At 36.2% G+C, this 72,089-nt stretch overlaps 1 long non-coding RNA gene across 1 annotated transcript; it reads left to right on the top strand.

The window, feature by feature from the left end:
* The first annotated feature begins 50,492 nt into the window (after positions 1–50,492).
* Positions 50,493–50,986, top strand: LOC141405932 (uncharacterized). The gene is made up of 3 exons (XR_012413288.1): positions 50,493–50,517; positions 50,570–50,659; positions 50,742–50,986. It is a non-coding gene; the product is annotated as an uncharacterized lncRNA (long non-coding RNA).
* Positions 50,987–72,089: the final 21,103 nt, after the last annotated feature.

The raw sequence follows: 72,089 nt of genomic DNA, 5'->3' as shown, positions 1-72,089 counted from the left end.
AGAAGCGGGATGGAATCGAGATGTACAGGAGACAGAATGAAGTCCGAAAATTCTACCAAAGAGTGAAACATCAAACTGATGGCTTTGGAACTGGCACATCCTCCTGTAGAGACCAGGAAGGTAATCTGGTAACTGATACAGATAGTCTGCTAAGGATATGGAAAGAACATTTTTCTAAACTGTTGGTATCCAAAAGGAGCGAAGTCGACGAAGACACCACAGATCCAATCCCAGAAGATGGAATTGAATGTATACCACCCGGCCAAGATGAGGTAAAGACAGCAATGAACCGGCTGAAGAATAACAAGGCAGCAGGAGCTGATGGTCTACCAGCCGAGCTGTTTAAAACCGGAGGCGACACGCTGATAAGGTGTATGCGTCAGCTAGTTAGCTCCATCTGGCAGGAAGAACGCGTAGCCGACGATTGGAACCTGAGCATCCTGTGTCCCGTCCATAAGAAAGGAGATAAGACTTTATGCTCCAACTATAGGGGCATAAGTCTTCTCCCTATAGCCTACAAGATAGTGTTAGGGATATTGTGCGAACGACTAAAGCCCATGGTCAACGAAATAATTGGACCATACCAATGCGGCTTTAGACCTGGCAAGTCCACCATTGACCAGATATTTACACTGCGGCAAATCCTGGAGAAGACCCAAGAGATGCAGATCGACACCTACCACCTTTTTGTCGATTATAAAGCAGCCTTCAACAGCCCGCTACGTTCAAAGGTATTCCAAGCAATGTCTGAATTTGGTAAAATGACTCAAACTGACACATTTTCAGTTAAAATAGGAAATAACCTCTCCGAAGAGTTTTGTACCAAAAGAGGTTTCAGGCAAGGAGACAGCCTTTCCTGCTAGAAAAGGTTATACGAGAGGCAAACGTCAAAAGAAGTGGCACAATTTACACCAATAGCCACATGTTACTTGCTTATGCTGATGATATAGACATCATGGGACGATCAGTAAAAGAAGTAACCGATACCAATATGAAGGTCAAAGGAGAATCTGCTTAAGTGGGTCTGGCGGTAAACGGCGAGGAGACCAAGTTGATGGTGTCGACGCGCAATGCGTTCATTGCGATCGGACCAACAGTTGAAGTTGTTTCCTATAATTTTGAGGTAGTAAAAGACTTCGTATACCTCGGCACCGCCGCACAGTGGTTCAGAATCGTCAAAATGCTGTATCTTTTGAACGGATAGAGATATTTTCACAATTCTTTTTTTGTTAGACAGATAACACAATCAGCTTTCCGGTGAATTATAAGCGGTCAAATTTGGTGTGGTAGTTGCAGATGAATTCAAAGTCAAATAGAACTTTTGATTTTTTTACTATTTTTCATCAAAATATCAGTGTTTTTTATATCTTCTTATATATTAAAGATGGTCAAACGCCAATAAAAAACTATAAAAAGCCAAAAAAAAAAAAATTTTTCGAAAAAAAAAATTTAATTTTTTTTCAACAATTTTCAAAAAAAAAAATTAAAAAAAAATAATTTTTTTTCAAAAATTAAAAAAAATACTCCTTGGGTTTCCATAAAACTATATAACTCATATAAAAACTCATATCTCAAAAATAAAATTAATTTGTGTAAAAAAGCTGTAATTCATATGGGAAATTGTATGGAAAAACACACATTTTTATTCATGTAATTTCAATAAATTTAAAAAAGTGTTAAACGGACGGAACGGGAACGAAAGTATATATGGGCTGAAAGAGGAAACTCTCGGGCAACTTTCTGTGAAAACTGTATATTGTTCCATGTTGTTCCACAAAAGTTGTAGTCCACTAAATTTGGAATTTCATAAAACTAAGTACCTGAGGAACAATAAAATAGTTATTGTTGTGTAAACGCTACGGTAATTTGTTTAAACTACTTTTAAAGGCCACAATCTTACATACCTAACAAATAAACAATGAGCGCAGTATCTGTTATAGTTTCCGAGAAATAGTCATTTCTTTCTCCAGAAGTTTAAAAATTACGCATTTCTCAAACATAGGGAAAATGTTCGTCTTTAGGGACATCCCACGCCCGCATTTTCCAATATTTTGACCTAATTTTTTTGCTTTCCTTAGTTTCAATATGTTTACTATCGAATCCCATATAGAAATTAAATAACTGTGACAAAACAAAATTTTGATTTTTGGCCAGGAAAATCGTTTCTTGAACCATTGCGCCGTAAACACTACAAACGACATCAGATGCTACTTTGGCTTAAGTAGGCACTTTAAAAACAAAGCCACAATTCGTCAAACAAAAATAACGCTTTACAAAACACTGATACTACCCGTGCGGATGTATGGTTCCGAAGCCTGGGTACTTCCGCAAGCAGATAAGGCAGTGCTTGGCGTGTTTGAGAGAAAAATTCTTCGACAGATCTATGGACCAATCTGCGTTGACGGTGAATATCGACGTCGTATGAACCACGAGCTGTATCTGCTATTCAACGACATCAATATATTTAAACGTATCGAGATGCAGCGATTACGTTGGCTAGGCCATATAATAAGAATGAGCAAGAATGAACCCGCTAAAAAGGCGTATAAATTCGAGCAACATGGCGGTGCACGCAGAATTGGCAGGCCAATTGGAGATCTTTTCTTAGTTCGGTCTATGGATTTGTTCTGTAATGGGCCAGCTAACTAAGTAAGTAAGTATCTAAAATCCGGAGGTGTCGTTATATGAGGGCTATAGAAAAACATGGATCTATGTTGACGATTTTTGGTGGAGAAGTTTTGTGACCACTGGAAACCCCATCGGACCGATATAGACCATATTCGAATTTGACCTGCGTATAGAAAAATTTACTCGGGTGCAAAAATTTAGCGCTCTAGCTCAGGTTTTGCAGACGGTAGAGTGATAACAACTGACGGTAATGTCTAGATCGATTCAGAATTTTATCTTGATCAAGAATATATTCAATTCAATTCAATTTCAGTTTATTGCGTGTAATATACAATATTATTTACATTTAATATTCAGAAAAACAAGAGTTTAGAAATATAAAATTTCTGTTCTACTATATTATTAATTATTTAGATATAATATGTTGAGTAATTTGAAGATACTATTTTGGGAAAATGCAAATAAAAACCCAATGAATTCAAGACTATATATACTTTATATTGATTATTTCAATATACTATGGTGGAGGGTACTGTTTGAGTTAGATAATTTATGTTTTGTTATTTATAAAATAAGCAAGAATAATGCAGTTTTTCGGTGGTTTGAAGGCAGTCAAATACCTCAATAAAATGCCTAATGCCAAATTTTGCACGATGTTGCTAAAATTAATTCGCTTAAAATTATGTTACCAATTATGAATTTTAAACGAATACATTTATTAATGCCAAACTATAAAAATTAAATCATCAATCATTTCATTTAAATTGAATTAAGTCGCCTTAAGAGAAAACTTAATGCGAAAATCAATTTTTGCTAAAACGCCACCGGTTTTTATTTTCTTTTGCTTTCAGTCTTTTCTTGAACGAGCTGGAAATATGAACGTAAAGTTTCTTTTGTTTCACATTTACGTCGTTGTTTTATGTTTTGAAAATGTCTGTGCCAAACCAAATCTGGAATATAATCGCGAATTTCGCAAAAATCGAATATTTCCTAGCGGACTGCCAGTTAGTAACATTTCATTCAACAGTAAAATTTTAAGTGGTGTGGGGTTAAGCAATATTAACCTTAATAATAGAACAAATATTAATTTATTGCAATTGCGCAGAAATGAAACAAATTCAAATCATACAATACAGCAATTGGCTACCATAAATCACACACATAACTTAGATGGCGAACAACATCATGCGGTGACAACGACAACAACTGCACCATCTACAACAACTACCAGCGAATTTATAAGGGCAACAACGCGCCGTTCCAAGATAACAACAACCAAGAAGAAACCACAAACAACGAAGCCGTCTAAACAGAACAAAACGACAGCAAAATCAAAAGTAAAAACAACTACAAAAAGAACAACATTCAAAACGACTACAACAACCGTAGCTCCATTGGTGTCGCATCCAGTAATACCGTATCCATCTTACTATTATCATCGGTGTCCATGCGTTGGAACACCCAGCCCATCAACTACTTCCACTACAACTAAACGGCCTTCAACTACAACAAGCACAACCAGTAAAACGTCAACACCACTATCTGAAGCTATTCCAACTCGAAGTTCTTGGTTGTGGCAATGGGGTAATAATCGGGTAATAACCAATGTAAATCGACACAAAAATGGTACTAGCTGGAACTTAACATACGAATATGCCGATCGGTCATCAATGTCAGTTTAATGTGTTTGTCCATGTATAAATGATTGATTATCTTTTAAACTTTAAATAAAATTAGTAATACAATTTGTTATGGGTTTTAATAACAGGGGATTACGGTTCTAAGATTTTTGCATATTTTTCGCCATTTTCAAGAATTTGTACGAATTTTTTTTCAGGCATACAAATTTGAATTTTTGCTGGTAAAATATATGTACAAAAACTCTCCTCAAAACAAGTGAAAAAGTGTGAGTCGTCTTTGCCCACAGAGATATACCCTCAGCCTATTACGTAATGAGAAGAAACAAGCTCAAGCAAGTAACGTGTACAACGAGAACTCATAGTTTCTTTTGGGGATATACATACATACATATAATCACTTTCTGAGTCGATTTATGCACTTCCGTCCGTCCGTCTGTCCATGTATTTTTGTTCGCAACGTACAGGTTGCATTTATTGCCCAATTCAGCTGAAATTTGGGGAATATAATTTTTTTTAGCCATTACTTCTGGTGAAAACCGGTTCAGATTTGGATATAGCTCCCATATATGTTTTCGACCGATTTCACGTATTTGCTGCACCAAACACGCTATATGCGTCCGATTTCGATAAAATTTGGAAAGTGTGACTGAATTCGGCCTAGAAATAAATGTGCCAAATTACTCGTATATGGAAATAGGTTAAGATTTGGATATAGGCTCCATATATATTTTCGGCCGATTTTACGTATATGCTGCACCAAACACGCTATATATGTCCGATTTCGATGAAATTTGAAATGTGTGACTGAATTTGGTCTAGAAATAAATGTGCCAAATTATATCAAAATCGGTTTAGATTTGGATATAGCTCCCATAAATATTTTTGGCCGATTTCACGTATTTGCTGCAAAAAACATGCTAAATATGTCCAATTTTTATGAGATTTGGAATGTGTGACTGAATTCTGCATAGACATAAATGTGCCAAATTTCATAGAAATCGGTTTAAATTCGGATATTTCTCCTATATATATTTTCGGCTGATTTCACGTATTTGTTGCACCAAACAGCCTATATCACCAATATTTTGGAAAATTTAACATAGCTGAAGCCAAGGTTTACACTTTTAGAACACGCGACTTGTGATTGTATATTGTACAAATTCAATATTTTTGGATAAAATGAAATGTTTTTGGACGTGGCAAAAAAATATTGGTCTTAAATGATACTTGCGTGGTAGCTGTGGCTATATTTATATTAGTTGAAGCCAACTTGTCTTTTTTGTTTTCTCTCGATTTGTGATTAAACCACACTTCCCACGATTTTCCTGTCAAAGTGAAAATAGAAGCCAACTAAATAAGGGTAATCTCACTAATGTATTTCTTTTCAAAATTTGATCTGCTTCTACCATTAATTGATGCTGACATTTTCATGCCAGATTTACAGTGTTTTTTGAAATTTTCTTTTAATTTCAAAAAATCATATGTAGGATTGTAGAACTCGCGTTTCTAAGTTATTTGATATATGTGACGTGAATGTAGTCTACACAGCTTCAGAGAAATCTTCATCCAAATGCCGAAGTTTTGTGCGAACATTTTTCGGGTCTTATATTTGCAATTGTCATTAGAATACCTCGTACGCCATTGCACATTTGGTTTTTTACGCTCCGGATCCAATAAATCATTCCCCGTGAAAATTCATTCACTAAAACGCAAGTTACGATAAATTCCAAAGTAGAAAAATCACCTAAAATTGTTTTTGAAAATATCGCGTATTTTATCGCGTTTTCTGCGAGAATGCAATGAGTAAACTAGTGCAACATCTTCGTTTTAGCGAAAACAGAGATTTGAAAACTTCACTTAAAAGAGAGCTACATTCATTTTATCCCAAAAAATAGTGTGTGATGCTACATCCACGGTTCCTGATTCATCGCCTTGAAATAGATATATGTCGATATAGATGTTCACATTGAAATCGAATGCGGACAAAAATTGTATGCACTTTGGGTTTTTAATGCTAAGATGCATGCTACATCTTAGCCTCCAAATTAAATTTCGAAAAAATATACACAACTTAAAAGATATGGTCTTGTTGTACATGAAAATCAGATGCGGATAAAATGATTTTGATAATTACGCGTTTTACATGTGTTTTAAAATGCATATAAATTAAAATGGATTATCTGACCTCTATTTCCATTTCCGAATCCTTGAGATATATCCTCCGCAAATCAATTATCTTCTTCAATGGGAAAGCTTTAAAATGAATATACATATATAAAGCAAAATCCGTCTATTTAATTGGGAGATTTAAGCAAAATGAAGGAAGTATTCCTACAGATTTTTCCAATATTTTCTACTACATAATGCATGTGAAAAAATATTTTTTCAAACAAAAAATTATTTTTTTGACCAAAATATGTGCTTATTTTGGCTGTAACATAGAAACTATAATACCATCTGTACGATTTTAATCTCATTTGATTAGCCGTGAAGTTTGGATCCACCACAAATTTTTAAGTAGTTTTACGACCGGTAAATGGACCTTAATTTTGAAAAAAAGTTGACTTATATTCAATAATTTATCAATTTTATGTACATTCCGCGAATTCTGTGTAACATTTTACATGTATTATGGAATCTACTCACGGAAGTCACTTCGAGGGAACTTTTTAGTGTCAATTGTGCTCACAAAAATAATTAGCGGGTTTATAATATTTTTTTCTCAAAAGATGAAATAAAACCGCCGTAACTTTTGTCCGCACCCAAAAAATCCAAAATCTAAACCAAAAATCGTTGATGTAGCGTGAAAAAATTTAACCTCTTTTTTTTTGAAATGGAATATGAAATAATTGACAATTTTCGTGATATACATCCAATTTTAATGGAATTTGGAATATTTGACAGAACGAATTTGGTACCATTTAGTACACACAAGTAAGAATTTCCAAAACCATTTCCTTATCCCAATACCGAATTTCAAAATTGTTGATACATATAGTCTTTCAAAAACCTCCATATCAACCTTATACTTCCTCCATATCTAAACTCCACACACCAACAGTGACTCTAATACCAAATTGTAGAATTCCAGCGTTGTACGTACACCAAATACCATATTGAGAAAAATGTAGTATTTTTCGTATATTTATGATACGAATGTACCACCCCCATATACACTCCAGCCCTATCCATACATCCCATAACAAAGCACAAATTTCCGAAATCTCTTTTTTATCCCCATTTGACGTTTTTTCTTCGCACGAGTAAATTTTAGAAGGAACTCTTCCCCCTGAGAAAATCTGTAAGCTTTCAAAATATGTGAAAATGAAGGGGCAATACAAATCATAAAAACTACACACGGTAAAAATTATAAGCAATTCATGAAAAGGTTTTTAAAATGGATGTAAGCCAACATTTTAGAATGCTTCAAGAAAACTACGAAATTTTTTTTAGATTTTCTTCATCTGAAAGAAAATAACAAAATCTGCTTTCTGAGGGCCTCTAAAAACTTTCTGGCCTAATCAGCACGCTGTGTCGCCAAACGCCATTTGACATTTTTTTGGAAAAATTGGCAGTATTTACCCTAAACGCACTCAGGAGAGTTTGACATACTTGTGTTGTTAACAGTGACTTGAAGAAATCACTTTGCAAATCACTTTGAGAAAATGTTCGCATTCCGATCATTTTCCACAAATTTCGACGTGGATATTCACGTCGTTAATAAATGACCATCCTGTAGCACTACGAAAAACTGCCATTCCGTATTCGGGTTTTAGCGATCATACAATTACATAATGATAATTTGGTATATTTAACAAATCAGTTTATTAATTTATATATAGGTTTCTGTTTTTGGCGACATTCAGAAGAGTTCTTTCATTATGGTGTCCAGTACAGTCTTGAATGTTTTTGAGCCATGATGTTTCCCGTCGCCCTCTCGGTCTTCTCCCATCGATTTTTGTTTGGATAATTGTTTGCAGAATCTTATATTTTTCATGCCTCATAATGTGACCAAGATATGCGTTTTTTGTGTTTTTATATTTTTTATTAATTGGCGTTCAACTTGAATGCGATCTAACACTTCGTCGTTTGTAATGCGCTCGGTCCATGGGATCTTTAAAATTCGACGATATATCCATATTTCAAATGAGTTCAGTCTTTATACCCTACACCACTATGTGGGGAGGGTATTATAAGTTGGTTTTGGCCAAAAAGTTTGTAACGCATCGAAATAATGGTCGCAGACCCATACTTATATATACCAAAATGAATGTCTCGACGAGATGAGTCGATCTGGCTATGTGTGTCCGTCCGTCAGTCCGTCCGTCCGTCCGTCTGTCCGTCTGTCCGTCTGTCCATCTAAACCTTGTAATCACGCTACAGGTCGCAATTTTGATCGGATCGTCACGAAATTTTGCATGTTGATAGGGGTCCCGGAGGGGAAGAAGCCTATTGATTTTGGTGATGATCGGATAATATTTAGGGGTCGGTAAGGGCAAAAAACTTAGGTGGATAAAATGACAACGATTTTTTCCAAAGCTAATATCTCAGCTTCTATATGGGGTATACCAAAAGCAAAACCTGACAATGAAAGTAGAAAATATCACCTTTCTAATGATGTAAAGCAGGTGCTCGTAGGTGATCAAACAACGAAGATATCACAATAGAAGCAAATAAAACCCCAATTTTAATTTTTGCAATTTTAATTATATTGACGAATATCACAGCTTTGGTTGAAAACTTTCCAAAAGCAAAGTCTGACTCTGAAAGTAGAAGATCCCCTCTTTAGAATGATGCAAACTAGGTCGGCGTAGGTAACCAAATAACGGAGATATCGCAATAGTCGGTAATACATCCCATTTTTCTATTTTTTGGAAATCACGCTACAGGTCGCAATTTTGATCGGATCGTCACGAAAATTTGAGGGTTAATGGGGGTCTCATAGATGAAGAAGCCTATTGATTTTGGTGATGGTCGGATAATAATTAGGGGTCGGACTGGGCAAACACTTATTTGGATAAAAGTCAACATTTTATTTTAAAGCCAATATCTCTGTTTCTTTAAGAGGTATATCAAAAGCAAAACCTGGCAAGGAAAGTAGAAAATATCACCTTTACAACGATGTAAAGTAGATTATTATCGATATGGCAATAGTCGATAATGCATCCCATTTTCCGATTTTTTTGTAATCACGCTACAGGTCGCAATTTTGATCGGATCGTCACGAAATTTTGGGGGTTAATGGGGGTCCCAAAGAAAAAGAAGCCTATTGATTTTGATGATGGTCGGATAATATTCAGGGGTAGGAATGGGCAAACACTTATTTGGAGAAAGGTCAACGTTTTATTTCAAAGACATTATCTCTGTTTCTTTAAGAGGTATATAAAGCAAAACCTGGCAAGGAAAGTAGAAAATATCACTTTAAAAGGATGTGTCGTAGGTGGTCAAATAGCAGAGATATGGCAATAGTAGATAATGCATCCCATTTTCCGATTTTTTTGTAATCACGCTACAGGTCGCAATTTTGATCGGATCGTCACGAATTTTTTGGGAGTTGATGCGGGAAGAAGAAGAAGAAGCCTATTTAGTTTGGTGATGGTCGGATAATATTCAGGAGTCGGACTAAGCGAAAAACTTATGTGGAGAAAAGTCAACGTTTTTTTTGCGAATATCTCCGCTTCTGGTTGGAGTATTCCAAAAGGACTACCCGTCAATGGAAGAAGAAAAGATGTCGTTTATATTGATGCAAAGTATGTTGGCGTATATTGGAGCAAACCGAGATATTGCAAAATTCAGTAATATACCCAATATTTCCATTTTTTGTAATCACGCTACAAGTTGGAATTTTGATCGGATAGTGACGAAATTTTTAAGGGTAGATGGGGGCCCCACAGGAGAAGAAGCCTATTGATTTTGGTGATAGTCGGATAATATTTAGGGGTCGGAATGGGGAAAACCTCATTTGGAGACAAATTCAAAGTTTTATTCTTTGTGAATATATCGGCTTCTAGTAGGGGTATTCCAACGGCAAAGCCTGTTAATGGAAGAAGAAAATATTACCTTTACATTAGTGTAAACCAGGTTGGTAAAGTGGTCAAACAAGGGAGATACCACAATAGTCGGTAATGCATCCAATTCTTCCATTTTTTGCAATCAAGCTACAGGTCGTAATTTTGATCGGATGGTCACGAAATTTTGGTTGCTTATGGGGGTCCCAGAGAGAAAGAGGCATATTATTTTTGGTGGTAGTCGGATTATATTCCCTAAAAGTAATGTTTACCAGTGAAAAGTTTATGCACAGGGGTAGTGGTGTAGGGTATCACATGGTCGGCCCCGTCCCGACTATAGCCTTTGCTCACTTGTTCAAACATAACAAAGTTTTACTTAGCCACGACATAAGTCTTACTACAAAAATACGATTAGTAAAATGTTACATATGGTCCGTTTTATTGCAAGCCGTAGATGAAAAACAAGTGAGCAAAGGCTATAGTCGGGACGGGGCCGACCATGTGATACCCTACACCACTACCCCTGTGCATAAACTTTTCACTGGTAAACATTACTTTTAGGGAATATAATCCGACTACCACCAAAAATAATATGCCTCTTTCTCTCTGGGACCCCCATAAGCAACCAAAATTTCGTGACCATCCGATCAAAATTACGACCTGTAGCTTGATTGCAAAAAATGGAAGAATTGGATGCATTACCGACTATTGTGGTATCTCCCTTGTTTGACCACCTTCACCAACCTGGTTTACACTAATGTAAAGGTAATATTTTCTTCTTCCATTAACAGGCTTTGCCGTTGGAATACCCCTACTAGAAGCCGATATATTCACAAAGAATAAAACTTTGAATTTGTCTCCAAATGAGGTTTTCCCCATTCCGACCCCTAAATATTATCCGACTATCACCAAAATCAATAGGCTTCTCCTTCTGTGGGGCCCCCATCTACCCTTAAAAATTTCGTCACTATCCGATCAAAATTCCAACTTGTAGCGTGATTACAAAAAATGGAAATATTGGGTATATTACTGAATTTTGCAATATCTCGGTTTGCTCCAATATACGCCAACATACTTTGCATCAATATAAACGAGATCTTTTCTTCTTCCATTGACGGGTAGTCCTTTTGGAATACTCCAACCAGAAGCGGAGATATTCGCAAAAAAAAACGTTGACTTTTCTCCACATAAGTTTTTCGCTTAGTCCGACTCCTGAATATTATCCGACCATCACCAAACTAAATAGGCTTCTTCTTCTTCTTCTTCCCGCTTCAACTCCCAAAAAATTCGTGACGATCCGATCAAAATTGCGACCTGTAGCGTGATTACAAAAAAATCGGAAAATGGGATGCATTATCTACTATTGCCATATCTCTGCTATTTGACCACCTACGACACATCCTTTTAAAGTGATATTTTCTACTTTCCTTGCCAGGTTTTGCTTTATATATCTCTTAAAGAAACAGAGATAATGTCTTTGAAATAAAACGTTGACCTTTCTCCAAATAAGTGTTTGCCCATTCCTACCCCTGAATATTATCCGACCATCATCAAAATCAATAGGCTTCTTTTTCTTTGGGACCCCCATTAACCCCCAAAATTTCGTGACGATCCGATCAAAATTGCGACCTGTAGCGTGATTACAAAAAAATCGGAAAATGGGATGCATTATCGACTATTGCCATATCGATAATAATCTACTTTACATCGTTGTAAAGGTGATATTTTCTACTTTCCTTGCCAGGTTTTGCTTTTGATATACCTCTTAAAGAAACAGAGATATTGGCTTTAAAATAAAATGTTGACTTAATACTTTAATGTTGATAGTTGACCTTTGATCTGGTAATTCATCAATAGTTTGTTTGGCTCGAGGTCAGTAATAAAACAATGATAATTTTGCTTTATTATTTTATTTAACTTCCGATATTTCGATCGTCTTTGACGATCATCATCAGGGAATTCTGATTTTAAATAGAACATAAAAACATAAATTACATCAATGTCAACAAAAATACATTAAATAATAATTACATTTTATAACAACTTCACTTTCTTTCTATTGCACAGGTGATTTGCTACTGAAACTTATGTTCTTACTCTCTTAATTGTTTGGTCTTTTGGACAATGTTCCTATATATTTGTGCACAGTGTTCTGTGTCAGTTTTGTAATTCATGCGACTTTCATTTGGTACGTTAATAATATGAAGCATTTCCAACATATATCTGCGCTTATAATTAGTTTCTTGTGCCATAATTTTTACGTCCTTTAGGTTTGGAGTATGGCCTGTTTGATAGCAGTGCGCAGCAAGAGCTGTCTTTTGTTCCAATGGTTTGTTTTTGAGCTTTAAATCAGACTTATGACCACTAAGTCTGGTTTTGAGTTTCGTCTTTGTAGTGCCAACGTATACCTTCGGGCATACGTTGGACTTGTCACCGTTACATCCTATCTTATAAACTACATTTGATTTGTCTTCCTTTGCGATTTTGGATTTGGTTTTGCCGAAAAAATTGTTATTGGTGTTGTTGCTCCTGAATGCCAGTCGAAATTGGTCCTTATTATATAAACTAGAACTGGAAAATCGCTCCGAGAATCCTGGAATATACGTCGATCTTTTATATATTTTGGCTTCTCTTTCTTTTACTTCAGGTTTTTGTGCTTGAACATATTTTATTAGCTCCGTGATCGTTTTATTAGGAAAATCATTCATCCTCAGTATTTTACGAATTTTCTTCTTATTTTCAGAGTGAAATTTTATATCACTGATATTGAGAACTCTATTTATAAAATTGGTCGCAGTATTTATCTTAATCCTTCTAGGATGTTTAGAGTAAAAATTTATAAGTCTTCCCGATGCAGTGGTTTTTTGATACCAGTCTAAGAGGAGAATATTGCCTTGTCTATGTATTACAGCGTCAAGATATGGTAATTGTCCATTTTTTTCACATTCCATTGTGAATTTTATCTGTTTATTAAATTGGTTCAATATCTCTAATGTGTTATCAACTTCATTTTTCTTTATGACACAAAATATGTCGTCTACATATTTTGTTATAATTCTGGGTTTTACTCTTAATTTTTGCATCGATTCGTCAAGTAATTTTTCCATCACAATATCAGCAATGATAGGTGAAATTGGCGACCCCATTGGCATCCCTTTCAATTGTTCATAAATTTTATCATTATAGACAAAATATCTTGAGTCTTTTATACATATAGTGACGATTTCTATAAATAAATTCATGGGGATGTCCGTATATTCCTTGATGAGAGACCATTTTTCCTTTATAGTGTTGATTGCCAGGTTTACTGGTACACTAGGAAATAGCGATATGACATCGAAAGAAATCAGAAGTTCATCGTCGTCAATATGTTCGTTTTTTAGTCTTGATTTAAATTCAATCGCATCTTTTATATTATATTTTGATTCTTTGGTAAGAGCTTTTAAAATAGATGCCATATGCTTTGACAACTCATATGTTGGCGAATTTGTGCAGGAGCATATTATGGCACAAGAAACTAATTATAAGCGCAGATATATGTTGGAAATGCTTCATATTATTAACGTACCAAATGAAAGTCGCATGAATTACAAAACTGACACAGAACACTGTGCACAAATATATAGGAACATTGTCCAAAAGACCAAACAATTAAGAGAGTAAGAACATAAGTTTCAGTAGCAAATCACCTGTGCAATAGAAAGAAAGTGAAGTTGTTATAAAATGTAATTATTATTTAATGTATTTTTGTTGACATTGATGTAATTTATGTTTTTATGTTCTATTTAAAATCAGAATTCCCTGATGATGATCGTCAAAGACGATCGAAATATCGGAAGTTAAATAAAATAATAAAGCAAAATTATCATTGTTTTATTACTGACCTCGAGCCAAACAAACTATTGATGAATAAAATGTTGACTTTTATCCAAATAAGTGTTTGCCCAGTCCGACCCCTAATTATTATCCGACCATCACCAAAATATAGGCTTCTTCATCTATGAGACCCCCATTAACCCTCAAATTTTCGTGACGATCCGATCAAAATTGCGACCTGTAGCGTGATTTCCAAAAAAATAGAAAAATGGGATGTATTACCGACTATTGCGATATCTCCGTTATTTGGTTACCTACGCCGACCTAGTTTGCATCATTCTAAAGAGGGGATCTTCTACTTTCAGAGTCAGACTTTGCTTTTGGAAAGTTTTCAACCAAAGCTGTGATATTCGTCAATATAATTAAAATTGCAAAAATTAAAATTGGGGTTTTATTTGCTTCTATTGTGATATCTTCGTTGTTTGATCACCTACGAGCACCTGCTTTACATCATTAGAAAGGTGATATTTTCTACTTTCATTGTCAGGTTTTGCTTTTGGTATACCCCATATAGAAGCTGAGATATTAGCTTTGGAAAAAATCGTTGTCATTTTATCCACCTAAGTTTTTTGCCCTTACCGACCCCTAAATATTATCCGATCATCACCAAAATCAATAGGCTTCTTCCCCTCCGGGACCCCTATCAACATGCAAAATTTCGTGACGATCCGATCAAAATTGCGACCTGTAGCGTGATTACAAGGTTTAGATGGACAGACGGACAGACGGACGGACGGACGGACTGACGGACGGACACACATAGCCAGATCGACTCATCTCGTCGAGACATTCATTTTGGTATATATAAGTATGGGTCTGCGACCATTATTTCGATGCGTTACAAACTTTTTGGCCAAAACCAACTTATAATACCCTCCCCACATAGTGGTGTAGGGTATAAAAAATGGTTTCTTGCCATTTCTATTCGGCATTTAATTTCTCTTGATATGTCCCATTTATCGTTGATTTGAATTCCGAGGTATTTGTAGGTTGTCACTCGCTCTATTTCATCGTTATTTATCTTTAGTGGCGTATTATTGTCGGCATGATTCCTGCTTACTACCATATATTTTGTCTTCTTAACATTGATTTTTAATCCGTATATTTCGCTATTTTGTGTTACTGCGTCTATTAATTTTTGTAGTCCAGCTATGTTGTTTGCTACTAATACGGTGTCATCGGCATAGCGTATGTTATTTATTAAGGTGTTGTTTAGTTGGATACCAATATTCTTTCCACGTACAGATTCTTCGAATATTTTCTCGGAATATATGTTAAATAAAAGAGGGGACAATATGCAGCCTTGTCTTACTCCTCTTGAAATTGGAACATCGTCAGTTAATTCTTTATCTACTTGAATGTTTGCTATCTGTTTCCAGTATAGGTTTTTAATGCAGTTTATGTCACTGTCTTCCAATCCGATTGAAAGTAGGATCTCTATCAATTTATCATGATTTACCGTATCGAACGCTTTTTCGTAGTTTACGAAACATAAACATACATCTTTTTCAATCGATACTCGCTAAAAAACGAAACTGGTGAGAGTCTTCCAAAAACGGCCGTTGTGCCAGAAAAAAAAATAAGCCGTGCGTGAACGGATAATGCAAGTTCGCCATGTTATACACCGTGAGATACAAGCATCCTTGGACATTTCTTCCACCAACTAACATTTAATATTGCGTGAAAACCTGCTCACAAGAATGGATTTTTTCTCGTTAGATCCAGCAAAATTGTCCATTTGCTTAAAAAAGACTCTTGTGAATTGGTGCAAAGAAATTGTGAATAAAAACGATCGCGGTGCTTCAAACGATGTTTATAAGATCGTCACAGACGACGTATCTTGGATCTATGCTTAGGGGCTCGAAACAAAATAGAAATCGACCGTTTAGATCTTCGAAAGCGATCCAACGAAAGTTGTTCATGTAAGAAGAACTTTGATCGCCTCTTTCCTCGGCAAAACTGACCGTGTGGCGACTATATGACTTCAGAAATATAGGACAATTAATTTTGACTGGAACACTACATGTTGTTTACCTGAAGTCTCTCTGCATCATTACAATGCGAGCTCTCACACATCGGCTCAAACCGGCGCTTATTTCACCGGAAAAAACGTGGAAGTGATGGGTTATTCGCCGTACAGCCCTGACTGGGGATCCAATGACTTCATTTGATTGCAGCACATCAAGAAAAAAGGAGTGGTCAACGATCGTCTCCAGAAGATGCTGTAAAAGCGTTCAAAAAACCGTGTTTTGGAGTACGCTTATCCTGTCCTGAGTACGCTTATGCTATACATAGAATCACTTTCTGAGTCGGTTTACGCTTGTCCGTTTGTCCATGTTTTTTTTTTTTTTTTTTTTTGGGAAGATCAGTTTGTTTATTACAATCTAATCATAAGACGTAGCAAACAAAGTTCGAACCGACATAACACGGATGTTGGACATTGGTAAGCTGCAATCACAACAGATAGCCAAAGCATATCCCACTCAACTGGTCCAAATTCTTAATCAAAGCACTCCCCGTCCCGATAACATATCAGCACAGTGGCAGAGAATTGTCCACTCAATGCAAGCAGCCGTAAAATCCATACTTGAATACCACCAAGGATCTAATGGTATGACCAGGAATGTCGTGCTGCTACCGAAGAGAAAAATGCGGCACATAGGGCGACTTTACAATCAATAGAAACGTATAGCGCATGAAAGAGGTATCGGGAGAAAAGGAGAGAGGAGAAACGGTTTTTCCTCTGGAAAAATAGAGAAATGGAAAAGCGTGAGTGTGAAAAAATTGAGATGTACAGAAGCCAAAATGAAGTACGAAAATTCTACCGAAGAGTGTAACATCAAAACGATGGCTTTGGTACAGGAAAATCCTCCTGTAGAGACCAGCAAGGTAATTTGGTAACTGATACAGATAGTGTACTCATGATATGGAAAGAACATCTCTCAAAACTGTTGGTATCCGATAGTAGCGAAGACGGCGAAGATACCACAGATCCCATCCCAGATAATAGTATTGAATGTATACCGCCCAGCCAAGATGAGGTAAAGACAGCAATAAATCGGCTGACGAATAAAAAGGCAGCAGAAGCCTATGGCTTACCAGCCGAGTTGTTCAAAACCGGAGGCGACACTCTGATAAGGTGTATTCATAAATTGCTTAGCACCATCTGGCAGAAAGAACGCGTACGCTATTAAAACCTGGGCATCCTGTGTCACCACCACAAGAAAGGATAAAAGACCGTATGCCCTAACTACAGGGGCAAAAGTCAGGGATATTGTGCGAACGACTAAAGCCTATGGGGATCGGAATAATTGATCCATACCAATGCGGCTCTAGACCTGACATACCCAAAAGATAAACCACTATTTTGTCGATTATAAAGCAGCCTTCGACAGTCGCCTACGCTCAAAGGCATTCCAGGCCATGGCGGAATTTGGTATCCCCGCAAAGCTCGTTCAGCTTTGCTAGATGACTTTAGCGCAAGAGAGGTTTCGGACAAGAAGACAGCCTTTCGTGTGACGTATTCAACTTACTGCTGGAAAAGGTAATACGAGATGCAAATGTCAAAAGAAATGACACGATCTACACCAAAAGTCACATGTTACTTGCTTATGCTGATGACATAGACATCATAGGGCGATCAGTAAAGGAAGTAACTGATATATTTAACAAAATTAAAGGAGAATCTGCTAAAATGGGTCTGGTGGTAATTTGCTGGTGTCGACGCGCAACGTGTCCATAGAACTCGGACCAACTGTGAAAGTTGTTTCCTGTAATTTTGAGGTAGTTAAAAACTTCGTCTACCTCAGCACCTACATAAAGACAACAAACAACATCAGTTGTGAAATACGAAGTAGAATTGTAGTAGCCAACAGATGCTACTTTGGCTTAAGTAATCAGTTTAGAATCAAATCACATCTCGTCAAACAAAGATAACGCTTTACAAAACACTGACACTGCCCGTGCTAATGTATGGCTCCGAAGCCTGGGTACTTGCGCAAGCAGATAAGGCAGTGCTTGGTGTGTTTGAGAGAAACATTCTTCGAAAGATCTACGGGACAATATGCGTTGACGGTGAATATCGACTTTGATGAACCAGCTGCATCTGGTATCGAGATGCCACGATTGCGATTGCGTAGGCTATGCCATGCCATAAGAATATGATGAACCCCCTAAAAAAGCCTGTAATACGGGACGCATGGCGGCACATGCGGAACTGGAAGTTCAAAGCATCGATGGAGCGAACTCGGTATCCCAGATTAGTAAAATGAGCAACAAACAGAGAGAAATGGAGATCTTTTCCTAGTTCGGCTTATAAAAGAAATGTTCTGTAGATGACAAGCTAAGTAAGTAATAGTACGGTTACACTAGATTCTTTTGCCGGGTTAACCCACTTTGAGTGGATTTATTTGACGTTTGCGCTGACTGGGATTGACATTTGAAATCCAAACCCACTGGGTTAATCCGGTTAAGTGTAACCGGGACATAAGTTAATTTGCGATGTAATACAGCCTTATTTTTGCTTTGAATTCACACTCTGTGTTTTTAGATTAACACTTTCACATATTTTCTATCTAATCTCAGCGTTGGATGTGTGTAACTTATCTACATACTTGATTTTTTCATTAAAATAATAAATTAAAAAAATCTCTTTTCGAATAGACTTCGACTTGCGACCAAACCGTTTAAAACTTCAAATGTGAAATATGACTTCATTAATGGGAAAGAACAGAAATAAGAGTAAACTAAGAGAAAACAACAAAAACCCACAATAAAATATGACTTTTTACCTGCATTTTTGTTCACATTTTTCAGTGGCGTTTAAAACACCAGTAGCTTTAAGTGGGTTAATAAATATATTATAAATAATATATATAAATGTCGAATAATTATGCAAATGACTTTCATCGTTTAGTTATGCTGCATTAATTGGCGAAAAAGTTCGACTTTTCGTTGCATTATTGATACACAACATTCGTAAAAAGAAAAGTGAATGTAAACTTCTTAACCGAAAACTGTTTAGGGTTTAACATCAGTTAACAACAAGAAGAGCTGCGATCATGATCAGCAGATCGGTTCTAGTGACTTGTGTCATATATCTCTGTGTCGAGAGCACATTGGCGAGGCAAGGATTGCGAAATGAATTTCGAGGCAACATTCACCGGCGAAGATTCTCAGCGGAACCGTTGGAAAGCGTGACGGTATTACAAAGGCGTCTTAATTCTTTGCGAAAACAGGAAATGAAATTATTGGCGGAGTTAAGAGGAGATCACGAGTTCAGAAGAAAACTTCAAGGGTCATCTACACAAAACTTGCAATTTTTGAAAAGAAAATCCATCGCCAAGAAGAAGAAGACAACGGCAAAACCATTTCTAGTAGCTGGAGAACAAAATTTACATTCAAATGGTGGATTTAGTGAACATATTATGGGCTCTCCACAACCAATGTTAGCAACTGTTGTCAATAAAGAAGCATCCGTTGAACCTCAAAGCATAGACGATTATCCCAAAGGTCGCGTATTTTCCATACAATTTGGGCCAAATGCGCCTGCTGCTGGCGGCAGTTCAATATTTGATTTACTAAGGCCCCAGCAATTTGGATTCGAAAATATTGTAGTTCAAAAGATGCCTTTCTCTAAGGTACAACACCAAAAGAAAAGGAGAAGGAGACCAACTAAGAGGCCAAAGCCCCCAATATTCCCCAAACCTCCGAAACCACAGTTTCCTTATATTCCACCTTATGTAATATATGTGCCATATTGTCCTACAGAAAAACCAACAACAACGACAACTACTAAGCCTACAACAACTAAAACCCCTACAACTACGACCACCACTACTACCACAACAACCACCACAACTACTACAACTAAAGCTCCAACAACTACCACTACAACGACAGAAGCGCCAACGGAGCCACCTACTGAACCACCCACTGAACCACCAGAAGAAGAAACTACCACCACTACCACAACAACAACTACCACACGACGCCCGCGTCCTCCATGGTGGCCGCTATGAAGCAGTTAAATATTCACCTCAAATTGAAGCGATAACAGCACTACATGGAACTTATCGTATGACTGACTATTTCTAAATATTTGATTCGAATAAAGAACGTGAATAACAAAATGTGTGCTCAATTGTTGTATGTTGCGCCGTAAACTAAAAAAAATAAGAAACTCAGTCAAGACCAGAATAGAAATAGTAATGCCACTCGGTTGGAAATCCTTTGTTGACAAGGCTTTGAAAGATAATTTGATTTTATTGAATTAATTGAGCTATCATAACCTAAGAAGTTTGTATTGAAAAAGTGATATCTAGCGAAGTCCACACACATCCAACCAATATGCTACGATCGTTTCGCTGGTGGTTTAATTCAGCTCATCAGGCATATAAGATGTGATGCTAGACCAAAGGCTGAGTTTGAAAACTTGTTTATATACTAAACTTGTTGTAAATTTGCCGTTGTGGAGTATATGTATATTTGAAGCCTTTTTACTATCATGTCAACCTTCTGATTCTAGGAAGACCGGAGACACTAGGTTGACTTGATAGTAAAAAGGCTTCAAAAATACTGATATGAATACGATATGCCTAATGAGCTGATTTAAACCACCAGCGAAACGATCGTAGCATATTGGTTGGATGTGTGTGACCTTCGCTAGATATCACTTTTTGAATACAAACTACATAGGTTATGATAGCTCAATTAATTCACAAATAAATGACTTTCGTCCTAATAAGACAACAATAAATAATCATTTTTAGGATTTGTATATTTTGCTCGTAAAAGTTCAAATTTTGTCCATTGGGCCCCGTTGAAATTGTGTCTTCGGACTACGTCCGTCGTTTTTTGATTTCGGATTCAAACAACGGAGATATCGCAATAGTCGCTGATCCATCCCATTGGGCAATTTTAATACCCTCCACCATAAGATGTATCTCTGTATCTGTATCTCTCTCGTGCGCTACGTGTTGCTACGGATTGTAAAGTAGCCTTATATGCCGCATTTTTCTCTTCGGTGGCAGCACGACACTCCTCATCATACCATGGATTCCTTGGTGGAGGTCTCTGGTATCCAAGTGTGGATTTTGCGGCTGTTTGCATGGAGTGGGCAATGCTTTGCCATTGCGCTGATATGTTATCGGGATGAGGAGTGCTTTGATTAAGCAATTGGGCTAGTTGAGTGGAATATGCTGTGGCTATCTGTTGTCATTGCAGCTTACCGATGTCTAACTTTCGTGTTGTGTCTGTTCGTACTTTGTTTGCTACGTTTAAGCGGGTGCGTACCTTTGCTGCAACAAGGTAGTGGTCCGAATCAATGTTTGCGCCTCGGAACGATCGTACATCCAACACGCTCGATGAATGTCTTCCATCTATCACAACATGATCAATTTGGTTTCTTGTTTTCTGATCTGGAGACAGCCAGGTGCCCTTATGAATATCGAGATGATTAAATCTGGTACTGCTAACTACCATGTTTTTTGCAGCTGCAAAGTCTATCAGCCTCATACCATTGTCAGATGTTTCACTGTGGAGACTGAAATTTCCGACTGTTGGGCCAAAGATATTCTCCTTTCCAATTTTGGCATTAAAATCGCCTAGAATAATTTTAATGTCATGGGCAAGGCAACGGTCATATGTTTCTTCTAAGCGCTCGTAAAATATATCTTTGGTCTGTTCGTCCTTTTCTTCAGTAGGAGCATGAGCGTAAATAAAGCTGATGTTGAAGAATTTAGCTTTTATTCGAATTGCAGCAAGTCTTTCATTCACTGGGGTGAAGCTGGATACCAGATGTTTTAGTCTCCGACTAACTACGAATCCGCAACCAAACTCATGCTTTACGTCATGGCAGCTATAATACAGTGCGTCACCTTTAGGTGTTGTTGTGACGCCTTTCCCAATCCATGGTATTTCCTGTATGGCAGTAATATCGGCCTTGTACTTTTCAAGTACGTCGGCCAATGCGAAGACTGCACCTTCTCTATAAAGAGTGCGAACATTCCAGGTGCAGATTCGCAGATCATGGTCCTTAAAACGTTTGCGGGGTTCGTCAACTTTAGAGTGGTTTGTTTTTCTTTTCTTTCGTTTTTTCATAGTAGGATGTTTTTTTCTAGGGGAGGGTTACTAACCCGACGCCCAAACCCAAGTTTTTAACGTTCTTATGGGTGAACGCGCGGCACATGTTAGCTCACTACCTTTAACGGGTGTTAAAGGCAGTTCCCCACCACGGGGAGGTCAGTGTCCACTTGAGATGAAAGAGGGACCAAGATAAATCCTGGGCTTTGCCATGTTAAAACCGGTCAGGACCGTTGCTTGGTATCTTCCATCCCCTACGTCACCCAATTTGGTATAGAAGCTTATATTACTTCTAGAATGTTTGATATTGAAAATTGGTCCAAAGGAAAATTTAGAGTTTTCGGAAAATATAAGTATCCGTATCGTATTATTTATCGACATTTTCCAAAAAAATTTGCACTGTCTCAAAGCCTAAACTGCCTGAAGGAGTGTTCCAATGTTTTTGCAATGTACTACACCGTTTTCAGATGTAATTCGAAACATTTAAGTTGTAATTCGTAACATTTGTAATTCGATTTATTTTACTTGTAAATCGAATTATTCCATTTGTAATTCGAATTATTCCATTTCTAATTCGAATAATTCCATTTCTAATTCGAATTATTCTATTTCTAATTGTCTTTGTTAATAATCTTGGCTACAATTTTCGTCTTTGTGTTGGATCGAAAATCTCAATGTTTTGGCTGTTATATGCCAAAAAACTGGATAAAAAATTCAAGTCAAACCGGGGACTCGATTTTCACCGTAGACATAGGGTCTAGTTGACTTTTTTGCTCAGTTTAATCCCAAGAATCAGAAACTCCAGGAGCCGTTAACAGTTTTTTCCTTCTATACAAATCGCCGCGGCCTAACGGACATGCATAGATCAACTCAGAATTTTACCCTGATCAAGAATATATATACTTTATAGCAGCGTACGTAAAAATACTTTATCAAACATTTCCAATGGTTTCGTTTCGTATTTTCCATAGCAAGAATACAAAACGAAACATAACCTATTTAGTTTTGTTTTGTTTACATTCGTGAGTGCGAACAAAACGAATAGCGAAAAGTTCTCAATTCCATAACAACAGATAGAAACCGAAAATGTTCAAAACACATGAACGATTCAATGAATGATTCGTTTGGTGGTTGAAAACCATACTTTCAACCATGTATGTTCCAAGAATGTTGATGTTAGCTGATAGGGTTGTTAAGCAATTAAATGTGTGTGTGTGTGTGTGTGGATTAGTGTGGCATTGATCATTTCGAACAGCAAATGTTTGCCAAAAATTCTTTCGGACCTAGAGAAAAGAAGCAAACGCAATACTTTTGACGGAAATATAGGTGTTTTTCGAGTTGTTGGACTAATTTCTCAGGCTGTATGGATTTGTCCCCGAAATTTTTTTACTGTCGTAACTAGGACCGCATACACAACATGTTGCCAAAAATTTAAAAACTATCACGGACAAGTTCTTGAACCCCACTCTTTCCAATCTATGTGTGGGAGGTTTCCGAAAATTAATATTCGGTCATAATTCGAGACTGTAAGAAATAATACGATGTACAACGTTTGGAACAAATCCTTTTCTACCGATGTAGTCCATATTCGAAACTGATATGTGCCTGGAAATAATATTACCATATGCAAAGTTATGACCAATTCGGTTACTCCTTTCTTGTGCACCATTTTAGTAAACATTTTTGAACTTTTGTGGGGGAGGTACCCGAAGGAGTGGATCATCTTCGAACGTAAATTAAGCTTGGAGAAAAATATTATGAAAACAAAATTTTGGTCCCGATCGGTTGCTTCGTTCGAAAGTCTGAAACACATAACGTCCAAACATACTTGGGGTCTAACTCATTATTTCGATGAGCCACATTTTTGTTCGTATAAAAGTGTATATACACATATGGCCAAAATAATAAGTACAAACATAAGTATTCATATTTTTCCTTCAATTCTGAAAATGTATTCACTGTAAGACAAAGTTCAGTTTAAATTTAAGTTTTGCAACATAAATGACACTTAAAAAATAATTTTTTCGTAGATCTTCAAGATGAACAAACTTCTAAATGCGATATTAAGAAAAAAGTCATAAAAATTGATGGACAAAATAGTAAGTACATTTTGGAAATCGTTAATTAATATTAGTATATTCAATTGTTTCCGGACAGTTTGTAATGTAGGATGTTTATAATATTAATATTTGTTGCTTCCACCTTTATTTTGACCTGCTTTTTGTATTCTTTTTGGCATATTGCTTAGAAGTTTGCTGTAATTTTCAAAAGTTGTTTAATACAACATTTTTTTAATAAAATTCCAAATTTGATGTTTATTTTGGAACGATTGTGCACCAATGTGTCCGCAAAGGTTTACTATTGCATTCATGTCCGATTACTGCATAGGCGAGTCAAGTAACTTTATTATATTGTCCTGGAACCCATCCTTGACATATGGGGATGCATGTTTTGGACCGTAGTTCTGTTGAAAATTCCATATAAAAAGAAATTTTCTTCTGTTTTTAGCAACAATGTGCTGACCAATAGGTTTTTGTATTGGAAATGGGTCTCAGCATCTGTAATGTGATATATTGGATAAAGACCATACCAGGAAAAATAATCAGCCTCACACCATTAGGTGGCTACCTCCATGTTTAATAGGATTTTTGTAACTTTTGTATGAAATTCCTCTCCCTTGAGATTGAAATTCATCTTGCCGTAATTGTTACCGAATAAATCTATTTTATTCATTTTTATTTCATTGCTCTAGAGGAAATTTCGCCAATTTTGTCCATGTACGTTTTTCCGGACCAAACCATATGATTGTTAGCTAAGGAGGACCTCGTCAACAAAATTTTTTCCCGAAACATTTGAACGCCTTTTGTTAATTATTCGGGTAATTTGGTAGCCCCTAGTATTCTCCGAGCTATTCGGGTGAATATAACATTACCAATGCCAACAGTAATTACCCAAGATGAGTTTGATAGGTCTCTATAGCGAGAGGAACAATCTACCGATTGTTTATTGTTGCTTTTTTAGGCCTGCACCGTGTTTCTTCGGTTTTATTTTGATTTCAATGTGTTTTAGAAAAAGCCCACAGGCTTTTCCAGGGATTTGGCTATAATCGAAAATTATTTCTCTCATTTCTTCATTTTGACGCCAATCTCCTCTATCCAGTGTAATAGTGCTCATTTCGTCCCATCCATCAATTAATTTTTATTTTATTTTTGTTTAATATTATTGGCACAGTTAAATTACTCACCAACCTTTATTAAAATTTACTCGATTATTGGTAAATATTAAAAAAATCCAAAATGTACTTATTTTTTTGGCCAACCAAATTTTGAACTTTTAGAAAAAGGTGACACAGAAACAAAATATTACCAATTTTTTGCGTTTTTATTCATGTTGCATCATTGATTACAAATAGAAGTTTCGAAATGCAAAGCAGTTCACATCTTTTTTGAAAAAAAAAAAAAAAAACTGATTGTGGGGCACAAAATCAAACATAAACTATGATATACTTATTATTTTGGCCATATGTGTACCTTCTTTAGCCTAAAGGCTGAGCGTATACAAATTTTATCTGCGGTTTAGAGGGCATTTGAACATCTTAATTAAATGCCCATAATTTTGCACGATGTTCCAAAAGTAGATTTGCTTTAAATTATGTTACCGAATGTGAATTTTAAACGAATACATTTAATTATGTCAAATTGTAACATTAAATCATTAATCATTTCATTAAAAAACACTTAATTCAAAAATTAATTTTAGCTGAAACGGCAAATGATTTTATTTTATCTAGCTTTCAGTCTTTTTTGGAACGAGCTGAGAATATGAACGAACATTTTCTTTTGTTTTATGTTTTGAAAATGTTTCTTCAAAACCTCATCTTGAATACAATCGCGACTTTCACTAAAATCTAATATTTCCTAGCGGAATGTCATTTAGTCACATTACATTCAATAACAAAAGTATATGTTGTGTGGGGTCAAGCAATATTACAAATATTAATTTATTGCAATTGGATAGCAATGAATAAAATCAAATCATACAATACAACAATTGTGTACCATAAATCACGCCTATAACTTAGATGACGAACAGCATCATGCAGTGACAACCACAACAACTGCCCCATATACAACAACTACCAAGGGCTACAATGCTTAAAACGCGCCGTTCCAAGACAATAACAACAACCAAGAAGAAACCTAAACAACCAAAACAACGAAGCCATCTAAACAAAAAACAACAACAACTCAAAGCGACTACCACAATCGTAGCTCCATTGGTGTCGCATCCAGTAAATAATAAGTTTTTGTAAATACCGTTAGTTGGCGTAGCCAAATTTGGAAGCTAGCAGGGGGTCTGTACTAATATATTCAGAAGTCAAATCTTGCTCAAATTTGCCACAGTTAAAATGATGTGGATTTTTCTACTTTAAGATGGAGATTTTTTTTTTATAAATACCTGCTGTGACTGTATATAGTATCTAATTGAGATAGAACGGTAATACACACATTTATCAACCGATTTTCCTTAAAATTAATATTTAAGGGTTCAAAAGTGTACAAAGTATGTACCTTTTGTGATAGCCCCCACACAACGGTACCACCCGATTTTAGATATTTTGGGGGTTTTAGCGACACTTTATAACCAATTTGGCTGAAATTTGGTATTTGGACCTCTCAGTTTTTGGTAATTTTGATCGATAAAATGGTAGAAGTGCTGTTTTTACGCATTCATTATACAGTGCCCGGCATAATTATTTTGACAAGTTTGAAAAAACTATGTGTTTGGTTTTTCACCGTATTAGTCTTCTACAAAAATATGAACAAATATTCTGGCTAATCCTTTACTAGAGTACTTAAAATAAGTAATAAATTTAATCAATTCAAATATACCCTTGCACTTTTGTAATGGAAATAAAATTTCACTGCGTGGCATAATTATTTTGACATAATTGTTCTATTAATTTTTTGACCTCAACTATTAAAAATTTCTTATTTATATTTTTGATTATTATTAGTTACGGTAAAAACAATATATTTCACACACACCTGTAACATTATGGACCCATTTACGGATCTATATTTCAAGGATATAGGGATAATCAAGAGATTTCTCATTAAACAATATTTTCGATGGCTTTTTCCCACTATGAAAGATCGTTCAAAATGCCAAAATATTAACGATAAAAATTAAATATCGCAGTATTTTATACGATGGATCAGACTATTCTGATGCCTGTCAGCATTTGGGCACGGAAATAGCATCACAAGGACATTTATTTCACAAAGATACCCAACCTTTTGTGGTTTTTTGACTCAAGCTCACGGGAAAGGGTATTTTCAGATGAATTATGTTCAAATAGATTTTTATCAGTCCACAATATGCTCTGCCACAAAGATTGTGGGAGGTAAATGATTTTTATTGAAAATCTAATTGAACATTTGTGTATCTATGTGTTATCAACCGAGTGGAATATCAAAATATGACTTCAAATTAATATTTTTTCTAATGTCTAGAGGTTCTAGTCTTAACAGAGAACTTGTTTTGACATCTAAATTGTTTAGAAGATGAGGATTTGTGTGAAAAGTAAGATTAGATTTGTAATTCTGCAACTTCTGTAATTTCACATGTTCTGCCAAGATCGTGCATATTTGCAGCGCTTTTAGTATTTTGATATTTATTCCTTACAAAATAAACAGATAAATGCAACAATATCTAATCATTACTTATAATCTGGAATTTCGTTGATCCATTAATTTTTATTTAGCTGAGAGGTCAAAGAAAAACCCTAAGCTGTTAATATCCCGTTTTATGAATGCTGACAATAATTATATGCCTTTTAAGACCAATGTAGATTTTGTCAAAATAATTTTGCCGTGCACTGTATATAATAATCAATTTCAATAAAAAATGGACGTTGAAATAGTTTTGGCAACAAAATTTGGATTTGAGACCATAGTGCGCTGTAATAGGGACCGTGAAAACAAACAGTCTTCTGCAAAAAAATTTAAATAGATCCGAGAGGAGTTCTCAACCAGCACTTTTCCCAAATTTTGTGTGGGAGGTACCCGAAGAACGTGAATGGATGAAGTAATGCGATGTGTAAAGATTGGACCAATCAGAAAATCTCCGCGATAGTTATCTTGAGGATTTACCATTTTAATTGGTGCCCTACCGGTTTCTTGGATCTTTTAGGCCATTATCTCAGGAAGTATGGACTTACGTTCGAAAACAATTGTGCTGTTGTAAAGGGGACTGCAATGACAACCTGCTGAAAAAATTTCCAAACGATCTGAGAGGAGCTCTTAAACTTCTCTTTTCCGAATTTTGTATGGGAGATATCCAAAGGACTGGATCGATTATTCCATATTCGAAGCCGATCTATATCTGAACGGAATAATAAGATGTGCCAAGTTTGTACCAAATCGATTGTTCTCTTCGAGAGTTATCGTTGGCATTATTTTGAAGAACATTTTAGACTTTTGTGGGGGAGGTATATTAAAGAGTGGACCGATATTGACACCTTCGAATTTAAACTAAGTTCAAGCAAAATATTATATATTCGGCCAAATCGAATACTCAAAACTTAAGTTTTCGTGCTCATTAGTCAATTGAGTTGGTGCCGGCAGGGTTATCTAGAATTTTCGGGACATTATCTCAGGAAAGCACAACGTGCTGCATGATGATCAGGGAAGTCTATTTAAGCTACACTTGTGTCCCGCAGGAGTGGACTGTTATAGTCTATATTCGAAGCTGTCCTATGTCTGGAAAAAATATTACAAAGTTTGGACATAATCGGTTTGAACTTTTGAGAGGGCCGTACCCGAAGTTGTTGTCCGATTTAGACCTTCTTCGAACTTGATCTACGTTTGGAAGAAATTATTTGATGTGCAATGTTTCGGTCATATTGGAAACTCAATTTGCAAGTTTTCGTCATTTGAGTTGGGTCAGGCAGGGTTATTTAAAGCTCTTGGAACCTTATCTCCAGAAGTATGGAATTGCCCCCGAAAAAAATTGTACTGTCGAAACTACTGAAACTACACTTGTGTCCTGTAGAAGTGGACCGTTATAGTCTGTATTCGAAGCTCTTTTATGCATGTCTGGATATGCAGAGTTTGGACCAAATAGGGTTCTTCTTTCGAGAGTTATTTATCGTACGCACAATTTTAGTGGACAATTTCGAACGTTTGTGGGGATGTACCCTAAAGAGCGGACCGATCTGACATGTTTTACTTGAACTAAGTTTGGACAATATATAACGAGAACCAATTTTTAAACAAATTCGTTGATCCTTTCCGATCCAGCCAGACAGCCAGGCAGACAGACGGACATGGCTATATCGACTCCAAATTGCCTGAAACGGATTTTGTTCAAATATACTTGGTGTCTAAAATCATTATTTCTATAAGGCACATTTTCATCGTACGAAAGTGTACGAGGGCTGCTCGAAAAGTTTCTGGCCTAATAATGAAAAAGCGAATATATCATTGAAAATAGTTTTATTGTTTGCTAAATTATCCTAGAGCAGGATTTATACACTTTTGCACGCGTTCAAACCAATTTTAGAAGCACATTTTCCACTCCGAATTCACATCTAAGGCATCCTCTAATGCGGGTCATTGGAAATACCATACGAAAGCTATCCGAGTTATACACCTAGAACTCGGTTCGTTAACAGATTCCAAAAAACTGCGAAACGACGCACAGTGAATATGGGTACTTCAATAACACAAAGGAGGAGATGAAAAGGCGCGGTATTCCAGAGAGCGAAGCAACATATAGAGAGAATTGGAGATCTTTTCTTAGGTCGGCCTATGGCGAAAATGTTCTGTAATGGGCCAGCTAAGTAAGTAAGTAAATAACACAAAGGACTTAGTGTAATAAAAATCATCTTACGAATTAGCTTTTTTGGTAGGGGAGTAATTTCTGAGTTATCCAACGAACTGAGAACAGCTTAATTTTTATACCTTCAGCCTTTAGGCTAAAAGGGTATATGACGAAAAGTCAAAAAAATTTAACATTGATGAAGCCAAGGTTTGCACTGTTATAATTCGCGAAATATAGCAGTGTATCACGAAATATGGCCATAGTTGGATCAAACGAAGTGTTTTTAACCAAAGCTCAAAAAATGTGGATAAAAAAGTTAATTTGCGCGGAAGATATGGCCGCGTAAATGAATTAAAATAGGAAAAAACACGTTGAAGTAAACGAGTTTTTTTACGTTGTTATTCGATTGGCGGTTAAACCGTTTAAATTACGGATATCTGTCCAAAGTAAAAGTAGAAGAATACAAAATGAAGATTACACTTCTAATGTATCACATTTCCAAATCTCCACTACATCCATCTTTTATGGATGCTGACATTTTGAAGCAAGATTTTAGGTGTTTTTTGTATTTTTGATCTAACTGCGACGCTCATTCGGGTATTTCAGAAAACATATCATAGTATCAAAGTACTCGCGATTACGCATAATTTGATATGTATATTGAAAAACCCTATTTTTTGGGTACAGTATTTATAATATCCTTTTGATTGTGCTCGTGAAAATCCATCCACTAGAAAGGCGAAAACAGCAACTGCAAAAACCGAAAAATGTGTGTAAAAGGTCTTTGAAAATATCGCGGATATAACCGCGTCTTCTGTGGATTGTTTCCTTTTCAATGAAGAAACTGACACATAACTCGCGTTTTTGCGAAAACACCGGTTTAGAAAATTTAGTGGCATCCGATTTATCCCAAAAATAGTGTGTGATGCTACATCCACGGTTCTTGATGGATTTTTTTTGAAATAGGATTAGATCGATGTATTTTTCCACGATTGATAGTGAAATCGGATGCGCATAAAAGGTGCATTCACTTTGTGCAAATTATATTCATTATACCGTTTTTTGCACACTACGCTGCAGGAGATACTACATCTTAGCCGCCAAAGTAAATCCTGGCAAATTTGTACAAATTAAAAGAGAAGAATTCGCCGTATTGGTAAACCGCGTGCGCATCAAATGATTTTGAGGATTTCGCGATTTTCAAGCATTTACTTTTTATATTTTTTTCAGATGCATAAACAGCTTGAATTGTATTAAGGCAAGTTACAAGCTCCCAATTGTTTTGAATTATTTCCTAATTTCCGCGAAAATTTACAACTTTTTCACTAAAGTTATGGGATCTCAGTAAACATATAGTATGTAGGAAGCCATAAATTAACAATGTTTCTCGATATAATCAATAACGTTTTTATAAGATTTGTTCTAATAATCAGAATTGAAATCGCCATAACTTTTGCGCGCAATATCCAAAATTAGTATCTCAAACAGATTTGAGAATGGAAATCTTTTCTCATTCCATGTACCAAAAGTCGTTCATGTAGCGTCAAAAAATTTTTCAATTTTTTTTTTCAAATGGAATATTATAAAATTCTGACTTTTCCTCATGTACACTTTCATACGGGCAAAATGTACCTCATCGAAATAATGGTTTTAAACCCCAAGCATGATTGGACGAAATGTGTTTCACACAATTTGGAGTCGATTTAGCAATGTCCGTCCGTCTGTCTGTCTGGCTGGTGCGCACGATAACACTCAAACGGATGAGCAGATTTGGTCCAAAATTTGGCTTTCGTAATATTTTGTCCGAACTTAGTTTAAGTTCGAAGATGAGCCATATCGGTCTACTCCTTCAGATACCTTCCCCACAAAAGTTCGAAAATGTTCGGAAAATTTGTGCGCACGGTAACTCTTGAAGGGAGTTACCGATTTGGTCCATACTTTACACATCCTAATATATGTACGAGGTATAGGTCAGATTCGAATATGGACTATATTTGTCCACTCCCACACACATTTTTTAATAAATTCTCTTTAAGACCTGCTCTCGGATCACTTTGATTTTTGTTGAAGCAACTTGCATTCGCTGCCTCAATTACGACAGTAAAAGTTTTTTCAAGGGCAAGTCCATACTTCTTGAGAAAAAAGCCCGAAAGTTGTAAAAATGCCCTACGGCACCATATGTAGTGACTGGAGAGCTCGAACCGAATACTGCGTTCATCCACACTTTGGATATCGTAATATTACTTCGAATCTTAGATGAAATTCGAAGGGGGAAGGAGTGGACCTTCCGATACCTCCCCCATAAAGGTTCGAAAATATTCGCTAAAATGGTACTCTAAATATTGTCGAAACTCAGTTTAAAAATCGATATCCCCACTGTTTGTTTGTTGTTTTGAAAACCCCCCTAAATACGTACGTTTTTTTTTTAGGAAAAAAAAGTATTTCAATCCACACAGGCTGAGGGTATATCTCTGTCGGCAATGTCGACTGATACTTTTTTACTTGTTCTTAACAGTACTTTATTTTTTTAATTTATTGAATTATTCGAGCTAACATGACCTAAGGAGTTTTTATTGAAAAAGTGAATTCTAGCGAAGTCCCACACACCCATCTAATATGTTACGATCGTCATGTAGCTCGATTAATTCAATTAATTAAAAGCATTCATAAGTAATGACCTTCGTCCCAATAAGACAACATTAAATAAAAATTCACAGCAGAGCCCTTCTGCTTGGACTGAGGTTTGAATCTGGTTCCTCTCCAACAAACAATGTTGTCAAGGTCTTAGCGTTGTAAGCCACTGTCAATCTATCAAACTTCCGAAATGGAAGGTGTTACAATTCATGAAGGAAATAATACATGAAAGAAATAATTCTAGACTAGACACTAGGTTGACTTGAATAAAAAGGCTTCAAGAATACTTCATACCTGCAAATTTGCAATAATTTTTGTACAACTAGAAGTTATCAAACTCATGCTATGTCTTCTAGCCATTCACATCCGATGTGCCTGATGAGCTGAATTAAGGCACCAGCGAAACGATCGTAACATATTTGTTGAGTGTGTGGGACTTCGCTAGAATTCACTTTTTTATTCAAATACTATTTTCGCTATTTTAATTGGATCAATTTATTTAATTTTTTACTTTACAAAATATTCCTATAGCGGCAAGTCCCGACAAATCCGGCAGTCACGAAATTGCCCCAAAAATCCCGAAAACCCAGGATAATGAATTTCGAAATCCCAGAATTTTTGAAAACCCGTCCCGTTTGACATCCCGAATACGTTGTTTGACCCATCAATTCCCCGTTTTGTCAGGTTAATAGGCGCAGGTTTGAAGCGTTTTGTGTGAGCTCGCATTGTAATGGTGAACAATAATTCATCTTCCCATATTCGTTTTTCGAATTTCTCAAGAGAACTGCAAACCAATTGTAGTGTATTACTTAAAATTGACTTCCTACGGCGGCCATTTTCTTCCAAGTGTTTCTTCCATAAACAACTTTCGTCGGATTTGGCTCGTCTTCGAAGGACCACATGGCCAATTACATTTTGGACTGTGAATTCGAAAAATGACCTTGAATGCTTATTTTTAAAATTTGTCTCGTTTTATTAAATTGTCTTTTATCTTAATATATTTTTTAATTATAAAATTTATCTAAATAACAAAATGCATATTTTTACAAACTTATATATAAATGTCTAAAATTTGCTTATATTTACTTATTCTGCTATTCTACTACTTCTTTTTTTAAAATGTTGCTACATTAAGCTTTTCATAACTTTGAAAAGCAGTTATGGTATTTTGCTAACAAAATATAAAAATAATATTTTTCACTTATACATACTGCCATTGGCTTTATATTGTCGCTGATATTGTGATGACCATTCCTGTTTTGATTTCCGTTCATATTTCTTCTCAGCCATGGTTATCTGATGTTATCACTTGATTTCGACTGCTGTCGTTACCGCTGCTTTAGGGATCTGCTTAATGTCAAATCATCACCGCTGGTGCCTGTAGCGGCGGTAGATGGGGTACGACTATCAACGATAGAATTTAGAAATTTTGTAATTTCCGCATATGGCAATGAATGCCACCAATTTGTCGGTGTAATTTCCTCCCTGCCATGATGGTGTTCGGATGTACGAATATGTTTTACACTTTGCTTACGATGTTGTTTCTTTTTCCTTTTTGAGGGGATGCTCGGTGTGCCAATAGCATTTTTCGACTGATATGCTGCTGCTGTTCGGTAGAGATGTGAAAAGGCTCCTTCTGTACCCAAAAATACATCTGCCATTTGTGACAATTGCTCGACTTGTTGGGCAAGATTATCGAGTGTCTTTACATTGGCCCTAAGTAAGTGAGCATTCAGTGCCTTTTCCATAGCTTGAAATTCTTTTTCCAGTTCATCTTTGGTCAACTTTTTACGATTATCGTTATGATGTATTTTTTCATCATTTGCCAGAAGTGTTGTTGGTAGATTTTCCTTTTCATTTCCTTTATATTTGTAATCCTTTTGCTTGATTATTGCCATTTTTCCATTATCGCTATGGTCATCTGGTGATGATACTGATGATGGGTTAAACTCTTTCTTATACTCCCCTTCGGCCTCCTGCTTTGTCAAATCACCATTATCAGCATCAGTTGTATTGGACTTTGATATGTCAAACAATTTAGTTTCAATTGCTGGCACTTCTCCCTTGTTACCAGTTTCTGGTGGCTTGATGTTTTTTAACATTGCTGTTGCCCTTGTTGTTGTTGATATTTTAAATTCATTGTTTGTAGATTGTTTTGTCAGCTTTGTTTGATTGTAACGTTCGATGTCTGTATTTTCATTATCCATTTGTGTTTTGTCTTCTAACCTGCTGCCACTGCTGCTGGTAGTTTCAACATTTACCATGTCGTGACCATTTACCTTTGTATTTACTCTGATATCGTCCTTGTCATTAATTGAACCTTCATGGACATCATCATCGTCGTCGGCTTCTCCATACTCATCAGCCACGTTCTCGGCATATCTAAAATGCTTAATATCAACCCCACTCACGCCATCGACATGTTTGCTCTGCACTTCACCATCCTCTATGTTTGCGGCAGCAGAAACAGCAGCATGAGCATCTTCATAAGCATTCTCTGTTGCCATTATCGCTTCCATCTGAACAGCATCATCATTGCCATTGTCAGCTTTGCTTAAGCTACCGTTATTCAGATGATTGTTTTTAAATGTTGACCACTTTTCAATGCCTCCCTCTTGATTTTCTATAGTTTCTGTCAACGCCATTATCAGCATTTCTTCGTCTGATTCCGATTCTTCACCTTCTTCTTCTCCATTGGCATCGTCACTGTGGTTTTTCAATTCTCCTATGGGTATCGTTGTAGTTGGGCCTGTGGTAATTTCTGATGGAGCTGCCATTGTCGTCGATGGCAATGGCAATGTTGTTAATTGCATAGTTTGTGTTGTAAAGCAATTAACCATGGCTGCAGCATCATCATCGTCGTGTAATTTCCCCTGTTTGGGGTCCTTATTATTGTTATCTGGACATTTGGTTGGTATATTTTGTCCTTGGTGTGACATCTTCTTTATTCCAGATATTTCTTGTAATGAATTTCCTTTAATTGTTATTAATTCATCTAAATTTGCTGTGGTATCCTGTGGTTCCAATTTGGTGCCATTTGCTAATGATTGTGAGTTTGCAATGGAGGAGAGATGATATGGTTCGTAGTGAGCTGCTGTGTTGGTAGTGTTTATGCCTACATTATGTGATGATATGAATTCTTCGGTAATGCTGTGAGGAGCATGGGATGACATCTGTTGAAGTTTTTGTTGATTCGCTTGTTCTCTGAGTTGCCATAGAATTGTTTGAATATTCTCATTAAACTCATTAGTTTCAATCTCATAATTTCCAACGTTTTCAGTGCTTTCTTTTGGGCCATTTGCTGGATCCAAGTGTTTTAAATCGTCATTTGTGGGTATTTGCTCTTGATTTTCTGAGAGACCTGTAGTTTCATGTGTTTGCATAGATACGCTAGAATTGTCTACAATATTTGCCAACCAAGCCAGAGGATTTTGTTCTTCACTTGGCAACTCAAAAGTAGTTGGCAAATCCACAAATTCCAAACCTTTATTTGCCTCATACTCTTCAATTGACAGCCCGGTACTGTTGGTGTTTGATGGAATAAACGGCAATTGATTTGTAGTAGCATTTGACTTGTTTGTTTTGTCTGTTTTAAAATCCATATCGTTAATGCTGGAATTGTTTTGGAGCTTAACGGGGGTTTCTACCTCATTTGGCAAATCTGTAGTAGAAAAATTAGTTGGTAATTCCACAATCATGTGATTGTTAGCGGTTTTATCGGACAAGCTCAAATTAGAAAAGTTCTGAATCGATTCTTCTGAATGAGAGGTGCTAATTACACTTTTAACCACGTCCATTGAAGTAACCTTGGGAGCAGCTATAAAATTTAAATCTTCTTCAGTTGGTAGAGTTGCTACAGATTCGCCTGCTCTAAATGATTGTTCTGCCTCAAAATTTGTGTTTGACTCTTCCCTATCTGTTATAGCTGTTTTTCCATCATTAAATTTATTGCTTGAGTTTTCTTGGATGTTCAAATATGTTTGTCTTTCAGTTGGTAACTCTGCAGTAGTAAGTAAAGCTGGCAACTCCACATCCATATGATTTTCAACTGTTGGTAACTCGACAATAATATGTTCTTCACTAGTTTTATTTGACGTTTCCATAAGAAATTGGTCCCGATATATAACATTTCTCTTAGAGTTGTTTAAATCTCCGTCAGTTGGCATTTTAGCAGTTTCCGAAGCATCTCTGAAATTTAAAAATTCTTTATTTGGTAGCTTCGATGAAGATGACTCTGCAACAAGTGATTGTGGTTCATTTAGAGGAGCAGTTGGACTTGTCACTCTTTCAATAGCCATGTTTATCACATTCCCTTCATCTGTTAAATTTACTCCAGCATTTTCTCTACTTTCCATGTTGTAATTATCAGATTTCTTTTCTGTAAATGAGAATTGGTCGCTGTTACTGTCAATTTTGAGTTGATCGCCGACTAATTTCTGCATTGCTTCGGAGGTTGGTAATTCAGAATTTGTCAAATCTGTTACTGGTAAATTCAACATTTGTGTTTCTATAATTGGTAAATCTGTTATTCGTTGATCTGATTTTGTTTCTTCGATTGGAAACCTCTCTGTTGGCATTTCTACAAATGACTCGGTTGCAGAAAATACTATGCTGGGTGTCTCAGTAGCTGGAAAGTCGGTATAAGATGTCTGCTCAGCAGTTGGCAACTCTGTTGTTGGTAAATCCGATATTTGTGATTCTGTTGTAGAAGAATCTACGCTTTGTGGCTCAGTAGCTGGAAAGTCTGTATATGTTGTCACCTTGTCGATAACTGGAGCTGATGTTCTTTCTTCAGGTGTAGATTCCCGGTTCTGCATTTTGTCGTTTGTTTCAGAGGTTGGTAGTTTTGCATTCGACATTTCTGTTGGTAAGTTTTTTATTTGTAGCTTCGATGTTGCTTCTTCCATGGGATTTCGCTCTGTTGGCAACTCTACAAATAACTCTGCTGTGTAAAATTCTTCGCTAGGTTTCTCAGTAACTGAAAAGTTGGTAAACGCTACCTCCTGTAGGATAGCTGGAGCGGATGTAGGTTCACTGTTATTGCTAATATTGGGTTGCTGGGTCACTACTTTCTTAATTTTGTCGCTTGCTTCGGATGTTGGCAATTCAGAATTTGACATATCCTGTGCTGACAAGTCCAATAATTGTGGCTTTGCAATTGGTAAATCTGTTACTTGTATATCTGATGTTACTTCCTTTATGGAAATTCTTTCTGTTGGCAATTCTACAGAGGAATCTGTTGTAGAAAATGCTATGTTAGGTGTCTCAGTTGGAGCTGCTGTTATGTCTTCAATTGTGGGCTCACTGTTATTGTCAATATTAGGTTGATTAGTCACCACATTCTGCATTTTGTCAACTGATTCAGAGGTTGTTAATTCAAAATGTAGAAGCTCTGGTTTTGACACATCCAATAATTGTGAATCCGTTATTTGTAACTCTGATGTTGTTTCTTCTATTGGCATTTTCTCTGTTGGCAATTCTACAAACCAAACTGTTGTAGAAAATTCTGTGATAGGTGTTTCAGTAGCTGGTAAGTCGGCATACTCTGTCTGCTGGTTGATAGCAGCATCTGTTTTTCTTTCTTCAGTTGTGGGAATTCTTAAGCTTTGTAATTTGTCGAATGAATTTGTTGTCGAAAACTCTGTTATTTGCAGCTGTGATGCTGCTTCGTCTGTGCTGATTCTCTCTGTTGGCAGCTCTGTAAATGAGTCAGTTGTAGTTGTCTCATTAGCAAGAAAGTCCGTTGTTTGCTGCTCAATAGAGGACTCCTCTTTTGTTTCAGCTTCAGTGGAAATGATTGGCTCTGCTGTAGCTAATTCTGCCCTAGATCTCTCATTAAGTGGAAAGTTGAAGTCTGTTGTCTGCTGAATGTTAGCTGGCATCTCTGTTATCGCTGGAACAACAGATCTGGAAACTTCTTCTGTTGATTGCACGCTCACTGGAATCTCTGTTGTTAACTTCGCTCTCCATAGTAAGTTTGGTCTTAGATGATCTGCAATGGGGACCACTGCAAGTTGTCCCGGTATAGAAAAATCTTTGCTAGTTACGCCAGTTGCTGAAAATTCTGTTGCCGTTTGTTCGATTATTGGATTCTCTGTTATAGTAGATCCAGAAACTGTTAACAATTCTGTAAACATCAAGGGAGATTCTGTTGTTGGTAGAACTGTTAATGGAAGATCTTTTCGTGTCTCCGTTACAGTGGTTCCAGAAACTTTTAACAATTCTGTTAATATCGTAGGAGATTCTGTTACGGGTGGAAATGTCATCGGAAGATCTGTTGGATTATCTTTTGGATTCTCCGTTAAAGTAGAAACTGCTAACAATTCCATTATCATGGGAGATACTTTCACTGAAGAAACTGTTACTGGAAGATCTGTTGTTGAAAATTCTGTTGTCATTTGTTCGATTGTTGGATTCTCTGTAACAGTGTTTGCAGAAACTGTTGAAAATTTTGTTAACAGCGTAGAAGTTTCTGCTACTGCAGGAACTGTTACTGGAATATCTGTTGATGTAATTGTGTTTATTGTTTGCTGTGGTAAAGTGAGAGGAAGATCGTACCTTAAACTGTCTGTTGTTCTTTGCTCGGGTTTTGACAGTACAGTTGTTGGTTCTGTTAATTGGATTGGTTCTGCTACTAAATTTAAGGCTTGCGTTGTGGGCATTTCTTTTATATTTGACTCCAATATAGAATTTGTTGTAATAATTGTATCTGTTATTGCATCATCTGTTGCGCGAATGGCGTTTCCGCTTTCTGATAAAGTTGAAGTTAAAAGATCAGCTGTTAACGATTCTGTTATTGGTAAGTATGTTGTGGATTCATCATTAGGTCTATCTGTTGTAATTGTTTCTATCAGATCTGCTAAATGATTCTCAGCTTGTGTATTGGAGGAAGTATGAGTAGTTTGCTCTGATATTTTTAGACCTGTCAGTGATGATTCTGTTGTTAACAGCTCTTTTGTTGTTTCCTCTGTTATAATTAGTTCTGGCATTTCAAAAATTGGTTCCGAGGTTGTTGTTTGCTTCGCAAGAGCCAATGTACGATGTTCTGGCAACTCTGTTGGCCATTCTGTAGTCAGATCTGTTGTAGTAAAACTCGCTGTGGGAATTTCTGTTACCGACTTATCTTTAATCTGTGATTCAACTGAGTTAAGCTGTGAATCCTGCTTCATAATATTGCTTTCAACGATAACGGAACTGTTTAAAGCACTTTTAAGATGTAGCTTGGATGTTTTATACTGAGTTGTTGTCTCTAGAGAATTATTGATTTCGTTTATTGGTAACTCGGTAGATGGATATTTTATAGTTGTGGTTTCTGTTTTTGTCATTGTCAACATGGTTCCACCATAATCTAAAGGTGTCTCTGTTGTTAGGAGCTCTTCTTCAAATAAGCCCTTAAAATGTTCTGTGTTTGGTGCTCTGTTATTAGGATTGTCTGTGGGTTTAACTATTATTTTAGTAACTTCGATTGGATCCGTCTTTAATACCTTCGAGATAGTGGTTGCATTATTGTCCGATAACAGTTGATATGCCTCTGGTCTTAACGGCCCTATGGAAATCAGTTCTATAACGGGATTACTTGATTCTGTAATTGGGATCTTTACGCCTGTTGTTTCAGATTCTGCTGTTTGCCTTAACATAAGTTGATGTTTTGAAGATGCTTCTGTAATTTGAGGTTTGGCACTTAAAGGGACAGATGTTATTGGTTCTGTATTGGGGATTTCGTTATGGTTAGCATCCAAATCATTTATTGACGATTCTGTTAATAACAGTTTTGTAACAGCTACAGAAGCATCCCTTATTGGTATCTCAGTTTTGAAGATTTCTGATTCGGTTGTTTGCTCTGGAGTAACTGTAACCCGTTCTGTTATTGATGAGTTTGTAATGGAAAGCACATATTCCATTTCTGGCTCTAAGGGTTCTGGCTCTGTTGTTGGATCTAGTAAAATTTTGTCTGTAGACTTTGACCCTGTGATTTGTTTATCTGGGTCAAGTGAAGAATCAATAATTTGTTCTGTATTGGCGATTCCATATTTTTCAGCATCTGTGTTATCTGTTATTGGTGATTCTGTAAATGACTGTTCTGCAAAAACTGTTTCATTTTCTGTTACCAGTGTCCCTGTGTTCATAAGATCAAATTCTGTTACTTTCTCTGGTAGAGTTTGATCTTTTAAAGATGACCCGGTTCTTTGTTCTATATTGGGATATTTGTATTGGGCATCATCCATGTCTGTTATTGGCGATTCTGTAAATGGAAGTTCTGTAGCGTCCGGTTCTCTGTCTGAGTTCCAGAGTTTAGATTGTGTTCTTTGCTCCAGCCTAAGTCGATCTGTATCTGTGTCTCTTATTTTGTTTTCTGTTGTGTTAGGTAAAACTATAATTAGTTCTGGAATGGAGTTTTCAAATTGTGTAACATCCATAGCGGATAGTAAAGATTCTTTAAATTTTAGTTCAGCTAAAGCAGATTCTGTTTCTGTTAATGGTGTCTCGGTATTCCTGAGCTGTGATTCCGTCGATTGTTCCAGCATAAGTTGATCTCTTAAAGTAGGCTCTGTTGTAATTGGTACAAACGTAATCGGTTCTGTGTTGGAGTTTACATTTTCTACTACCTGAATTGATGCTTTCGATTGTTCTGGTAATAACACTTCACTAATAACAGATCCCCTCTCTGTTGTCAATAACATTGTGTAGGGCTCTTCTGTAAATGTGATTTCCTTTTCTGTTGTGTGCGGCTCTGTAAAAGGTTGTTTTACAATTACCGATTCTGTTATTAGAGGTTCTGAAGGTGTAGGTTCGAAAAATTCTGATTCTATGTCTGTCGTAGACAATTCCTCCGGAGACGTTTCGGTAGTTGCCATCTCGATAACCGGTATTTCAGTCGTTGAGATTTGTCTTTCTTTGTCAAAGAATTTTATTGTGGAAACTGTTTCTTCCTTTGTGTTTGCAACTCCACCTAAATTACCTTCGGATTCATTAGCTTCACTTAGAAGACTATTGTTAGATTCCTGAATTGTTGTATTATTTTCCTTTTTGTTTTCACTTGATATTCTTTTAAGATTTTTAATTAATGCCACAACCATATCCTCATCCACATGTGGAAGAGACGAAGAGGTTTCTGCTGAATCTTTAGCAATTTCTGTTTCAGAGGTACTAAAATTATCTTCATGATCTACTAGAGGCTCCTCCTCTTGATAGTTACTTTCCGAAGTATTCGTTCTATTCGAAACTTCCCCATGCTTTGCAGGATCATTAGTGGTATTCAAATGTACTGTAAAGTTGAAACTTTGCAGGTCTGCAAATAAATGGCTACCGGTTTCAGTTTCGTTAGTATCTGCCAAAGATTCTATTTGTGTGAGATTATTTCCCCTAGCTTGGGTTAATATTTTCAAATTATTTATTAATGAGTCGACAATTTCCTCATTTACAGTGCCTGTTGCATTAAGCGTTGTAAGATTAAGTTGCCCTACAGAGCCTTGCTGCTTTATCATATCCAATAGTAATGTATTTACTTCTTCAGTATATAACGGGTGGGTGTTATTAGATCCCAAACTATACAGCGGCAACTCACTGGAAAGCTTTCCATTTTCCATGGATGCTTTAACATCAGAACTATCCTCAACTAGTGTGGAATTTCCCATTTCCTTTGTCCCATTTTCAAATTGAGATTTAATAAAATTATTGCTCACATTTTCAACATGACTCTTGTTATTCTTTATAATGTCCTGTTTCAGGTTTTCTTCAGTGTTATATTTGTTATTTGATATTTCATTTGAAGTCAAATTCTCAGTATTTTCTTTGTGAAATTCTTGATTTGAATTCATTGCCTCGTTTGGTTTATCCATTGCTGTATTTTTCTTCAGCATACCATTGGCATTTTCTTCCATTCGATTATATCCTTCATTTGTCCTGATTGTTTGTTGGCCATGCTGGCTATTATTGTCAATTTTGAAATTTTTATCATTGTTGTCATTGCTTTGAGTGGTCTCTTTAAAATCTGCCTTTAGGCCACCACTAGTGCTGGGAATCTTCACATCATTTCCTTGTTCATTGGCATTTAATTCTAATGCCATGACCGGTGCATTTTTTCTCCTTTCCTCGACCTGTTGGAATTTCTTAAACTTATCGGCATTCTTTTGCAAAAATTCTAACTGTTGTTGTATTCTTTCAACATTTGACAATGCTGTCAACGTTGAATTTCTCTGTACATATGCTTCTTTGTTGCTTTCCAAAATTCGTGTAAGATTCTGTTTAGTTTTTGTCATGTATTCAAGGAGGACATAATCCAGCAATGAATCCTTTAATGATGCCGAGGAAGTGGAAGCAGCAGACAATGCAGATTGTGACGACGACGATGATGATGATGACAATGACAACAACATAGCTACTGGTGTTGTATCTGAACTGTTCTGTTGATGTCTATCCTTAAACAACATTTCGAAGGAGGAAGAAGGCGTAGACACCAAATCCTTATTATCCTGATAATTTGCCTTAATGTTATTTGTTGTAATCTTATTGCCGTTGTTCTTGTTGCTGTTGGTGGCAGTGGTAAACTTTGGTCTAGTAGTTGTAGCTGCAGCACTAACAGTTACGGCTGATGATGTTTCCTTCATCTCCTGCAAATGTTGACGATAGTCATCTTTTAAATCCATTGGCAGTAGAGTTTGTACAGCATCTTCTTGATTCTCAATGCCACTATTTAAGACAAGAGCTTCCATTAACTGTCTCAAGCGTAAATCATATTCAATATTATTCATGTAAATATCAGAAGATATTGTTGGCATCGTCGTTGTTGTTGTTGTTCTTGGAAATGCCTTGTTAGCTTGTTTATTTGAGGTATGTGTTTGGGGTTTAGTTGAAATGGATAATTCCCAATCATCTTGTACAGGTATTTGACCATTTAGCCCAAATCTTTGGTATGCAATTTTGGAATTACGTTGCTGGTTTGAAAGCTGCTCTGCATTGTGTGGTAAGGATTTGGCTAGAAAAGTAAAAAATTGAAATGGTAAATGTTAATGTATTTGAATAGAACATTTAGAGTTGTTGAAAATTAAATTTGTTGGTTTCTCTGAATTGATATATTATTAGAAATGTGCGGTATGAATTAACGGGTATATTTCTTAGTACTTATAATTTATAAATAAATACAAAAATGTTTAGACACTTAATTTATCTTCTAAATGTATAACTATAAAAATTTACCCTAATCTAGGCGTCTTCTGTGTTTTAATGTTTCTATTGTTCATTTGTTCCAAATGGGGAGAAATTTCGAAATACTATTCCCATATGGATCTCAATCGGATTTTTATACCCTACACCACTATGTGGGGAGGGTATTATAAGTTGGTTTTGCCCAAAAAGTTTGTAACGCATCGAAATAATGGTCGTAGACCCATACTTATATATACCAATATGAATGTCTCGACTAGCTGAGTCGATCAGGCTATGTGTGTCCGTCCGTCCGTCTGTCCATCTAAACCTTGTAATCACGCTACAGGCCGCAATTTTGATCGGATCGTCACGAAATTTTGGGTGTTGATGAGGGTCCCGGAGGGGAAGAAGCCTATTAATTTTGGTGATGGTCGGATAATATTCAGGGGTCGGAATGGGCAAAAAACGTATGTGGATAAAAAGACAACGTTTATTTCCAAAGCGAATATCTCAGCTTCTATATGGGGTATACCAAAAGCGAGACATGACAATAAAAGTAGAAAATATCACCTTTCCAATGATGTAAAGTAAGTTCTCGTAGGTGATCAAACAACGAAGATATTACAATAGTCACAAATAAAACCCAAATTTTCATTCTTGCTATTTTAATTATAATGACGAATATCACAGCTTTGGTTGGAGACTTTTTAAAAGCTATGAAAGTAGAAGTTCGCATCTTTACAATGATGCAAACTAGGTCGGCGTAGGTGACCAAATAACGGAGATATTGCAATAGTCGGTAATACATCCAATTTTTCCATTTTTTTGGAAATCTCGCTACAGGTCGCAATTTTGATCGGATCGTGACGAAATTTTTGGAAGTTGATGGGGGTCCCGGAGGGGAAGAAGCCTATTGATTTTGGTGATGGTCGGATAATATTTAGGGGTCGGAATGAGCAAAAAAGTTATTTGGAGAAAAAGTCTACATTTTATTCCAAAGCAAATATCTCAGCGTTTATAAGGGGTATATAAAAAGCAAAATTTGGCAATGAAAGTAGAAAATATCACCTTTGAAACGATGTAACGTAGGTTGTCGTAGGTGGTCACACAACGAAGACATCGCAATAGTCGCTAATAGAACCCAACTTTTAATTTTTGCGATTTTAATAATAATGACGGATATCACACCTTTGGTTGGGGACCTTCTAAAAGCAAATCGTGGCTATGAAAGTAGAAAATCCCATCTTTACAATGATGCAAAGTAGGTTGGCGTAGGTGGCCAAATAACGGATATATCGCAATAGTCGGTAATACATCCCATTTTTCCATTTTTTTGTAATCACGCTACAGGTCGCAATTTTGATCGGATCGTCACGAAATTTTGGTGGTTATTGGGGGTCCTACAGAGGAAGAAGCCTATTAATTTTGGTGATAGTCGGATAATATTTAGGGGTCGGAATGGGGCAAAACGAATGTGGAGACAAATTCAAAGTTTTATTCTTTGTGAATACATCGGCTTCTAGTAGGGGTATTTCAACGGTAAAGCCTTTTAATGGAAGAATAAAATATTACCTTTACATTGGAGTAAAGTAGGTAGGTGGCCAAACAAGGGAGATACCACAATAGTGGGTAATGCATCCAATTCTTCCATTTTTTTTTTTGCAGTTGCGTTACAGGTCGCAATTTTGATCGGATGGTCACAAAATTTTGGTTGCTTATGGGGGTCCCAGAGAAAAAAGGGAATATTATGTTTGGTGGTAGTCGGATTATATTCCCTAAATGAAATGTTTACCAGTGAAAAGCTTATGCAGAGGGGTAGTGGTGTAGAGTATCACATGGTCGGCCCCGTCCCGACTATAGCCTTTGCTCATTTGTTAATTATATGTATGAAGATCGCTTAATATATTTCAGCTTTTTTGCCGCAACTAGTTCAGTAAACGAGTTCAAATGTTCGAATCAGAACATACCAAAAAGGATCAAGCATATGTAAATAATTAAACTAATACCAAAAAATGATAATATATGGATATTTTTATTCAGTTCACAATTAAATTAAAGAACATAACAAAATAAATTTGTATAACTAATGAAGCATGTGGGTTACAAAAAACGTATGACTTGATTATTATTGAGAAAAATTTCGTATTCAACCAACGTATACCAACAACATGTTATTACATTCAGTAAACTAACGACGCACAGTGTTGCCTCAGTGGTCAAAAATCGAAAAATGCCTTGTTTTTTTATTTATTTATTTATTTATTTATTTAAATGTTTGTTACATCCTACACAACAAGATAAAAATCCTATAAATTACAGTGTAGGATTCATATTATAAAAACATATCCGTCTTAATCTATTGCAATTACAAATTTAGGTGACAAACATGAATTGATTAGCAAAAAAAAAAAAAAAATTAAACTACATATACATTTATTATAAAAAAAAATAAACTTGAAGAGTAACAAAAATAAAAGGAGAATAAGTAAAATGTTTAAGTTTTACATTAATGACTACTATAAATTGCGGAAATGCTGTAGGAGCTTTTTCTGAAAGGAAAATATGTTGCTGTTGCCTTGTATTTCATGTGGGAGAGTATTCCAGAGACGTGTTGTACCGACAAAAAATTGAAATTCCGATACCAAACTCCGTCTCCGTAGAGGGGTAATTTTCTTTCCTCTATTTGATCTTCCAAACTTAAGTTTATTAAATAAATATTTTGGTCTTTGTTTATAAATAATTTTGTGCAAGAATACCAAGGCTTTAAGGTTAACTAGAGAATCGAAACTTATACCATACAGGGAACTAGTGTAACGAGACACACGCTGAGTTCTTCTCAGGCCATAAACATAACGAATAATATTGTTGAATGCCACATTCAACTTCCGACGGGTCAGTGATCCACAGTTTGCGAAAATTTCGCATCCATATATTAGGCCGGTATCAAATAAGTTTTTGCAAGGAGTTGTCGTATGTGGGGTGGGGTAAAAGCGTGCGTTAACCATAGGGTACGTAATTTTGCATATGTTTGACCAACGACTTGATTTACGTGTTCTGACCAGCTTAGTGTTGAATCAAAAACTACTCCTAGGTTTTTTGCACTAGAGACTAATTTTAATTTTTCCTTATTAATTAGGATCTCTACGTTTTCTATCGAAAATCTTTTATTTTTGTGAATTAGTAGACATTTCGACTTATGGGGATTAAGCAACAGACCATTAGAATTTGCCCAGTTAGAAACTCGGTTGAGGTCGCTATTAATTTTATTGATGCAGTCACTTATATTATCTATTGCACTACTTTGATAAATTTGGACATCATCAGCGTACATGTGAATCCTACTATGAATTAACTGCCGTGGAAGGTCGTTAGAATACATTGTAAAAAGAAGTGGGCCTATAATGGATCCCTGAGGAACACCTTTAGTTACTGCCAGGGGCTTAGATGTTTTACTTCCCGAAAAAACTGTTTGAGAGCGGCCTGTTAAATAAGATTTAATAAGTCGTGTGGAGGTATCCCTGAAATTGAAAAGATGACGCAATTTACAACACAAGTTATGATGGTCTACCGTGTCGAAAGCTTTAGAGTGATCTAGGAGGACAAGAAAACACACCTTGTTCTCATCAATGTCACTCCTAATCGACTCTGAAACTTCCAACAGGGCACTAACGCAGCTATGGCCCGGGCGGAAACCAGACAGTCGGTCGGTTAATAATGAATTACTTTCAAGATATTCCGAAATTTGTTTGTGTATAATCTTCTCAAACACTTTAGACAGAAAGGGTAAAATTGCAATTGGGCGATATTCTGTGTTTGTTTTGGGAACCGGAATAATCTTTGCGTGTTTCCATGAAGTGGGGTACACACTAGAGGTCAATATATTGTTAAACACAAATGTTAGAAACGGCAGCAGGTAAGGAATCAGAATGCGTATGAATTTAGGATCTATACCGTCCGGACCAATGGCGTTCGATTTGACATCTTTGAGGCACATAAGTACTTCATTTTGCCTGACACATCTAAACTCGAACACGCCTTCGCCGACGTTATCCATACCAGTATCATATTGGGAAGTATCTGCTTGAATAGTCGGTATGGTGACAAACGTTTTATTAAGATCATCCGCATCGGCAACACAAGTTCCATGATTCATTGCTTTCCCAACACCGATATCACGAATGACTTTCCATTTACTCTTTGAATTCAAGGCGGTACTGAAACGTCTAAAATAGTGTTCAGTCTTAGCGGATCTAATGCAGTCATTTACTTTTTTTCGAGCCTCTCTAAACTGGTCATAAAGTTCAGGTGTGTTGTATCTCTTCCACCTAGAGTAAGCCTTGTCTCTCTCAGCAATATACGATTTTATGGTGGAATTAAACCAGGTATTAGTTTTTGATCTGACTTTTTTAATTCTAAGGGGAACAGTAGCATCATACAGAAGAAGGACGTTATTTTGGAGGAATTGTAACTGCTGATCCACTGAAATTATATTATATATTTCACTCCAATTCATTTGATAAAATGTATCCTCTATGTCAACATTATTTAAATTTCTAAAGTCTCGAAACATGTAAGATTGTTGTTCTGAATTGATATTAAAATTATAAGCCATGAAAATCAAATCGTGTCTAGAAAAGCTCGGTGCCGAAATCTGGTCATAGAGAAGTGTGTTCGAGGGATTACTGACAAAAAATAGATCGAGAAGAGTGTTAACCGTAGGAGAAAAATGTGTGGGGTTAGTACTATTTGTGATATGTAAGCCTAAGCAAAGCATCTTGTTAGCCAGTGAATAATCGGAAAGTATATTTGCATTAAAGTCACCTGTAATTATGATTTCATTATAGCCAAGCATGACATTTTCAAGAACATCTAAGAGTGGTTCTAGAATAATATTGTTTTTGGGGCGATATATACACCCAATGAGCATTTTTTCATAATTGCATTTTATATCGATGAAAATGTATTCAATTTTATCTCCTATATTAGATGTAAGGCGGAGTTTAGCATTTAAGTTATTTTTTGCATAGATCGCCACCCCTCCTCCACGACGCTCCCTATCACATCTAAATACAGTATACCCAAACATGTTAATTAAAGCATCTGGAATGTTCGAAGTTAGCCATGTCTCGGAGATGCATATTATGTCAATCCCGGAGTTTTGAAATATGTATTTGAATTCATCAGTTTTGTTTATAATGCTTTGAGCATTTATGTGGCAGATACTTAAGCCTTTCTTTTGTTTGGACAGTATTTTAACTAGGTTTGTTGTGACGTCTATGGAACCTCTGTCAGCACTATGAAGGTGATTCATGTCTGAATTGAATAGTACGTATTAAGGCAACAGCAAAATAGTTGATGATTAAAGGTACAATTCCGTTTTTAATGAACATTATTATAGCAGTCAAAAAATGTAAGTAGTAATTAATAAAGTAATACTTGATTAAAGGTTTATGAGTTATCCCTAATAGAGAAATGGAAGATAGTCTGATAAAAAAATAAAGTGACAAGAAATAAATAAAATAATTCAACAGGGGTTTAATCACGATGTTCTGGTTGGTTAGTTGTTTCTGTGCTCGTTCCTTTTCCGCTCCGAAATTCATCAATAATTTTGGTGTTATATATGCAGATGGGTTCATTACTGTTGTGGCGCTTGACATAAACAAGGCCACGAAAGGTATAAGCAGTTTGGATCAGACCTTTTTTTCTCAGATGTAGGGCTTCTTGCAGGAAACGATAGTTAGTATCGGAGAGATTTTCATTGATGTAGAAAAGAGAGTTTGATGCAAAGCCAATTGTACTCAATAACAGCTTATGGTTGTTGCTTTTTTTATGACGTTGAAGATTTTTTAAGAAAAAGTTTTTGTCGTAGGGCGACATAAACTTAGCAATGATTACGCCATCTGGCGAGTTAAGATTTTTTGTATTGTTTCTGTTTTGTAGTCTATAAATTGCCTTGATACGTGGTGGAGGAATATTCATAGAGCTGCTGATGTTTAAAAAAATGTCCATTAGGTTTTCATTTTTGTCATATGGTATCCCATTTATTCTAATGTCACTAGCTACAGGAGCATTTTCCTGTTTTAGGAGCTGAATCCTTATGTCTTCTACTTCGGATTCATAATTAGTGCAATCGTAGGGTACTTTTTCCAGTTTTTCAACTCTTTCGTGTAAATCATTTAATTCAGATCTTAAATCGCACAATTTTTTATCATAACACGCAGAAAAATTTATGTTAGAAATATGTTTGGATCCAAACAAATATATGTTTGGGACCGGTTGCAAACAAATTAATGTTTGGATCCAAACATAATATGTTTGGGTCCAAACAAATATATGTTTGCAACATTTTGTAACTTATCTCAATTTGATATGTTTGGGTACCAACATATTTTTTATGTTAGAACATTTTTTTCATGGGTGGAGAGAGGATGTTTGTCAACGAGAGTAATAACAGTGCTCTCGCGGCTGTGGATTGCTGTTTTATAATGAAGAGTTGTGTGTATTGTATAATAGAAGACGTAGAAGCGAAGGAGGGGGCTTTGGTGGCGTGTATGCGACAAACTCGTGTGTTTCTTGTTTTGTTGTTGTTAACCAACTTAAGAGGAGAAGAAGAAATGATATGAATTATATTTTATTTCTTTCTTCAGTGTTTTAGATGCCTTTGTAGAGTCAAGACGGTAAAGTGAGTGAATAAATCAGTGTTTTGTGTTTTCTTAAAGAAATTTTTAGTAAATTAAATGCCCAATACATTTTATAATTGAATCGGAAAGTTGAATGGAATTATTTTATTGGACAAGGAAGAAATCGCATTTAATATTGGTAATTGCATACATACTTATGTATATTTGAAATATGGCATATCCATATTTATTTATTACATTACATAATCATTTGATTCTAGATGCCGATTCCCCGCTGATGATTTCAACTATGAGGACAATTTGTTTTATTTCACAACAAAGGAGAAGCGTTCAACTACGTTTCTATATATTTTTTCTTTTTAAAAGTGTGACTATTTACAAATTATTTCAATCAGTTTTTCTTTTATTAAATTGTGTTATGTATTTCTTTGGAATTTTGTATGTACCTATGTGTTTGTTGTTCTTTTGCCTTCCAATAAACAACCTCAACATTTGTGTGTATACTATGGAGATAGCCAGTGAGTTCTTACTGAGAGCAAGTGAGCACACATTTTAAAGTGTTTTACATTTAATTTTACGCTCCCTTGCTCTTAGTAAGCGCTCACTGGTGCATGTGTTTGTTTTTTTTTGTGCCTTTTGGGTTTGTATTTTTTTGCACCCGAACATATAAAATGTTTGCACCCAAACATAAAAATGTTTCCACCCAAACATAAAATTGTTTGCACCCAAACATAAATATCTTTGCACCCAAACATATATATGTTTGCACCCAAACATATATTTGTTTCCACCCAAACATAAATTTGTTTGCAGACCCAAACATATATTATGTTTGGGACTGTTGCAAACATATATATGTTTGCTGCAAAATATGTTTGGGACATATGTTAGAGAGGCCGATTTTTTTTTGCGTGAAGGCATGAATTTTTATAATAAGGCATGTCACAGAAACCAATTCCGATCGGAAGTGTAATTGATTCCGTATTTAGCTCTTCAGAAACCGAAATATGAAAAAATTTTCGGAATGAAACCACTTTTGGTTTCTCACGTGGAATTGTAATTTTTTAGAAGCATGTCACTATAAAAAACTCCAAAAGCACTTAAAAATAATAAAAATATTGTTTTATTAACAAAATCACATTTAATTTCACATTTTTTATCATTTTATTTAAAAATTCGCACATTTTCATTATTTCTCAATCAATGCAATTATTAACAAAGTATTGCCACATATTTTTTCGTGAGAACTTTTGTAAAAACAGAAACCATAGAAAAATTGAAAATCCAATAAAAATTAAATTTCTTTTCATACGAAAAGCAGGGTTTAAAGGCCAGCATCGGTCACAGACATTCCGTATGTTCCAGAAAGTTGTTCGCTGATATCTTCGCCACATTATTGTGGTCCATTGTTTTCTTGAATTTTGAACGGTTTAGTATATATAGAGCAAGAACGGAGAAAAGAGGATAAAAATCGCATTTGATGTGCTATTTTGACCATTAAAACCCGTTTCTACAGAGTTCGTATGTTCTAGAAAGTTGTTTACTAAGATCTAAGGTAAATTTTTCTAGTTGGTTGTTTGCTTCAATTTTGATCGGTTTGATAGCTGTAGACTAAAATCCTAGAAAAAATTAAAAGGGAAATTTGACTTGGACGATTTTAGCATTGAAGGTGAGGTTGCATGGATTTTATGTGTTCACAATTATTATTCTTTAAGACGAGAACTACAACTTTTCTTCTACGAGTAAACCCAAATTCTAAGCGGTTTAGAAGATATGCGCCTGACAAAATTATACCTTTTGACATCAAGGTCTCAGGTCTCTCAGGTTCGTATTTGATACCTATGCACAGTGGTCCCACTTGTATGGGAAGGTGCGACAAAAATAATTATAATCGTCGGATCAATCTGATTTTTTCAGTATATGCTAAAAATAAGTAAAATATACTTTAGCCAAAAAATCATCAATATGGGTCCAGTTTTCCCTATAGCCCCCATGTAGCGGTACCACCCGAATTCAGGTATTTTGAAGCTTTTGTCTACATTTTCGGCCCTAATTGGCTGTACTTTGGTATTTGGGGTTTCCAATGGTCAAAAACCTTCTGTGCCAAAAATTGTAGTCTTAGTTCCAGGATTCGGTATAGCCCTCATATTACGGTACCTCCCGATTTTAGGTATTTTGAATATTTTATCAACATTTTCGGCCCGAATTTGTTGTATTTTGCCATTTGGAGTTCTCAATGATCAAAAACCTTCTACGCCAAAAATTGTGGTCTTAGGTCCAGGTTTCGTTATAGCCCTCATATTACGGTACCTCCCATTTCAGTTATTTTGAGGTTTTTATCTATTCGGTTCGAATTGATTGTAATTTGCTATTTGGAGTTCTTAGTGGTCAAAAAACTTCTCCGACTGATATCGTGGACGGGAAAGTAAACAAATTATTCCATTTGAGGTCAGAATATTTCATGATAGAGGATATAATAAAGTTCGGTGCGACCGAACTTTACATTTTTACTTGTTTTTCATATTATATGTAGCATCCTACATCAAAAATATACAAATGTAAAAAAATACACTCATAAGTAGATCCCAAAACAAAAATTTCTAAATCTTTAAAGAAAAAAAACCAAAACAAACAATTAAAACACAAAACAAGGAAGAAACTGAGAATACTGTAATACGACATATTCACTGAAACGACCAGAGGCATCGTCAGTATTTTTAATGTCACACACGGAAATGGAAATATTTGCAGCTGGAACCAAATTTTTTGTAAAACTGACGCTATTTCGAACATTCTTCAAAAAATTTGGAGAGTGGCGAAGAATGGCGAAGTAAGTAAAACTCAACTTAAATTTTTAGGACTTGGAAAAATAGATTCACAAAAAAGTATTATAAAGTATATATTTGACATCCATCTTCATTTTGATGTGCTGCATACGGCATGACACATATTTGTTAAACGGCATCAAGGTCCAAATCTACATATGTTTGCCATGGCTTTTGAACGAAAAAAGTGATTTTTAATCCCTCACAATAGGCAACCCTGATCGCAAGAACTAAAGTTTTTTGAATCTATGAAGCACTAGAAAACTTTAAATCATGATTAATCTTGCACCTAAATTTTGTATTGATATCTTTTTAAATTGGGAAGTCAAATTTCAATCGCTAACTTAAAACGCGTTTTTCTCGAAACTTGATTTTTTGAGATGTGTCCCTCTTTGAGTAAATGAGCGATGTGTGCTGCAAAATATGAGTATGCTTGTGCAATCCTTTTTTATAGCAACAATATCGAATAGTATTAGGTTCGCTAGCAATATTTTTGTGAAATGTGTTGTTATATGTTGCCATTGTTCATTGTTGCTAAACATATTTCGAAGAAATTTTAGCAGGCAAACCTGCACATTTTCGATGCTTTTGCTAATATAGCGTTAGCATTTTAAACCCTGAAAAAAGCTTTTTTTAAACAAAATGAATACAAGATATGAACATTTTACAACTTTTTTAAGGAACGGTTTTTCGGGTAAAATGTGTAAAAGTCGTAAAAATTGTAAAAACTTTTTAGTTCTGGATCAAAGCTAATATGTTATACAAAATTCACGAACTGCGTTTTTTCGTAGAGCGTATCTAAAAATTGCTGCTTCGGTCATTTGGTACATGAAACAGGCATCACTTTCGAATAAAAGTATGCAAAAATCACATCCGATAAAATCCCATTCTTGGAAATACAGCACAATAATGTTAAACAGTTTGTACAAAAAAATCACTTTAACTGACTGTCTCGTTTTATTTCGTTTAAAACGTTTTTACGTTGTAGAAAACACTTCACAAAGCAGATAGTTTATACCACTATTAGGTTAGGAGTTGGATATTGTTGTTTATGTATGATGAAACCAACCTACAATCGTTCATAATAAATATAAGGCTATTGATCTAAAATTAACCCATATATAGCGAAATCGGAGGAGGACAATATCCAATTATCAATCTATTCTTGTTATAATTCGTAAAAATGAACAGAGGCCTAAAAAAAGTCTCATATTTTATTTAAAGGCTATTCATCAAAATCGGAGAAAGATATATCGTCTGCTCCATCGGGAAAGGTCGTAAATTCACTTTTTTTTGGAAATCACGTTTTTGTTACAGGATGATAGTACAAGTCAAAACACGTCGTATGATACAAAGAAAATGTAGTATGGTAGTATGTCGCGTTTTTCTATACGTTTTGCCCTTGTCGGAAAAGGTCGTAAGTCCACAAAACGTACAGATTTGAGTACGAAAAGGTCGTAAGTCCACAGGAAAATGTATACTTTAAAAGAATACTACAGATAATGTAGTTCAGATATAATGTTTAGCGTCATCCATGGTTGGGGTACAATCTAAAGAACTAGCCTACACCTTTGGATGATAATCGAATTATATTTGGCGGAGCCTGTGGACCAAACTTTTGAACAAAAATGTGATAATTTCTATATTGCAACGAAAATTTACATTTGAAATCTATTTTCCCCCATAAGCGAACTGATTATGAAAGATGGACTTCTGGCCTTTTCATTGATACAAATTGGGATGCTGTATGTGTTCAAATACCTCATGTATTGAAAAATTTGTAAAAAAAATTAAAATTTTTTTTTTTTACTTAACTTTATCAACTGGTAATTTGTGGTTTCTCTAGGGACATTTGTTCACATAACGAGATTAGTTTGTATTCTGAATTTAATAAAGTAATCCCTTCTAACGGACGGGTAAATGCAATGTTTATATTATTAAATGATTCTGAAATAATAATTGATTGAAATGTTATTAAACTAAAAAGTTATCATGGTTTTTGCTAACAAAGAGCAGTATGAATTTGGAATGGAATTAGACGATGGTATCATGGGTCTAGTTCCCTATGGTTTTCACGGTGATTCTGAAAGCTCTGATGATAAACTTCCTAAACGCAGGGAGACATTACTTGCTGAATATTATACATGGATTGCATACAAAAACAAAAGATGCAGTGAGTTGGGGCAGAAATACTTGGGAAGACAAAAAAGGACACTATTTGGGATTACAATGTAGCTAAGAAACCACGTACATTAACGGAATTAATCATGAAATTTAACTGAACGAAAAGGTCGTAAGGCAAAAATACAAGGTCGTAAGTACAACGTGTCATGTTTTATATTAAATATTAGCCCAACCGGTCCACGTTGCTGGTCCTTGAAACATTTTTGCATCGCAAATTAGTTGGAATATGCAAGTGACTATTAATAACAAGTAAGAACGTCGTTAAATGCGGCCAGGCCGAACTTGTTATAACCTCCACCATGAGTTGTATTGAATTTTACTTCAGTTAGTTTCCTTTCGTTTATGAAGAAGACTTAATACCAAATTTCGGTAAAACAATGTGGCTAACCTTCAAAATGCCGAAATTCGGGAGGCACCGTTCTATGGCTATATGAAGGCGTAAGCCTATATAGACAAATTTATGGGAGAAAGTTTTATACCCCAAACAAAGAATAAATACCAAATTTCAGCTATTTGGGATGAATATTGAGGCCACACCTTCAAAATACCGGAAATCGGGAGGTACCGTTCTATGGGGGCTATATGAAGGCGTCAATACCATACATCCTAGAAGTAATAGAAACTTCTATACCGAATCACGAAGATCTATCTTAAAAATTGCGAGCTGTATCTTAATTTCAAAAGACTGACAGACGGTCATGGTTATACCGACTTAGAATTTTACTCTGGTCGGGTCTTATTGCTAAAATATGTACCCAGGATTGGGGAAACGGAATCGTTCGTAAGTTTTATATATAGCGCATTTAAAAAATAGGGCACAGGTGTAACTCGCTCCTCCGAAATTCCAAAAATATAAAGCCTATTTTCACCTCGGTTGTTCCCTGTATATTCTCTGAAATTTTCAAAAAACATCGGTTTAGCCGTTTTTGAGTCTATGCGGAACATACAAACGTACACACATTGTCTTTTATATATTAGATTCCACACAAAAGTTTTGGTCCATTAAACCCGCTAATAATTATCTCATCACCATGTTAAATTGCAAGCTTATTCTTTGTCTTAAACTCAATTCAATCTTAAAATTTCGCGCCGATCGGAATATTACTGCAATCTACAGGACAGCTACAAAGTCGGGTAAAAATTGTGGGTTTGGTCCATTTCACACCTTTCGATCATAACTAACATCTAATGGGGTCACTTCTGGTCGGAACCCGACCTCTCCACAAAATTTCGTGATGATCGATCCAACATTGAGGTCTGGAGTTTTATTACAATTGTTAATAAATGGACGGACACACATAGCTAGATCGCTTTATCTCGTCAAGATATGAAAAAATGGCAAGGGGAGGGGGTCTACGACGAATACTTCGCGATGTTACACGAATATTGAACAAAACAAACTTATAATACCCTTTCCACATTGTTTTGTAAAGTATAAATATTTTATTTTAAAAACGTCCGTAAATTGTAGGAAAAGGTCGTAAGTCCCTACAAAAATACAAAACTGTACAAGGAAAAGGTCGTAAGTCCAAAGACATACAATTATCTCCCAAACGGGACGGAATTTTATCAAACAAAGTACAGGTATTGAAGCGGAATAAATAAACGAAAAATACTGCCTTTACCACCATAATAACATCTTTAATACAGAAAGCGCTGGAATGTTTTTTCTTCCTCCTGAAAAATTTATTGAGAGGGACTTACGACCTTTTCCGACGGAGCAGACGATATACTATGTATAGGGACAATATCAAAATCTGAACCGAGTTTTGTTAAAATCGCTAACACTGAACACGCGTCTAATAAAAAGTGTCACACTAAATTTAAAGGTTATTCAACTAAAATTTACTGAATTATAGCAAAATCGGGGAAACATATATGGAGTCTATATACAAATCTGGTTTAAAATTCCTAATGGAGATGAAAGCCCTTGGTGAGTATGTACAGAACCTCGAAGGACAGATTCGCCGTGAGTCGAACTTTCGCGATATGGCGTGATGAATATTTTGCGGGAGATCCTAAAAGCCATCTGGAATCAGCGTAATATCTTTGTTCGCTGTTGTTTAAGCTTATATTTAAGATGACATGTCTTCAGTCAAATCAAATGATGATTTTTTTCGTAGAACATTTCGACCTACTAACTCGCTTCCTTCAATGTCCTTTTCGTCCTCTATTTCAAGAACCGCAATAAAAGTGGCACAAGATGACATTTTTCATCTTCGGAATATTCTACAAAATCGCTCGGAAGATTTTAGGTACGGTTCCCAAAGACATAAAATCGATAAAATCTTGTTTAAGCGGTTCTTTTTCACTTTTACCCGAATCTTGCTCAGACAGCCCTATATTAATTTATTTCAATATATTATTGTTAACATATTAATGACCGAGAATTCTCGGAGTCATTAAAACAGTTGCATCTCGTTTTGCTAAGCACGTTAATTTAATTATTTTTTTGGAATAAAGATCCGCATATCCGAATAATGAAACCGGTTGTTCTGATATTAAAACCTAATTTTTATCGGGTTTTTATCTGTTCATAAACCTCATATGTATAGCATTAGAAAGCTATTAAAATTGTCAATCAGATATGATTAATATCCATTAGACATTTTAAGCGGCTTTAGTGCTGGAACAAAAAAAACCGTATTTTTGAACCGTTTCTTAACGTTTGTGAGGATACATTTCGAACCGTTTGTGAGGATACATTTTGAACCGTTTCTTAACGTTTGTGAGGATACATTCCTGTGCGTGAAAAAAATTATGATCATGACCTGAAGGGTGGAAAATTCTTTTTGGAGGTGAAAGTCCATGGTGAGGACATACAGAACCCTGAAGGGCAGATCCGCCGTGAGTCGAACCTTTGAGTTATGGCGGGTTGAATTCTAGGATTGTGACCCATTATTGCAAGTGTAAAAAGTTACGTAACTGAATTTCAAGTAACAAAGATATAACACTGATTCCAGATGGCTTTTAGGATCTCCAGCAAAATATTCATCACGCCATATCGCGAAAGTTCGACTCACGGCGAATCTGTCCTTAGGGGTTCTGTATATACTCACCAAGGGCTTTCATCTCCAATAGGAATTTTCCACCCCCCAGACTTTGAGCTCCATTTTGTTGCACAGTGTAATTTGTATAAACACATTCTACAATTACACGGATAAGCTAATAATTAGCATACACATTCAATATTTTCAAGAGAATGATTTTTCGTGTATTCTCCAGTTGCCGCACAAGCATTTACAATTCTAATATAATATTTTCTCATGTAATGTTGATGGGTTGGGTTGTCTTGTGTAATGGAAAAAATTTGTGTATTGAAAATTTTCATTTCAAAACCAAAACTTCTCTTTTTTAATTAATTTATTGGATTAATCGAGCTAACATGGCCTAAGGAGTTTTGTATTGAAAAATGAATTCTAGCGAAATACCACACACTCAACCATTACGCTACGATCGTTTCGCCTGGTGGTTTAAGCCAGGCTCATCAGGCGTATTTGTATGCTAAGGGCTCTTTTTTAATTGTGTGAGTGAACAAGGGTGACGTAGGGGATGAATGATACCAAGCAACGGTCTTGACCGGTTTTAACATGGCAAAGCCCAGGATTTATCTTGGTCCCTCTTTCATCTCAAGTGGACACTGACCTCCCCGTGGTGTCACCTGGGGAACTGCCTTTAACACCCGTTAAAGGTAGTGAGCTAACATGTGCCGCGCGTTCTCCCATAAGAACGTTAAAAACTTCGGTTTGGGCGTCGGGTTAGTAACCCTCCCCTAGAAAAAACATCCTACTATGAAAAAACGAAAGAAAAGAAAAACAAACCCCTCTAAAGTTGACGAACCCCGCAAACGTTTTAAGGACCATGATCTGCGAATCTGCACCTGGAATGTTCGCATTCTTTATAGAGAAGGTGCAGTCTTCGCATTGGCAGACGTACTTGAAAAGTACAAGGCCGATATTACTGCCATACAGGAAATACGATGGATTGGGAAAGGCGTCATAACAACACCTAAAGGTGACGCACTGTATTATAGCTGCCATGACGTAAAGCATGAGTTTGGTTGCGGATTCGTAGTTAGTCGGAGACTAAAACATCTGGTATCCAGCTTCACCCCAGTGAATGAAAGACTTGCTGCAATTCGAATAAAAGCTAAATTCTTCAACATCAGCTTTATTTGTGCTCATGCTCCCACCGAAGAAAAGGACGAACAGACCAAAGATATATTTTACGAGCGCTTAGAAGAAACATATGACCGTTGCCCTGCCCATGACATTAAAATTATTCTAGGCGATTTTAATGCCAAAATTGGAAAGGAGAATATCTTTGGCCCAACAGTCGGGAAATTCAGTCTCCACAGTGAAACATCTGACAATGGTATGAGGCTGATAGACTTTTCAGCTGCAAGAAACATGGTAGTTAGCAGTACCAGATTTAATCATCTCGATATTCATAAGGGCACCTGGCTGTCTCCAGATCAAAAAACAAGTAATCAAATTGATCATGTTGTAATAGATGGAAGACATTCATCCAGCGTGTTGGATGTACGATCGTTCCGAGGCGCAAACATTGATTCGGACACTTCCTTGTTGCAGCAAAGGTACGTACCCGTCTAAACGTTGCAAATAAAGCACGAACAAACTCAACGCGGAAGTTGGACATCGACAGGCTGCAAACACAACAGATAGCCACAGCATATTCCACTCAACTAGCCCAATTGCTTAACGCGAGCACTCCTTGTCCCGATAACATAACAACACAATGGCAACATATTGCCCACTCCATGCAAACAGCCGCAAAATGCATACTTGGATTCCAGAGACCTCCACAAAGGAATTCATGGTATGACCAGGAGTGTCGTGCTGCTACCGAAGAGAAAAATGCGGCATATAGAGCTACTTTACAATCAGTAGCAACGCGTAGCGCGCGATAGAGATATCGGGAGAAAAGGAGAGAAGAGAAACGGCTTTTCCGCAAGAAAAAGAGAGAAATGGAAAAGCGGGAGTGTGAAAAAATCGAGATGCACAGGAGACAGAATGAAGTGCGAAAATTCTACCAAAGAGTGAAACATCAAACAGATGGCTTTGGTACAGGCACATCCTCCTGTAGAGACCAGCAAGGTAATCTGGTAACAGATACAGGATATGGAAGGAACATTTCTCCAATCTGCTGGTATCCAATAGTAGCGAAGACGATGATACCACAGATCCAATCCCAGAAGATGGTATAGAATGTATACCGCCCGGCCAAGATGAGGTGAAAACAGCAATCGACCGGCTGAAGAATAATAAAGCAGCAGGAGCCGATGGCTTACCAGCCGAGCTGTTTAAAACCGGAGGCGACGCGCTGATAAGGTGTATGCATCAGCTAGTTAGCACCATCTGGCAGGAAGAACGCGTACCCGACGATTGGAACCTGAGCATCCTATGTCCCGTCCACAAGAAAGGAGATAAGACAGTATGCTCAAACTATAGGGGCATAAGTCTTCTCCCTATTGCCTATAAGATAGTGTCAGGGATATTGTGCGAACGACTAAAGCCAATAGTCAACGAAATAATTGGACCAGACCAATGTAGCTTTAGACCTGGCAAGTCCACCATTGACCAGATATGTACCCTGCGGCAAATCCTAGAGAAGACCCAAGAGATGCAGATCGACATATTTCACCTTTTTGTCGATTATAAAGCAGCATTCGACAGTCCCCTCCGATCAAAGGTATTCCACGCAATGTCTGAATTTGGTATCCCCGCAAAGCTCATCCGGCTTTGTAAAATGACTTTAACTGATACTAGGTTCTCAGTTAAAATTGGAAAGAACCTCTCCGAAGAATTTTGTACCAAAAGAGGTTTCAGACAAGGAGACAGCCTTTCGTGTGACCTATTCAACATTTTGCTGTAATACGAGATGCAAATGTCAAAAGAAATGGCACAATTTACACCAATAGCCACATGTTACTTGCCTATGCATAGACATCATGGGACGATCAGTAAAGGAAGTAACTGATACTTTTAGGAAGGTCGAAGCAGAATCTGCGAAAGTGGGTCTGGCGGTAAACGGCGAAAAGACCAAATTGATGGTGTCGACGCGCAAAGCGTCCATAGAGCTCGGACCAACTGTGAAAGTTGGTACCTACAATTTTGAGGTAGACTTCGTCTACCTCGGCACTGCCATAAACACAACAAACAACATCAGTTGTGAAATAAGAAGAAGAATTGTATTGGCCAACAGATGCTACTATGGTTTAAGTAAGCAATTTAAAAACAAAGCCACATCTCGTCAAACAAAAATAACACTATACAAAACGCTAATACTACCCGTGCTAATGTATGGCTCCGAAGCATGGGTACTTGCGCAAGCAGATAAGGCAGTGCTTGGTGTGTTTGAGAGGAAAATTCTTCGAAAGATCTACGGGCCGATTTGCGTTGACGGTGAATATCGACGTCGTATGAACCACGAGCTATATAAGCTATACAAAGACATGAATATAGTTAAACGTATCGAGATGCAACGATTGCGTTGGCTAGGCCATATCATGAGAATGAGCGATGATGAACCCGCTAAAAAGGCGTATGAATACATGCCACATGGTGGTGCACGCAGAATCGGGAGGTCTAAGCTTCGATGGAGCAAACAAGTGGATGAAGAAATGAAAAGGCGCGGTATTCCAAAAAGTCAAGCGAAAAACAGAGAGGAATGGAGATCTTTTCTTAGTTCGGTCTATGGAACAAATGTTCTGTAATGGGCCAACTAAGTAAGTAAGTAATGTTGATTGGTTGGGTTGTCTTGTGTAATGGAAAAAAATTGTGTATTGAAAATTTTCATTTCAAAACCAAAACTCCTCTTTTTTTAATTAATTAATCACGGTGTGCCTTAAACAAATTTAAACGGAAGGTTCTTACACCTGGGAAGTTTTTGCAGATTCTGAAACTACAATGCTCATAGATGAGAAATATCAAGAAACAAAAAAATCGCCGGAGGGATTTTCAAATAAATCGCGATTTAAATTCACATTTTCAGGGGTCCTTTAGGTTTTCACGATTTTGCTTGAAAACCGCGAGTCCTATGTAAATGGGCCTAAAGAATATCATGCTCAGTGCGCCTTAACTAACTTTTGATGAAAACCGCTTACACATGGGAAGATTTCGCGGATTCTGAAACAGCAATGTTCATACATAAGAAAAATAACGGAAATAGAAAAAAATCGCCGGAGGGATTTTTAAATAAATCGCGATCAAAATTCACAATTTTAGGGTTTTTTAGGTTTTCACGATTTTGCTTGGAAACCGCAAGTCGTATTGAAATGAGTCTAAAGAAAATGTTGTAGCTGTGAAAATTCTCTACAAGACTGACCTTTAGGTTTTTTTCGTAGGTTTTACCATTTTTGAGATATAGAGGTTCAGTTCAAATTTTTAGGTTTTTATCTTAAATCATCAAGATTTTGCTTGGAAACCGCAGGTCATATCAAAATGGGACTGAAAAAAATGTTGAAGCTGTGAAAATTCTCTACAAGACTGGATGAATTATTTTTTCCTTGGTTGTACTATTTTTAAGATATACAAGTTTTATTTGGAAAATTGCAATAATGACATTGTTTTATAAGGAGGCGATACAATCAGTGCATTGTCTCAATTTGAACTTCTATAACTCAAAAACGGTGAAACCTACGAAATTATCATAAAGGCCAATCTTGTGGAGAATTTTCACAGCTACAACATTTTCTTTAGGCCCATTTACATAGGACTCGCTGTTTTTCAAGCAAAATCGTGAAAACCTAAAGAACCGCTAAAAATGTGAACTTAAATCGCGATTTATTTGAAAATCCCTCCGGCGATTTTTTGTTTCTTGATATTTCTCATCTATGAGCATTGTAGTTTCAGAATCTGCAAAAACTTCCCAGGTGTAAGCACCATTTAAAATTAGTTAAGGCGCACCGTGTAATTGGATTAATCGAGCTAACAAGGCCTAAGGAGTTTTGTATTGAAAAATGAATTCTAGCGAAATACCACAAACTCAACCATTACGCTACGATCGTTTCGCCTGGTTGTTTAAGCCAGGCTCTTCAGGCGTATTTGAATGATAATGGCTCTTGTTTAATTGTGTGAGCGAACAAGTGGATGAAGAGATGACAACGCGTGGTATCCCAGAAAGCGAAGCACTAAACAGAGAGAATTGGAAATCTTTTCTTAGTTCGGTCTATGGAACAAATGTTCTGTAATGGGTCAGCTAAGTAAGATATTAAGTGAGTGAGCAAATTGACATACACAGACAGCACGTGGGACCGCAATTGAGCACTGCTACTTTATGCATTAGACTGGTTTTAACTCAAAGGGAAAAATCGATGTCGGAGTTTTTAGACGATTTAGATTTTAAGATTTTAAAATTGCCAAAGTTTGAGAACAACTGGAATATGTTAACAGTGCCACTGGGGCCTCTACAGACAATATTTATCGTCAAATCGATGAAAAAAATTTACCAGTTATTTGTTGTGGCTAAAAAACTAATCCTACAAAAAATTGTGAAAATCGGCTCGGATTTTAATATAAGCTATATATAGGGCCCATTGAAAATTTAATGCCCCAGTGGGACGGGCTAACATATTGTGATTGTGTTTAACCTTTGGTAATATTAAAATTTAACAAATCTAAACACTTTAGGAGGTGCCGCATAAAAAAGTCCGAAATCGATTTTTTAAAACCACCCTATTACCACGCTATTTATTAGAAATTAACTCTCATATATATTTACGACCGATTTTAGGTATTTGATGCAGCAGTCACGCTAGTCCCGGCATAGAAATAAGGGTCCAAGTTATATTGAAATCGGTTGAGATTTGGATATAGCTCCCATATATATTTCCGCCCAATTTTAGGTATTTTGTGCACCAATCACGCTATATGTCCCATTGTGATGAAATTTGAAATGTGTGTCTAGAAATAAGTGTCCCAAATTAGATTGAAATTTTTCGAGATTTGCATATAGCTCCCTTATATTTGACTTATTCATATAGTCGGCCCCGCCCAACTTTGATTCTTTCCTTACTGGTTTTACTTATTAATCTGTATGTCTATAATTCTTGCGATAAGGTTTTCGCATGTTCCTAAAAATCATACACAAAAAATGTTCTATTTTTTTTGCTGCCATAGACTGAGGGTGGATGTCTGTCGACAAGAACGATTGATATTTTTCTACTTGTTTTTATGTTAGTATTGGTCTAGATTTCGTTCTTAGATTTAGTTTTCTCTTACAGCAACAACGTTTGTATTCTCAATAAATGTGTGTTTTTTCGAAAGTTACCGGCACTTTAAAATCTTTTTTTATCCCATCGTTATTATTATTATAATTTACATCTTATTCATATTAATAGTCTGCTTGTTTTGCAGAAAATTTGGACAAGCGTCAAATTCGGACATTTTTAATTTCGATTGATTCCAAAGGTGGTGTGACGGGTTATCTTCAGTGTTTTTGAACTCTTTCTTAATTTATGAGATGTTTCTATTTTTATTGTCATTCCAATTTATATCACTTCACTAATTTGGTTATTGTCTTAGTTTTCATCAAAAAATTTATTTTTAGCAACGCCCATATGAATTTCTCCAAAGATTTTTTGGTTTAACGACGTTATCACCTACCACAAACTGTGTTGGTTGTTGGATTAAGTATTGCATTTAGGTTTAGAATCAATAAAATTAGCACACTTTTACATAAATAATTTGTTGTCAAGTGAATTAACATTTTCTATTTTGTATCTGTTTAAATCCTTTTCACAGAAATTTCAGGGGATTTTTCACATTTCTCTTCCAAAGTTGAGTGCGTGTTAACGTGAGAAAATGTCAATAGCAACTAAACCCTTAAAGAAAATTACAACAGAATTTTATGTCTGTTCGAATGTTGACATCCATTCTAAAAGGTTAAAATCAGGTCAATAGATCTCTGGGAGAAAATTTACATAAAAATAATTCTTCATTTCACTGTTTTGAGTTGGGGGAAAATCCGTTATTGTTTTGTTAAATTTAGCTATTAGCTTGGTGGCCATACCAAGTATTGTCAATAGTGTCTATCTTTGGGCATTTTGTCAAAGGTTAAGAAAAAAATTGACATTGATGTTTTGTGTTGTTTACCAGATACACAGTGGGTTGTGTGATGAGAAGATTGAAACTATAGAATAGACAATTTTTTAAACCCATATCAATAAATATTTTTGGAATATATTCCTTAGCGACACTCGTTTATATGTTGAAAATTTTTGGTGGAAAAGTTTTGTGACTGCAGAGAACCTAAAATATCAACTTTCGGGTATTCCGTCAAACAATGAAACCATCAAAACACCGCAAATGGGGAGGTACCGTTATAAGGTGCCTTTACCAAAACATGGACTTATGTATATCGACAACTTATGGTGGAGTAGTGTTGTACGCAATACGTTTTGTGAATACCGTGAATCTTAAATTTCAAATTATGGGTAGTTCTGTCAAACATTGTAGCTAACCTTAAAAAAATCGAAAATCGGGAGGTACCGTTATATGGGTGCTATACGTAAACATGGACCTATGTTGACGATTTTCGGTAGAGAAAATTTGTGACCACTATATTGACGATTTGTATAGAGAAGTTTCGTGACCACTGGAAACCTCAAATGTCAAATTACAGTTAGTTCGGTTAAAAATTGTAGCTAAAACTCACAAAATAGTGAAAATCTGGAGGTACGGTTATGCGGGGCTATACGTAAACGTGGACCTATGTTGACAATTTTTGGTAAGTAGTGTTGTGACCCCTCAGAACCTTAAATGTCAAATTACAGCTAGTTCGGTTAAATATTGAAGCTAAAACCCTTAAGATACCGAAAATCGGGTGGTAGCGTTATTTGGGGGCTATACCTAAACATGGACCTATGTTGACAGTCTTTTGTGGATTAGTCTTGTGACCCCTAAGAACCTTAAATGTAAAATTATATCTAGTTCGGTGACAATTTTAGATAAAACCCTCAAAATACCGAAAATCGGGAGGTACCGTTTTATGGGTGCTATACCTAAACATGGACCTATTTAGAAAATTTTTAGTGGAGTAGTGTTGTAACCCCTAAGAACTTAAATGTGAAATTGCAGGTAGTTCGGTTAAAAATTGTAGCTATAACTCTCAAAATAACGAAAATCGGGAGGTACCGTTATATGGGGGCTATACCTAAACATAGACCTAGGTTGACAGTTTTTGGTGGAGTAGTGTTGTGACCCCTAAGAACCTTAAAAGTCACTTAACAGCTAGTTCGGTTAAAAATTGTACATAAAACTTTCAAAATACCGAAAATCGGGAGATAGCATTATATGGGAACTATACCAAAGCATGGGCCGATATAGCCCATCATGGAAGGTATAAAAAAAGATTTGGATAAGGTTATAAAATTCAGACTCGATATAGATATGGTATGTTTTTAGATTTTTTTTATAATTATTTTTAGCTTTGTTCCTTTACTTTTTTAATGGTAAGAGTGGGAAAAGAGAAAAGTGCCAAAATTGCTCAAAATTGCTCTCTCATGAACATTTTTACCAGAAAAGTAAAGGAACGGAAAAATGGTAAAGGGTGTTTTTTTAAGCCCGATAGAACTTGAAATTGTAAAAAATAACACAAAAAATTAAATTGTAATCAAAATTTTTTTATTCGAAAGATCAATACGTGACATTAACATTTGAAAATGATTTCGGGCATATGGGCACCGCGGCTGTTCTTGACGAAGTGCATTCTGGACGTCCAATTTTTGGCCACTTTTTCGAGCACTGCTGGCCGTATGTCACGAATAACACGAACAATGCTGGCCTCCAAGGCATCAATTGTTGCTGGTTTATCAGCATAAACCAGTGACTTCACGTAGCCCCGCAGGAAATAATCGAGAGGTGTCAAATCGCACGACCTTGGAGGCCAATTGACAGGTCCACTTCTCGAAATCAACTTATCGCCAAATTTTGATTTCAATAAGTCGATGGTTGCGTTCGCCTTATGGCACGTAGCGCCATCCTGTTGAAACCACATCTCCTCCGGATCAATGTCATCCATATTTTCAAACAAAAAATCATTGATCATGGTGCGGTAACGATCTCCATTGACCGTAACGCGAGCTCCGGCCTCATTTTTGAAGAAATAAGGGCCGATGATGCCACCAGCGTGAAAACCGAACCATACGGTGCATTCTGGATGTAATGGAGTCTGTAGGGTCTCTTGTGGATTGGTCTCACTCCATATACGGCAATTTTGCTTATTAACAAACCCGTTAAGCCAAAAATGCGCCTCATCGCTGAACACAATTTTGCGATAAAACAACGGACGAAGTCGTCTATAAGATGCGCGAATCGACGACTGATTTTCAAAGTAAATTTGGATAATTTCGTAGCGTTGTTCAAGCGTGAGTCTATTCACGATGATTTGTATACTGAAACAAATAAAAAAAGTTTCATCAAAATTTAATTTTTTGTGTTACTTTTTACAATTTAAAGTTACTTAAAAAACACCCTATAGATCTGGCAGCAATGTCAAAAAGAAACATAAAAATCCAATTTTCGTCTTTTATTTCACAGTTTTTAATTTAGTTTTGTCAGCGTTCGACTTTTTCTTCTGTTTTTCGTCCATTTTCTTCTTCCTTGTGAAATAATCGTCAAACAAAAGTCGAAAAATCAATTCTGCCATTTTTTAACTGTAGAAATTTGCCTGGTAGCCTGAGGTAGAAGAGAAAGCCATTTTCGCTATCTCTCCTCTCTCACTCTCTTAAAAATTGCTTCCAGTTTTACCACTTTTCGGGGTTAAGGAACGCTTTGCAGGTTAATAATGGTAACAAATGGTAAAAATGGTAACCTCAGGTAAGTAAAGGAACACAGCTTTTGTTGTACAGTGTCATGATACTAATATATGGCAGACTATAGCTATATATAATTGTTCCACAAACATCCCAGACGGGATAAAATATCTGGATCGACACAACAACGTTCTACCTTGTGTTACTAAAAACAATAAAATAACCCATTGTGTTACTACAATGCTATTAGACTCGCCTCAACTTTTGTTTTTAGTTCATTTTTAGACGCAATGATCATGAGCGTCTATTTAATTTCAATTTCTACTTATAGGCATTTCACCCATCAAAAACAATAAAAAAAAGACATCAATGGTTTTGTTAACCGTTTGACAACAATCTTACCAAAAACAAAAGAAAACAGGCACACACACTCATACACACCTGTAATACATACATACGTGATTGGTTCGTAAAGAATGCGACTAAGAAACAAAAATTAAATGATGACCACACAATTAGTCTTTTATGGTCTTTCTTTTAAATTTATGTTCAACATCTTCTTCTTCATCTTGTTCCATCTTCGGCGTGTTAGCCAAGTCTTATCATCACTGACTTCATTTGCATATGTAGTTCTAACAGTTTATATGGATTTGAATACAATTTTATTATCACCATACTGTCTCATGTGTAGAATAGATAGTGTGGACAGTTGTTGTTTTGTTTTGATGGCAGCCAGAACAAAGCCGAAGACGACGACGACACACAGAAACAAAACTGTCTCATGAATAAATTAATAATAAGATGGATGAATATATGGGCCATATTATCGTTATTTGTTGTCTTCACTTTTAATATTTTTTGGGGTCAAATTCTTTAGTATGGTTGGACGTCGTCGTTATGTGCTGGTCGAAGAGGTCGAAAGTGTGAAATATTTTTGCATTCTAATGTGTGTCATATGGAGTGCAAATGATGGCCAGACATTAATAAACACCAAATGTAACACCTATCTTTGAACACCTGTTTTGACGCTTAAGAATATACTTAATGTGTTTTATTGTTTCCTCTATGAATATTTATTTGTTATTAAAATATTTGAAATAATATTAGGAAAGGTCAAGTGTGAAATTTTATAAAATTTTAATTATCGGTTATCAAGAAATGAAAATACAAAGATAATTGGAAAAGAATATCAATGTGTGCTTTTTAAACATGTATATATTTCTAACTATAATATTTCCAGAAATTCAGATTTTTCAAAAATACTTTGGTTTTCCCGAAAAATGTTTTTGAATTTCATTATATCTTTATAAAAAATCAAATGCCGTTCGTTGGTAATGGCATCAGTTGAGAATGGCTGGACCGATTTGTATAATTCTTTTTTGAAATGTTCGTCATAACCCAACTTAGGTTTTTATGCAAAGAAAATTTGACCACGCTCACTATTTTCAATTTTCAATTTTAATCTTTTCTTAATAAACTACTGGTTTGACAATGGACCCAAACAAATTGAATTGTGAAGCATAAAGTCCATAAAAAGTTGTCATGAAAACCCAGCTGATATACATCGGGTTCGAATATGGGCTATATCAGTCCCCTCCTTCGTGTACCTCCCACACAAAATACGGGAAAAATTAAGTTTAGCAGTTCCTCTCGGATAGTTTTGTATTTTTTGCAACAAGTTCTTTTTGCGGACCCTGTTACGACGGCGCAATTTTTATCGGGGGCTAGTCCATACATCCACGGGTAATGGCTCAAAATCTCCAACAAAGAATGCCGACACTAACTAAACTGGGTAGTACTTAAGCTAACCCTCAAGGTGAAGAAACCGATTTGGTCCAAATGTTGTACATCGTACTGACTACATCGGACCACTAATCCGATACCTCCCACACAAAGTATGGAAAGAATGCAGATTAAGGACTCGTCTAAGATAGTTTTTAATTTTTTTTTTTTGCAAAATGTTGTGTATGCGGCAATTTTTAGTGGGCAAGTCCATTGTTCCTGAGAAAGGTGCGAGGCACAGGTGACTTCTTTCAAACTCATTTCAAGTCCGAAAATATACTTATCGGACCATTTATCAAAAGTGCAACAATGTCTGCTTAAATAAATTCTTAATAGTTGAAGAATTAATGCTTCTTCGATGTCTACAATTTCGCAATCCAGGAAACGAAACTCGCAGTTACCTGTAGCTGGTAACGATGGCTACAATGTGTTACGGAAGGAAGATATAGTTCTAGTCATCCATACATGAAATAACAGCCTCCTGCTAAGGAACTTCAGTGATCTTCACTAACTTTGGCAGTCCTTCATAGGAAATGGCCAGAGAGCCGAGCAAATTTACATCTCCACATTTCGAACGGTGAAAAAAGACGCTCCTATGCGGATAAAAATATTGTCACATCTACCCAGACATCTGACTTCTGACTGCCGCACAGTGGTCGAAACCTAGATATAATGGACTAAATGTGAACAACATCGGCTAATATTTTGGTATAACCCCCATATAACGGTACCTTCTGTTATTCGATATTTTGAGGATTTAAGCAATCCTTTAATTCCAAATTTGTTGCAATTAGGGTTTCTAGGTATAGGCCCCTTTTTAGGTACCTCCCGATTTTCAGTATTTTGGGGGATTTAAGTTACATTTTCTGTTCAAATTAGGTGTAACTTGGTATTTGGAATTCCCAGTGGACACAATCATTATCCACCAAAAATTGTGCACATACGTCTAAGTTTTGATATTGCCCCCATATAACGGTACCTCCCAATATTTGGTATTTTGAGGATTTTGTCCACATTTTTAGACCAAATAAGCTAACAATGGAGCGTGATGAGCTTCGTCGTACGAACCCTGAACACCCAAGAGTTAGAACATACTATTGAAGGCGTGTTATTTTAAATTGCATTTTATGGGCATTTCCTGACTAAATTAAATTTACAAAGATCGACGTTTTGGTGTATCCCCCATATAATGGTACCACCCGACAAGTATTTTTATACCCTCCACCATAGTATTGAAGGCACATTAACCCCCAGTTTTTGTAAAAAATGTTCTTCACACACGAATTGTCAAATTTTGTAGATTTATTTACTCGCCTTAGAGCAAATGTAGAGCGCTAATTTTTAATGTAACGCATTGTAAAATTCATTTGCGACCCTATAAAGTATATATTCTTGATCAGTATAAAATTCTGAGTCCCTCTATCATCCCCCATAATTGGGCTAGAACGCTGCATTTTGCACCCGAGTGTCTTTTTTATTAACAGGTCAAGTTCGAAGTTAGGCTATATCGGCCCACTTTTTGGTATAACTCGATTTTCGATATTTGGCATTTGGCTACAATTTAAGGTTTCCAGTGGTCACAAATCTTCCCCACCAAAAATTGTCAACATACGTCGATGTTATGGTATAGCCCCCATATAACGGATCCTCATGATTTTCTGTATTTTGCGGGTTTTAGCTACAATTTTTTACCGAAATGTCTGTAATTTGACATTTGAGATTCCCGGTGGTTACAAAACTTCCCACAAAAACTGTCAATATAGCTCGATGTTTTGGTATAACCCTCATATACACACCCCTACACATGAATAGGATCCCCATACATTTTTATAAACATGTTTTACATGCTGGACTAAAGTATGGCGAATTAGACTTCTTATCATCATACCCACAGCATTTATGCTAACGAGGGTATGTATATACGCTTTCATACGCGCAAAATGTGCCTCATCGAAATAATGGTTTTAGACCCCAAGTATTTTTGGACGAAATGTGTTTCAGACAATTTGGAGTCGATTTAGCAATGTTCGTCCGTCTGTCTG

This window comes from Musca autumnalis, unplaced genomic scaffold, assembly GCF_047663935.1.
Source record: "Musca autumnalis isolate F117 unplaced genomic scaffold, ASM4766393v1 scaffold_5, whole genome shotgun sequence".
Lineage (NCBI taxonomy): Eukaryota > Metazoa > Arthropoda > Insecta > Diptera > Muscidae > Musca > Musca autumnalis.
Note: the sequence above shows the minus strand (reverse complement) of the source record. Positions and strands in the feature narration are given on the sequence as shown.